General features: G+C 48.0%; 1 protein-coding gene and 1 pseudogene across 1 annotated transcript; both read left to right on the top strand.

The window, feature by feature from the left end:
• Nucleotides 1–5280: 5280 nt before the first annotated feature.
• Nucleotides 5281–5840, top strand: LOC142453173 (tetraspanin-7 pseudogene; annotated as a pseudogene).
• A 6306-nt stretch (nucleotides 5841–12146) lies between these two features.
• On the top strand, nucleotides 12147–68458 carry HECA (hdc homolog, cell cycle regulator). Its single transcript, XM_075554461.1, has 4 exons — nucleotides 12147–12676; nucleotides 49346–50368; nucleotides 61072–61226; nucleotides 64812–68458. Exons 1-4 carry the CDS (start codon nucleotides 12406–12408, stop codon nucleotides 64974–64976), a joined length of 1614 nt encoding a protein of 537 aa, XP_075410576.1. The 5' UTR covers nucleotides 12147–12405; the 3' UTR covers nucleotides 64977–68458.
• Nucleotides 68459–71323: the final 2865 nt, after the last annotated feature.

Genomic DNA, 71323 nt, shown 5'->3' with positions numbered 1-71323 from the left:
TAGCTAGTAATATTAATTGGAAATTCTAATGTTAGACCGCATCTATGGCATTTAATAATATTTAATATTATTTACATTAATATTTCATTTTTGGTGAAGTTCTGTATAATCATAATTGTCATTCTATCCTTGGGAATCCATGTAAATAGAAGAAGCTTATTCTAGAAGAAGAGAGACTGTATATTGTTTAAGGTAGGCCACTTGAAGAAACGCCAAACCAAGCTTACCGCTAGTGGGTCAATTCTGACTCATGGTGACTATGTAGAACAGGGTAGAACTGCCCCGTGGGTTTTCAAGGATCTTCATCACTTTTTAAAATTTTAAAATCATTTTATTGGGGGCTTGTACAACTCTTATCACAATCCATAATCCACCCATTGTGTCAAGCACATTTGTACATTTGTTGCCATCATCATTCTCAAAACATTTGCTTTCTACTTGAGCCCTTGGCATCAGCTCTCATTTTTCCCCTCCCTCCCCAGACCCCCTCCCTCAGGAACCCTTGACAATTTATAAAATATTATTATTTTGTCATGTCTTACACTGTCTGACGTTTCCCTCCACCCACTTTTCTGTTGTCTGTTCCCCAGGAAGGAGGTTATATGTAGATCCTTGTGATCGGTTTCCCTTTTCTACTCCACCTGCCCCCCACCCTCCTGGTATTGCTACCCTCATTATTGGTCCTGAGGGGTTTATCTGCCCTGGATTCCCTGTGTTTCCAGTTCCTATCTGTACCAGTGTACATCCTCTGTTCTAGCCAGATTGTAAGGTAGAACTGGGATCATAATAGTGGGGGTAGGGTGGGGCAGCAGGGAGCATTAACGAACTAGAAGAAAGTTGTATGTTTCCGTGGTGCTAAACTGCACCCTGACTGGCTGGTCTCCACCCTGAGACCCTTTTGTAGGGGATGTCCAGTTGCCTACCGATGGCCTTTGGGTCTCCACTCCACACACCCCTCATTCACAATGATCTGATTTTTTTGTTCTTTGATGCCTGATACCTGATCCAATCGACACCTCGTGATCACACAGGCTGATGTGCTTCTTCCATGTGGACTTTGTTGCTTCTCAGCTAGATGGCTGCTTGTTTATCTTCAAGCCTTTAAGACCCCAGCTGCTATATTTTTTGATAGCCGGGCACCATCAGCTTTCTTCACCACATTTGCTTATGCACCCACTTTGTCTTCAGCGATCATGTCAGGACGGTGAGCATAATGGAATGCGAGTTTAATAGAACAAAGTGTTCTTGCACTGAGGGAGTACTTGAGTAGAGGCCCAATGTCCATCTGCTACCTTAGTACTAAACCTATAAATATATGCACATAGATTTCCCATCGTCATATATAAATATATTTACATAAGTACATGCCTGTATTTAGACCTCCATAATTTCCTTTTCCCTCATAGTTCTTTCCTCTATTTCCTTTTACTCTCCTCTTGTCCCACTATCATGGTCCAAGTCTCTTCGTCTTTATGAAGCAGCTGGTGCATTTGAACTGCTGACTTGTGGTTAGTAGTCCAACCTGTATCTCACTGTGCCACCAGAACTCCTTAACCTAAGGTACCAACCCAGTCCTGCCTTTCACTGCGGGCTAGACTAGAGCATGTGCACAGGTAAAGATATGAGATAAGAGCTCACGACACATGGAATCCAGGAACAGGAATGGGAGTTGCTATACCAGGAGGGTAGGGGGAGGTGGGGAGAGGAGGGAAGGAAGAGGGAAGCAATTGCAATGATCAATACTTAACCACCACTCCTTCTGCCCCCACCCCGCCCAGGTGGATGAACAACAGAAACCATCAGGGAAGGGAGACATCGGGGGTATAAGATATGAAAGATATAATAATTTATAATTTAACAAGAGGTCATGAGGGTGGGCAAGGGAGGAAGGGAAAAAAGAGGAGCTGAAACTAAGAACTCAATAGAAAGTAAATGTTTAGAAAATAATGTCAACATATGTACAAATATGCTTGATACAGTTGATGTATGGATTATCATAAGAGCTGTAAAAGCCCCCAATAAAATGATCTTTTAATGAAAAAGAACAAGAAGAAATTAGGAGATGGGCACAAGTTTTCAAGCAAACAAAACTAGAGAATTAACACAATTACTACTTATTCCAATTCAGCCCTTCAGATTAACTGGTCCCTTTTCTCACAGAAGTAAATTGTTTGCCTTTTTATAGCCTTAATTTCTAAAGTTTTCTAAAGATCTTTGCATTTCCTCCTGGAAATGTCTGGGAGTTCCTTGGTGAGAGAAATGGTAAAGCGCTCGACTCTGAAGTGAAGATTGGCAATTTGAACCCAATCTGATGCACCTTGGAAGTAAAGGCCTGGTGATCTGCTTCTGAAAGGTCATGGCCATGAACATGCTATGGAGTACAGGTCTACTTGGCAGCACATGTTGTTGCTGCTGCTGTTGTTGTTAGGGGCCATCTCATCAGTCCTGGCACCAGCGACCATAGGCATTACGGCATGAACACTCCCTGGTCCTGCACCATCCTCATATTGAGTTCCATGTCTGGGCCATTGTCGCAGCCACCATGTCAGTTTATCTCACCAAGGGACTCCCTTCCTTTCTTTGGGGCTGCCTTAAGTCAGAATTAATAGCACTTGCTTTGCTTTGGGGTTGGCCTCCTCTCAAAGGGGGGCTCTTGCTCCACCCAAGGTCTTTTGCTCCTTTTAGTGGACTCTCTGTCCCTCATTTGTTCCTCTGCTTTTTATAAGATACCCTGATAATTCCCGATGCTTAGAATGCAAATGTAGGAGATAATGAGGAAGGATCAGCAGTTAGAAAATACAGGGATGGTGACAGAAATGATGCTGGACACCCAGGATAGTATCTTGCAAGGCCAAGGATGTCTTCATCGCAAGTTCCTTTCCTTTTGTCAATAATGGTGACTGAACACATAGATCTCACCAGGTGGGATACTAATGAATCACATTGACCACATCTGTAGCAAGAGAGAAAGGTGCTCAAGGTCATCAACCAAAACAAGGGCAGGGGCTGGAAACAGAGGATGAATTGCTCTTCTGTAAGTTGAAGTTGAAGAAAATTAAAACAAGACTATGAGTCAATGTAGACTTTGAGCATATCCCCCTGAATTTAAAGACCATCTGAAGAACAGATTCGATGCACTAACAACTGAGTATCAGGTGAGATGGCATCAGGAATATCATCCATGGGAGGGGTGGTGCAGGAGAGGGGGAGAGGGAAGGACAAGATTGAGGGAACATAGGTTTTGAGGGGAGGGGAGAGAGGAGGGACCTCTAGGTTGAGGGGGAAGACTGTTGGAGGGGGGTGAGACTGAGCATGCTTTTGGGAACATTAGGTGGGGAAGGTCTTTTGTAGAGTGTAGTGAGTGGGCAGAGTTGACCTAGGGCATCTGAGGGTATCCTGCGAACCCAGGCTGGGTGCTGTAGAAAGCTGGGATACTGAATCCTGCATCTTCGGGGTGCACGTCATGCTCCAGAGGTTGCATCGGTGAAACCCCATATGGGAACTCCACTGGGTGAGTCTGGACTGCACCCTAGAGACACTTTTAACCCGAGGGAGGACTTAAGCCAGAAAACACACGATGTCCGAGGAAGCAGAAGACAGCTGGACAAAGAGCGGTGCATTGTGGGTTGTCGGACAAACACGGTCTGGCTACATCAGCGCCCTATGTGCTTTCTTAAGTTACATAATATTCCGGCAATCCTGTGTCAGGCATTCCGTTATATTCTGTGTATGCTTGTTTATTTTAGGGTGTATCTCAGAGGTGCATCGCTATTGGGGTTCCCCCTCTTGAGGTTGTGTTATTTATTTCTTTGTTTTTTTGGTAAGTGAAACCCAGGGATGTTGAGCCTACAGGGGAAGAAAAGATAACAGGGTTTGGGGCATAGTATAGAGGGGTGGGGGAGCTAAGAGGGAAATGACATCAAGCAGCCCAGGAAGGAAAGGCGTGTTTGGAGACTAATTATGGAAGTAATTATACAATTATGTTTGGCATGATTGAATTATGACATGACATGACTTCTATATTAATTCCCAAGGTACAGAAATTTAAAAAAATGCATAGAACCAGGATTGAGTTTTGGGTTCACACTAAATCCTACCTCCAACTTATATTACAACCCTGCTCTTATATTATGGCCCTGCTCAATCCTCACCTTGATGAAATGATCAGTGAGTATAAGGGTGCTTCAGCAAAGTGTGGTGAAGAAAGCGGATGGTGCCCAGCTATCAATTGACATAGTGTCTGAGGTGTTAAAGGCTTGTATTCAAATAAGCAGCTATCTAAGCAAGGAGCTCATCAGCCTGTGTGATCCAAAGACGACAATTGCAAAATTCAAATAAGGCAAAGGGATAAGCATCAGAGCTTAAATTATGAACACCCAGTTTTGGAGGGCTGTGGGGGGTGGTGGGAATCCAAAACCCATCTGCAGAGTATCTGGTCATACCGAGCCACTGGCAGATCCCCGCTAGCCACAGGCAAGAGTCTTGAACAGCCTTGCTATCAGGCAGAGACCATTGCAATCTTGATTATGCTGGATTGAACTTGATATTGGCCAGTTGACCTCCCTATAGACATAACCTGATATTTGTACTGGGTGCTAGTATCTCTTACTGGTTCCATGACAGAAATTTCTTTCCTGGCTTTTTGAATGTCGATGAGGCTTACACAATATTTGTATTTTTCTCTTTATACTATTCTGATTTTATCCTTACCACCTTAGTGTGACGTTTTTTATCATTTTCTGTTGGGTCTCCCAGGTGTGCAGCACAGGAGAAGTGGATGCATAGTGATAATAATTGATACAAGTGAATGTAGGAAATTCAGTGGTGGGTGAGGGAGGGAAGGGGAGTTTGGGGAGTAAAGAATGAAGGGGGAGTCGGGAGGGAGCCCTAGAACGGATTGTGGTTGCACAAAGCATTTTAAGGCTGATTTAACCATGGTGGTGGTGGGGGATAGTCTCAAATTGATGTGATGATTGTATAATTCTCCTTGATATGACTGAAGGATTGAACTATTTAATCATATGATATGTAAATTATGTGCCAATAAAAATGTTGTGGGGGGGAAGAGTATCATCCATGATGAATGCAAAGGTTCACTAAAAAGGCAACGAGGAATTGAGGAGAACAGAAGCCAATCCTATGATAATCTAGCTCAAAAAGCCCCCCTCATCTATCCCTTTGTCTTCCACATCACTGTTGGCTGTTAGAGTCTGGGCAAGCGACCTCTGGGAACCTGTATCTCCCTCATTGCCCAGCGAGTGAGCTCAATTCGCGATCCCCATGTGCGGCTCCCCATGGCACCACTGGCGTCATTTGGGATTGTTTGGATGCTTTGCTACTTGTTGTGGCAGCTGAACTCTGTGCCAACTTTTTGTTCCGAGTGTTCCTGGCTGAGCTGCTAGTGGTCATTTCAGGATTTGTGTTTCATCATGAGATCAAGGACACCTTCCTGAGGACTTACACGGATGTCATACAGACCTCAGTAGGAATGATGAGCAAAGCCAGGCAGCAGATCACATGCAGTGTTGTGCAGACCTACAGCAACTGGAGCACCAGCTCTTACTTCCGGAATATGGCACTCAGCCCAGCTGATGCATGAACAGAACCGACCGTAGACCCTGCAGGATCTACACAATCTGACGGTGGTGGCCACCAAAGCTAACCAGGGGTGCTATGACTTGGTGACCAGTTTCATGGAGAGTAACTTGGGGATCACCGCTGCTGTCACTTATGGGATTGCAGTCTCTCTGTTGACTGGCATGCTGCGGGCCGGCTCTCTGTCCTGGTCTATCACCACCAATCAGGATGAGATGGCGTCGGGCAAAGTCTGTCAAGCATGAGAGATGAAGTGGCTTGTTTCTAAAAGAATGGCAGCCCTCTTCTGAAAGACTTCCAAAGAATATGACAGCACAGAACATCATACCCCTTGTGTCCCTACCTCCACCCCTGCCCCCAGCTCACCTACAGTATGCAATCTTCCCACAGTCCCTGCCCCACCTTTCTGCCCGAATCATGGGCAGTCTCCCAGTTTGTGAAGCCTCACTGGCTGGCCAGCGTGCAGCCGCCCCTGGACCTGCAGTTAGTGCTTGGTGGACCCCGTCTCCAGCCAGTTCCTCTGCGTTTCCTTGCTTCAAGTGCAGTTCAGTGTAGGTAACTACTCATTCCTCAATCATGGGCCCCTTTGGGTCCTCTATGTAGTGTGGGGGGCTCCTGTTTGCCCCTCACCATGATCAGTCAATGCCACAACCTTTCTATAGAGAAACAGAAGACAAACACCTGTTCTTTTGATTTAATAGCACTTGGTTTGGTTTTCCCTTTACAAAGGCTCTTTCCTATCTTCTTCAAAATGCTCTGGTAGCATAGTGGTTACTCGCTGGGCTGACAACCTCAAGGTCTGCAGTTCAAAACCCCTAGCTGCTCTGAGATAGAAAGACAGGGCTATTTTCTGAGAATGACAGTTTCAGAAACTCACAGAGACATTTCTACCCTGTCCTGTAGGGTCGCTATGAGTTGGCATCCACTCCATGGCAGTGAGTTTTAGTTTCCTGCCTTCTTCAGACTGCCAGGTCATGGAAAGAAACACATTGTTTACTATCCTTGAGGTGACCAAGTATGTGTCATGCATGGGGGATGTTGATGTTGAACTTTAGGTGGCCTCCTGACTTGTCACAGGTCTGGGTGGATGGAGACATTTTTGTTCCTCCAGCACTGGCAGCTGAAACCTGTGCATTCCTGTTACTACAACGCTATGTTGTTGCTTCCTGTAAAGGTGAAACTCAGCCTCTTGGTCCCCAAATAATTGCTATGCTGTATTTCAGCTCTCTCTTCCATGCTGTCTTGCCTTGCCATTATAGACCTGGAGGCCTCATCAAGTCATAGTGAAGAATGACTGTGAGGGGAAACCAAAATGAAACTATTTATAAAGAACTTTAAATATATATTGTCTCTGTCTAGCATGCCAGCAAGAATGTCTCGATATTGTGGGCATTTGTGGTATGCTTATTAATAAAGACGTTAAGAAAGGATATAAAAAGAAAGACCAAAGTGGATGTCAGAAGAAACTCAGTAACTTCCTCTTGAACACAGAGTAGTTAAAGCCACTAGAAGAAATACTGAAGTCCCAGAGCTGAACGGGACACTGCAAAGGGCAACTTGAGAGGACAAAATAAAGAGTTATAATAAAGTGTGCAGAGGACCTGGAGCTAGAAAGCCAAATGGATGAATAGACTCAGCATTTCTCAAGCTGAAAAAAATCAAGGCTTGAATTGCAATGGTGAGGGATTCTGTTTACAAATCTATCGATTGTCTGTCTGTCAAGCAAGGCATTTGACTGTGTGGATCATACCAAACTATGGACAACATTGAAAAAGACTGGGACTTTTAGAACACTGGATTCTAATAAAGAAAAAGGAAAAAAAAAAACACCCTCACAACTGGACCAATAGGTAATATCATGATAAATAGCGAAAAAATTTAAGTTGTCAAGGATTTCATTTTTCTTTGATCCACAGTCAATTCTCAGAGAAACAGCAGTTAAAAAATCAAAGGTTACATTGCTCTGGGTAAATCTGCTGCACAAGGCCTCTTTAAAGTGTTGAAAAACAAGGATATTTGTTACTTTGAGGACTAAGGTGCACCTGACCCTAGCCAAGGCATTTTTCAATCACCTCATATGCATTTGTAACTTGGACACTGAATGAGGAAGGTCGAAGAAGAATCCATACATTTGAATTATGGTGCTAATGAAGAACAGAGAAAGTACCATAGACTGCCAAAAGGACAAGCACATCTTCCTTGAAGGAGTACGGCCAGAGAGCTCCTTAGAAACAAGGAAGACTTTGCCTCACATGCTTTGCATATGCTATCAGGAGAGACCAGTCCCTGTAAAAGGCCATCGTGCTTGGTAAAGTCGAGGGGCAGCAAAAAGTGGAAGACCCTCCACCAGATGGATTGACATGTGGCTGTAACAATGGGTTGAACATAGTAACACTTATGAGGATGACACAGGCCTGGGAAGTGTTTTGTTCCGTTGTACATAGCGTTCCTATGAATGACAGCCAACTGGATTGCACCTAAAGATGATAACAACAAACTTATCAAAATATTGACAGATGCAGGGAGAATCAAGAGAATGTGGAAGGGATACACAGAGCCAGTGTATCAAAGAGACATGGTTGCTATACCAGCATTTCAGGAGGTCGTATGTGAGCAAAGCCGATGGTGCTGAAAGAAGTGCAAGTTGTCCTGAGGGCATAAGTGAAACAGGTTGGAGGAATTGATGGAAAATACCAATTGAGATGTTTCAACTAACTGATGCGGCTCTGGAAGCACCCTTTTGTCTATGGCAAGAAATTTGGAAGAAAGCCAGTCGTCTAGAAGAGATTTATTTGTGCCTTTCCAAAGAAAAGTGACCCAACAGAATGAAGACATTATCAAAATGCTATAATTAATATCATAGTCAATTAAACTTTTGTTGAAGATATGACTTACAAAATGATTGCTGGAGCACATCAACAGGGAAGTGTAAGTCATAATAATCTGTGGAGAAAAGTGGGAAGACTGGGAATTCCAGAACAGTTGTGCTTATGGTGAACTTTTATATGAACCAAGAGGCTGCTGTTTGAATAGAAAAGGGGGCTGCTGCGTGCTTTCAAATTAGGGGAAGGTGCGTATCAGGGTTGCAACCTATTACCATCCTTAGTCAATCTGTCTGCTGAGCAAATCATCAAAAATTTGAATTTTACGAGGAAGAATGTGGCGTCAGGACTGAGGGAAGGCGTATTAACAACATTTGATATGCCGAGAGACTGGACTCCGTGAAGAAGAATGTGGCACCAGTATTGCAAACAGCTCATTAGCAACCTGCAACATGCAGATGACAGTACTTTGCTTGCTGAAAGCAAAGAGGACTTGAAACACTGATGAACATAAAAAACTGCATGCTCTCTGAAGACAAATGGGTGCCCAAGCACATGTGGTGACAGGAGAAGAATGGACACATCTGAACTGTGGTGTTACTATGGACAGTTCCATGCACAGGCAGGACAACAAACCCACATGTCGTGGAGGAAGGGCATCCCACACGCTCCTCAGAGATGAGTCTGGCAAGACTTCACTTGTCAAACGTGGCTACAGTATCAGGAGAAGCCAGTCCCTTGAGAAGCACATCCTATTGGTAAAACAGGCGGTCAGCAGACAAGAAGCCCCTCTGTGGGATGGGGCAGCATCGTGGCTGCCGAAAGGAGTGTAAGCACAACAACAATTGTGAGGATGGAGCAGGACTGAGCAGTGTTCTGTCCTGCGGTACTCAAGGTCACCGAGTCAGAGTTGGCTTAACAGTACCTAACACGAACAGTGGGCGCTCTCTTGTTTGTGAACCTGAAGAAGTAGGAGGAGGAGGAGGAGGAGGAGGAGGAGGAGGAGGAGGAGGAGGAGGAGGAGGAGGAGGAGGAGGAGGAGGAGGAGAAGAAGAAAAGGTGGACAAAAGAGAAAGATGCAAAAGGCAGAACAGCGGGTTTCCTGTAGATTCCACACTTAGAGGGGCGGGGAGTCCTTTAATCTCACCTTCGTGTTGTTTCTCACAGCTTGTTTATGCAGCACAAGAGGCAGAAGTATGCATGACTTCAGCCTCAAATTTGACTAAGACTAAAAATACACAGAATAGGTCCCGCTTCATCGTCTTCTTCCTGCTGTTGATTTTTGCTTTCGCTTGAATAAGAAGGAGGTGGCTGACACAATTAGTAAGAAATGCGTCTGGCTGCATGGCTGTGTGCTGTAAGCAAATCATGATCTTTGTCATGGGAAAGTTTCCAGTTTGTAAGTCTCTGTGCTGTGGAGGTGGGAGGCAGCTGATAGGATTGTCTATCTGCATGGTGCATGCACACTGACTGGTATCCAGTAAGGCACAACGGCAGTGTGTTACTCAAGAAGATAATCACCTCACTTTTCTTGTACTCTAACATAATGCCCTTCTTCCTCTTTCTGCTGAACACACACACACACACACACACATACACACACATGAGAGAGAGGGGGGGGGGGAGTGGAGAAGAAAGGTCTAAGTCAAAGCCACAAAAATATTTTTTGAGATAGTCAATGAAATGAAACTATGTCTGAGCAGACCATACCAACCTCATTACCTGTCTCCACAAATGACACTGCATTTGCTTCCATGTAATTATCTCTCATCATCGTTTCCTTCTATTTTCCGGTTTCCAACATTTCTTGACAACACCTCTCCATCCCTCATGCCCAAAGGGCCAACAGATCCTGCCCTTTCATGGATTCATTCACTTGTCAGCCAAGGACTGAAGCCCTACCACGGGCCAGGCCCTGTGCTACATACAGAGGATGCAAGGGTGAACAAGATAGGCCCAGTTCCCACCAGCACAGAGCTCATCTTGTGGTGGGAACCCAGGCAAATCTCTAAATGGCAAAGGGATAGAGAACACACGGGGATTAACTGGGCTATGGGTGGTCAGGGGAGACTTATTAAGAATATCGATACTTTGACTGAGGCATTAGGTTCCAGAAAAATGTAGGCAGAAAATAAGTGCTTTCGGCATCATTCATTCAACAACTATTAATTGAACATGTACTCTGAGTCCGGATTTATGCTGTGCTCTGCAGTTAGGTAGAAAGATCGGCACACGCGCACACACATACACATAAGAAAGATTGGCACAATCCCTGCTTTTCTGGTGTTTGGATGTCAGGGTGAGGGAGAAACAGACTTAGAAAAAATCAGGCACTAAATAACTATGTAAACAACCTGCCTACTGAGGAAATTAAAAGGTTCATCTTTTTTCCTACTGAAAACTCCAACCAGCATGTCTGTTTTCTTCCCTGGGGCCCAAGCTGTGCTCTGCACTCTGAGACTAGTGATGTGAAGAAGTCCCAGGCAATATTCTGCTCTGAGGAGGGCGGGGAAGGCACTGTTTCTCCATGCTTCACAACACAGCCTCAAAGCCCTTTACCGAAGAGCTGGGCTAATTCATAAAGATTACATCACCAGCCTAGCCCAAACCAAATTCACGGGCATCGAGTCAGTTCTGACTCATAGCGACCCTAGAGGACAGGGAAGAACTGCCCCCTGTGAGTTTCCAAGGCCAAAACTCTACAGGAGTAGAAAGCCTCATCTTTTTCTGTGGAGTGCTGGTGGTTTCAAACTGCTGACCTGGAAGCTGGCAGCCCAACCCGTAACCACTATGCTACCAGGGCTAGTGGAGATGGTTAGAAGTACTTTGAGGGAAATAAATAGGGTGATCTTTCTGAGAGTGTCCTGGGAAAGTGTCTCTGTAGGAAGATACCTCCTTGTACTTGAGCTAAGAGTGAGGGGTCAGGAAGGGGCTGGTTTATGAAAAGACAAAATGGAGTTGCAGAGAGTCTTCCCAGGACTCCCCTCTCCTCAGGTCATCTCCTCATAGATGTCACCTTCCCAACTTGGCCACCTCCGTCCTACCCAGGGACATCGATTTGTTCCCCCTCTGCAGGCAGGGCTGGTTTCAGAGGATGGTCCCGAGAGAATGGACTGTCTCCATCTTTGCACGGTGAACCTTCCCAGTCAACCTCATCTAAGAGCTCCACCCGATATCATTGCCTTAATTACTAAACCTGAAAGCCACCCCGCAGAGAGAGAGAGAGAGAGAGAGAGAGAGAGAGAGAGAGAGAGAGAGAGAGAGAGAGAGAGAGAGAGAGAGAGAGAGAGAGAGAGAGAGAGAGAGAGAGAGAGAGAGAGAGAGAGAGAGAGAGAGAGAGAGAGAGAGAGAGAGAGAGAGAGAGAAAGAGAGAGAGAGAGAGTAGGGGCACTATGGGCTGGAATCAACTTCCTGGCAGTGGGCTTTGTCAGGTATTGCTTAAACACCTCAATTACATGAAGGTCAGGAGACCCTGGAAGGAAGAACTTTAAATGGCACTAGATTGGGATTTGGGGCCAAGTCAGGGTCAGTGCGCAGGCGTGCTAGCTGACCGAGTCCTAGAGGGCCAAGCTGCGGGACCCCCGGGATGACGTCACCGGCGAGCGGGCCAGCCCAGCGTGAGACGTGACGTCACGCGGGCGGGCCGGTCCACCGTGAGGTCACCTGGTGGGCGTGGCCAGGCCGAATCCCCCGGGGCCGTCGCGGGCGGGGCGGGGCCAGAGCGTGTCAGCGAAGCCGAATCAAAACAAGCCCGAGACCCGCCTTTTCCCTCCGGCTCGGGAGCGGCTCGCTCGCGCCCCGAGCCCGCGGCGTCCCGAGCTCGGGTGGCGGCGCGCCGGCTCCGGGAAGCCCGGCTGGGAGCGGCGGCCGCGATGGCGCGGCGCGGGCCGCGGGGCTAGACCCGGGGCGCCGAGCGGCCGGCCCGCGCCCCGCATTCTCTGGGGCGCCGTCCCGCGGGGGGCGCCGGGCACCTGGGCGCGCGCTCGCCATGCCCAACCCGAAAAACAGCAAAGGCGGCCGCAAAAACAAGCGCGCCAACAGCAGCGGGGACGAGCAGGAAAATGGAGCCGGGGCCCTGGCAGCGGCGGGCGCGGCGGGCGCGGCGGCCGGGGGGGCCCTGGCGGCGGCGGCCGGCTGCGGAGCGGCGGCTGCGGGCGCGCCGGGCACCGGGGGCGCGGCGGGCGCCGGCGGCGCGGGGGCTGGCGCGGCCAACCCCACGGCCGCCGCGGGGACTTCGGCCGCGGGCGACGCCAAGAACGGTAAGTCGGGGGCCGGCGGGGCGACGGCCAACTTCCGAGCGGACGGGGCCCCGGGCGGCGCGGGCGGTGCGTGGACAATGCCCGAGCCAGGAAGTGCTCACCCCGCCCCCCCGCCCGCCGCGGCGGCCCCACGCCCGCCCGCGAGGGTGGCCCTGCGCCCCGGGCCGCGTGCGCCCACCCTCCGAGGGCGCCTGGGCTGCCCGGCGGCGGGCGCGCTGCCCGCGGGGCCGGAGCTCAGTGCCCGCGCCGGCCGAGCCCGGGGCGTGCCTCGGGCCGCTGGACGGACCGGCGGAGGGAAGTCAGAGCCGCCCAAGTTGGAAGAATGATCCGATTGAAAACTTAGCGCCAGGACACTCGGCCTCCCCTGCCCCCAGCCCCAGCCCCAGCCCCGAGTGAAGCGCCTCATCCCAGCAAATCCAGGCTTGCTGTGCTGCCTGCCACAGGTGAAGAGGCCCGAGAGGTCCTCCCTGTGGGGCGTGAGTGAGTGTGCATGTGTGTGCGCGCGTGTGTGTGTGTGTGTGTGTGGGGAAGGGGGGGGAGTGGTGCCCTTCAATTCTCTTGCTGGCCCAAGGAAGGAAGAGAATCTCAACTTAATTTCCGTTCCCAGGCAAGAATTAAAACAGAGCACAAAAAACACCAAGCCATCCTTTCAAGAATTGTTTCACAGTTTTGGAAAGAAGCTAGTCATCTTAGGTCAGTGCTTGACTGCTTCTTTGGAGGGGCCTTTAACAGATAGTTAGGAAGTAAGGGGACCGCCGTGGCCTCTCCAGAGAGGGGATTTTAGTGACAGCGTGCTGCTGGCCACGCACTTTCTACCGAGAGGACATTTCTTGGAGTTCCTCCTGTGGCCAGGGAGAATTTGGGGGAAGGGAAGGTATGAAGGAGGGAGGCGAGGGTCCTGTCTGGCATTGATTTGCGGCTGCTTTCAGTAAAGGAAGGTGTTCTTGTAGCTCAGTCACTTTTCACCTGCTCCACCAAGACCCCAGCAGTGTTGTGACTTAGCAGGCTGACCCAGCAGCATCTGCTAGCAACAAGCATAGATGGCGTTGGGTGTGTCTCCGTGGTATCGGAATGGCTCTTGTGAAGTGCCGGATCATACTTTTGGCTGGACAGTGTACTCCATTTTCCCGGGTTCTCCTAATTCTGAGCTTCGTTTCGGTGTTGAGTGGCCCCGGGGGAAGCTGCCCAGACCCTAGGTAAGGCAGACTCCTGGCTCAGGGCTTTAAGCTTTCTGTCTTGGAAGATCAGACTTTCCAAGCCTCAATTTTCCTATCTGTAAAATGGAAGCAAAGGAACATACAGGAAATCCCACAAAAGGTGGAACCAGGGTAAGGCAGAAACCGCTCCACGGAGGAAACCTTTAATTTCCTCTGAGGCTGCACCCTGTTGCAGGCCCTGTAGAGTAAAAAAGGCAGTCTTGTGGAGTCTTCATAGAGTGACCTCACCTGTCCCCAGTTCTTACTGCAAATGTGACAAACTTAGTAAGGTTCCTCCCAATCACAGGTGATCACAACTGCATTCATGTATTCACTGAGAAAACATGAAGCTCCTGCAGAAGGTGCAGGTTCCTTGTTAAAGGGCTTTGGGGATGGTGGCGATGGGGACAGAGACCATCCTGGTCTTCCTGGAGCCTTTTCCCATCTGGTGGGCGATCTGGTGTTCCTAGCTATTTGCTGCCTGGGGTGCTCCAAAATATTAGACCATGGTAAGGTGATGTGAGGAAGGGTGTGCATGTGTGTTTGTGTGTGTGCATGTGTGTTTGTAGGGTAGGGGCAGGAGAAGTGAACCAAACATTGCCGTTCTCAGTGACAGAGAAGGTACACATTTACCTTCTCTTAGAACAGTAAGATGCGTGCGTTCTCTGTGCCTGGTTCTTGGTCCTGGCAGACTGGCTGTGAAGTCTTAGGGAATGAGCCGACTTCATTTCATGAAGTCCTCAATGCATTTCCGTAGTGGGTAGCTGACCATGAGCTCTGAGGCATCCTGTTTTCAAAATTGATAAAGACATTACCAAGACCATGTGTGTGTACACACACAAATGCACCAGTAGGTGCTGTTTGAAGCTGTGTACAGGTGTGAGAAGTGAATTGGTGAACTTTTAAAGGAAGAGGCAACAGATATGTGTAAGCTCTCAGAACCAACTGATAGAACCCAGCTAATTTTGAACATCAAAATGACATTAATTGGACTATTTTAGTGTATGTCAATTTTGAGTTAACCGTGCTACTTAATGCAGAGGTGACATGCATTGACATTAGGTTTTGTGATTCTAAATATTTTTTAAAGAATTAAACAGTTATTCTGAGAACATAGTTACTCTACATTCATATTAAACCATCACATGGTTGGTTCTCCGTTTCCCGTCTGGTTTTGTCTGCATTTACAAGCATGCAAACTTAATGTCTGCACTTAAAATGAAAAGTTTCTGATTTGGGAGGAGTAGTTGTTGGGCATTGTGGCCGCTAGGGCAGGGTACTATCAGCTGTTGGTTGTCCAGGGTTTGTCAGAAGGTATAAATAACCACTGGTTCTCTAACAGGAGATTGCTGACCAGGGAAAGTTAGGGCATGGCTGTAGTTGAAGTAGAACTAGTTGCCGTTGTACAACTTGGGTGAGATGAATTTTAATTATAAGGATGTTATACCCCTAAAAATTTATTAGTACATATTTTCAGTACTCATTTATGTAGCTTCTTATGGGCATTGGAGGAGTTGGAAGAGAGGAGGAAGCTGCTGAGAAACAAATCCTCCTGCTGACCGGGAAACCCACCTGGTAGTGTTTTGATCATAGTGGACAAGATTGGCCAGCCGTTGCTTTTAGGATCTAGTGATCATGCAGTGGATTATAGCAATGCTGTTTTAATTTGGATCTCTGGTTCCATGAAGCCATTGCTTTTTTTGCACCAGACATAAAAAGACATGAACCCTTATCATGGTATCTAACTTTCTGCCGGGGGCCTGGATGCCAAGAACCTTTGTCAATTCCTGCTTATGGTTGACCAGTATTCACCACTCCATCGTCCCTGGCCTGCCTCGTTGGCTGTCATTCAGTCAATAATGTGTTGTAGCAGACAGACTTTGTTTACTTACTAATGGTTGGTTAGTGTGTGTACACTGAGATTCGGAGACCAGCTCTCTAGTAACTTGCTATATGACTTTGGGCAAGTCATGTCACTTCTTTGAGCCGCAGTTTCTGCATGGGCAAGATGTGAGATTATCTATGCCTCAACCTGTCGACCACTTAGCCGTCTAGTCCAGTGGTTCTCAACCTGTGGGTCTCGACCCCTTTAGGGGTGGAACGACCCTTTCACAGGAGTCATCTGATTCATAACAGTAGCAAAATGACAGTGATGAAGTAGCAACAAATATTATATGGTTGCGGGGGGCGGGGGCGGTCATCACGACATGAGGAACTGGCTTAAAGGGTCGCGGCCTGAGGAAGGTTGAGAACCACTGCTCTATCCAGGTGTGCAGGAGGTTTTCTGGGGGGGGTGCCTGGACGTCATTACTAGTGGAGTGGTGGTGAAAGAAGGAGGGCGGGCCGAGGGAGCGTTGGAACTGTGATGCAGTTACAACAAGGACGTCAGCTTGATCCTCCCTATGGGGGCAGTGTCTGGGGCTGGAAGACTTGCCCTTTATCCCCTCCCTCTGTCCTTTGATTGGTCATTTGGGCACGGACTGCCCAGGAAGGGTGCGATCGGGTTTGGTGACACGGGAGACACGGGAGGTGGTGTCCTCACTGGACCACCTGTCAGGAAGGCCCAGCTGAGAGCCTTTGTTTGGATCAGTGCTCCTGGCGAGGAGGAGTGAGATTGGGCAGTGAGGGGAGGGATCGGGGTGGCACACTGCGGCCTCCACCCCACTGTTGTTTTATCACAGAGCCCCTTGAGCATGGATGACTTGATTATGTTTCTGACTCAAATAATGTTGCCCGTTTCTTCACTGAGCCCATTCCCATAACACACCAGTTAGGGGTCAGTGTTCCTCACGGAGCGGCTGCCAGCGTGATTGTGAGGGTGGCCCAGGACCAGGTAGTGTTGTGCTCTGTTGCACGTTGGGTCGCTGTGGGTTGGGTCGGCTCATTGGCACAGAGCAGCAACAACGACTGAACATGCTTTGTAGACAACACTGGGAGTTACTGATATTACAGCACTGTTTGGGTGGGAAAATGCGTTCTGAATCCCATACATCTATTTACAGATAGTGTTTTGGAACAGCACCTGTTTCTTATGAATTTTGCTGTACACGTAGTCCACCAAACCTACTTGTTTATAATCTCAGGTTTGTAGTCTATTTGGTACAGCTTCTCTTTTTAGATGTTTATTTGATTTTCTACTACATTTAATTGCCTGTTTCCATCAGAAGAAAGATGAAGAGTGTTTGCTTGCTGTTTATATTCTAATCATGGACTGTTCTGAAGGCCTACTGTGGCAGAGTGGTTAGACTTTAGGCTGCACACTACAAGGTCAGCAGCTCAAAACCAACAGCTGCTTCAAGGGAGGAAGACCAGACTTTCTAATCCCTAGAGAGGGCCGCCTTGGAAACGCAGAGGGGCAGTTGTGTGAGTGGAATGAGCTCAGTGGCAGAGTGAGTGAAAATACGCAGAGGAGTCCTGGTAGTGCTTGGAGCAAAGCGCTGGACTGCTAACCACAAGGTCGGTCGTTCCAGCCAGCTGCTCCTCTAGAGAAAGGTCCACCACCTCCGAGGCCTACCACCTCCGCAGCAATTCTGCTGCGTCTCGGGTAAAGGCGTCATCAATTGGAACTGGCTGAATGGCAGTCGGTAGGGGGAGTAGAGTTCCGTTGTGATCTTGGGAGACGCGTCCTTGCCTTACCGAGAAGTCACTTTGGTCAAGGGCTTAAAAGTGTCTGCGCCTTTTGCAGCTTATGTTATCTAATTCACCTTTGTACAGGGAACCCGTATAAAACATGGCCTCGCCCATCAGCTTCTTCCTCTGCACTCTATATCAGAATGCAGAACTGCGTGGTGGCCTGCTAATGGGGTTTCCATGCAGTCCTAGAGCCTGGGCTGGAGTCCTAGGATCTAAACTTTCAGAGTCTGCTGCTCCACGGATCCTGATCACGAGGGATTCGAAGCAGTGGAGGAAACTGGGAAATCCCACTTTACTACAGGCTCCTGACTTTAAAGAAGTTTGAGGTGTCAGTTTGAAGCGGGGAGATGGGGAAACCAAATTGGTCCTTAGTGGTTTGAGTTCCAACTTTTTGGCACTTTTCAGGGGTTGATTTAATTTCAAATGTTTTTATTTCACAATTTTCTCTCTAGTAAAATGGTTGCTGTGGAATGCCTTTAAAAAAAGCCAAGCTCCACTTTTTATTGAAGCACATATAATCCCATCACCGAGAGATCACCGCTGTGGAAGTTTTGATATATACATTCATGCAGCTTTTATAGACTTTTAAATTACATGTGTGGTTTTTGCAAACAGCGGACCGTATATTTTAGAATCTGCCGACTTTGTAGACAGTTGAGCAGGGCAGTAGAGTTACAGGCGTGTCACCACTGTCTTTCGTTTTATACTCAATCAGCAGATGTCTGCACCTTCGTTCATTTGGTCATCGCTTTGTCATGTGGCGTTAAGGTTCTTAGACGTACATCTCTGGCCATTCAGCCCGCCCCTCTTCTAAAAGACTGGCTAGGCCAAAGAATATGGATGTTTTTGTTACTTCTGAGGCGTGCCGACAGGTGGCCCCACAGGAAACTTGTCCCAGCGTGGCACCACTGGGCAGAGAACTTGTTTAAAGGTATATTGGGGAACTAGTGGGACCCTCCATGTCACCGCCCCAGGAGGGCCCCTGGGCTTTGAGAACTGTTAACAGGGGCCGCCTTGATCGAGAGGATTTTGTGAGGCCTGCTCTCCTCCTGCTAGTGACTTCTGTGGCTCAGAAGGCCTCCGTGCCAGACCCAGTCACGGTGAGTGAGACAACTGGTGCAGATGACAACACAAGCCTTTGACATTCTGTCGCCCACCTGACCAGATTCTACACATTACTCCCGTCTTGTGACACGAGGCCTAGAGCTTTGAGGCTTTCGCCAGAAAGCGTGGGGTGTGGGCGAAGCTGGGTTTCTATTTGAGTGCTGTGACTTGGGAGCAAGGAGCAAGCTAATCTTTCTCTTTCCAAAGGCAGTGCTCTGCTTGCAACACTTTGTTCTATGAAGATTAGGGGAACCAGCCTGAGACGGATCTTGGCACAGGGCCTGGCAGATAGGGCCACTCTCAGTGAGCGATTTCCAAGTTTTGTGGTTCATTTAACCATATTCATTTACAAAAGTCACTAAGCCATTCTGCTGTTGAGAACCGTCTAGGTGAGAAGACAGTGGGGCGGGTCTGTGACTGTTGATGTCGAAGAAGACTGGCATCCTGCGTGCTTTCGGCGAAGCACTGAATGACTGTATGTGTTCACCTATTTTCCCGTCACCATGCGCTCTGATCAGAGTTTACCTGGAAAAAAAACCCAGGTGACTTAGAGAAAAAGCAACTTGCACGCCCTTCCTCCTTCCTCCCTTCTTTCACTCATCCAGTAGCTCTGCCTTGATGGTATGCTGTTGGTCATTGTGCTGGATGCTAGGGCGACAACGTAACTGGGCTCAGGGGCTCTTGGTCAAGTTGGGAAGCGTTGTGGAAATAAGTGCAAGTAGGTGACTGTGTACATTGTGCGAGCGCAGCTGTGAGTTCAAACCCAGGACGTCTTGGAAGGGAGTAGTAGAATATTGCACTGCACTAGAAGATACAGTAGAACCCCAGCACTTGACCGCAGCAGGACGTGACATAATCGGATTACGACTGTAAACATTGAGAAAATTTTGCATCGGAGCACAAACAGAACATCGGAATCCGACCCAACGTACGTGATTTTGTCAACAAAAGCAGTTTGTTTTTCGGTCACTTGGCGTTAGTTGGTGTCGTTAGTACATGTTGTTTAAACCTTTTTGTGGCTGTTTTCCAAGCATTTTGCTATAATTTTCTTATTTTTTTCTGTGGCTTTTTGTACTGTTTTTAGATAAAAAACACAAGTCCTAAGAAAGTTTTTTGAAAAGAATCATCATGTTAAAGAACTGGTTACTCGTGTTATCCATATTGTTGATGATAATTTAATAGGAAACACCAACAGCAGACCACATCATACAGATTTTTTTTTTTTAAAGAGAAAGCCAGCCAGATCTTAGTGAAAAAAGGCAAAGAAGGGGGGAAAAACTCCTGAAAAGCAGCTACCAGTTGATTTTATGGAAGGGGATTCCCCTTCCAGACAATGACTCTCCATCCCTCCTCTCCACACCCATGTCCACAGATCCAGAACCTCATCAGTCTCAAGGTATGGGCCATACTGTAGTTGTTAAAATTTTTTTTAATGTTGTGTTTCTTATTTAAATTATATTATTTAACTCTGAACTATTTACTTTGAAATTTCTGTGTAATGCTTTGTATAAAAAGGCAAGGTTAAGGTAAAAACTTGGTGATCGAGAATTAATTACTCCATTTTCAGTTATTTCTTAAGAGGAAAATTGATTTGGAACTCGACTGCATCACATCTCGACGCTCCTCTAGAATGGATTAGCGTCAAGGTCCGGGGTTCTGCTATATGTGGAATTGATCAGGCGCTTGGAAGCAGAAGAGGTGCTCAATCAGGGATATACTACTGAGAATTAAACAGAAGATCCTATCCTCTCTCTGGGCAACGATTAGATAGCCCGTCCGCTTGTTCGCTCATTCATTGTTTTGCTCATCTACATACTCTTCTAGTCAGTGAACGTGTATTCTGGATGCACTGTGTTCTGGGATCGATCGAGGGTAGTGTTGACAGTCCTCCGGGGCATCAGTATTTGAACTCTCGAGGGCTCACAGTGAGGTACCTAAACACCAGGAGCCATGACAATGTGTTCTAGGCATCTAGTGGAAAAAAATGGTTTCCTGTGGGAGGCAGAATTGGAGCTGAGTCTTAACAGGAAGAGGAGCAGTTTGCTCTGAAAGCAGAGGAAGTATGTTCCAAGCAGAAGGAGAAGGAAATGCCCCAGGCACTGGTCGCTGCAAGGACTTAGACGTGGCTGGGTGGCCATGTAGTATCTGCATGAGAGGGACCAGGCCATCGAGTGTCCATGCTTTGTAGCCAGTAGAGAACAGTGCCCAAAGACATGGTCAGTTTAATCTGCAAAAGGGTATAATCCTATGTGGCTGATAGGCTTGTGATGCTATTTTCACAGAGTGACTGCCTTTGGGCAATTTTCCTTTTGATGTACTTAGTCTGACGTTGGGCATTCCGGGGTGGTGCAGATGGTAAGGGCTGAACTGCTAGTGAAAGGAGGTTTGGGTTTATTCAGGTGTCATGGAGCACAGGCCTGGGGACCTGATTTCCAGGTCACAACCCACTGAAAACCCTGTGGGACATTCTCTGTACACACTGGTCGCCCTGAGGGGGCCATGAACATCAGCAAGTCAGGATGGGAGGTGGAAACAGGTTGGCCCTCAGTTGTGTTTCCAGTAAGAGGGCGTGTGCTTTCAGGATGCTCCCGTCACGGCCCAGAGGCAGCCTGTGGAAAGCACCAGTCTATCCGTGCTTTCTGAGCTGGGGGAGCTCAGCTAATGGATAGTGCCCTCGGAGAAGTGAATGCCGAGGGAAGGGGTTGGGGTCTGACAGGCAGCAAGGGTTTTCGTTGGACCGAGGGGCTGTCTCTGGTTTATTTTTCATGTCTGAGTGGGAATTATATAGACTGCGCCAGGTTGTACTAATTGCCTTGGTTTGCCATTTTATTTGATCATCATCTGATTAGCTGTGAAGCAGTCTTTGATAAAGAGGGATGTGGTTGTTTTGTGTAAAATGACTGTGTGTGTGTGTATGTTCCTATGTGTTAATTGTGCATATTTCAGAAAGCTCTCAATTCGTTGTGGTTAGCGAAGTAGCAACTGTCTTTATTTAATCAACAGGATGTTTTAACTTGATTGTACTTGAGAGGCTTTTTATAAACTGGCAAAAAGTGCGTCGTGGTTCTAGTACTTGGAAAATGATGTACTCTGATTTATCAGAAGTAAAAAGGGAAAACATGATTTCTGCGAAATTATACTTAAGGGGATAATCATTGTAAACCGTTTAAAAGTTAGAAGCAAGAAAGATATTAAGAGGAAGCTTAAAGAAAATTGAGGAAAGAGGAAGACTTGAGGAGGAAGTGATGTTAGTCATGTAATGGCTTAGACTGCAGTTATTAAAAGTATCACAGTCCTCATGTGCTTATAATACAGCGTATTGTACAGATTCAGACGTACCTGATGCGTTGCCTTCCTCTGACGCAGATCGATCCTTTCGGACAGGGCAGCGCTGCCGCACAGTGTTTCAAGGCTGCAGTCTTTGCAGAGGCAGGCTGTCAGGGCTTTTTCCTGAAGACCGGTGAGTGGGTGCGGACTGCCGACCTTTTGTCTGGCTGCCAAGTGCGTAACCACACTGCCACGCGGGTTCCCTGACTGAAAAACATGGCCGTTCAAATCCTATTGCCCCCAAAGAAGATTTGCCGTATATACTTGTGTATAAGTCGCGTTTTCCAGCATATTTTTAATGCAGTTTTTGTGGTAAAATTAGGTGCCTCGGCTGATATCAGTTTGACTTATACTCGAGTATATACGGTACAAATTTAGCCAGATATAGCAAATCCACGCACTGCTACTGAGTTGATTCTGACTTTAAGTGACCCTATAGGGCAGCGTAGGCAGCCTCATTTCTCTACCAAGGAGCAGCTAGTGGGTTCAAACCACTGACTGTGTAACCTACTACGACACCAGGGCTCGTTCTCAAAGATGGCCCAGCTGTCACAATGTGGAGTATCTGCTGACATTACTTTATGGAAATTAGTTAGGAAATGTAGGGAAAGTCAGGGTATCACATTCCTCATAAAAGTTGGGTAGGCAATCCCCACATTTAAAATGCAGATCTTTCCTTCAGTTCGCACCCAAATTTGATCATACATTTTTGAGTTCTCAATCTTTGAACACTTAATTCTAAAGCTATAGGTTTCTAAACGAGCGAGCACCTCTGGGTGCGATCTCTCTTCAGCGCGCTATTTAGTGGAGCCACGTTCTAAACCATTGGCTTATTAGAATAGCAGATACCTTGTTATGCCCCAAACAGCCCGGTGCCCGGGCAGAAATGGAAACAGGGTGCACAGAATCAGGTCTGGCTATTTTTGATTGGCAGCAGGTGCAGGCTGTAATCTGATCTGATTGACAGGGCGGTGGTTGGCGATGGGGGAAGATGAGCAGTTGGGAAAGGCCAGAGCCGAGCCACCAGAAGCCCTCTTGAGATCCTGGTATTGAGGATGGGCCTCCTGCTGTGGTCGAGGCAGGCTTGTTCCAGGCAGCTCCAAGTTCGTCCAGCTGGCTTTGGACTTCACTGGCCTCCTCTTACTGGGCGGACTTAAACTTTGCCGAGACTTTCATGGTGGGGGTACTGTGGAGTGGATTCTGACCCAATGGGGTGGGGCGGACATTCCCTACAGGGTTTCCTAGCCCGTGAAACCTTCAGGGAACAGATGTCTCCCTTGTTCCTGTGGAGCGATTGGTGGGCTCGAACTACAGACCTTTGGCTTAGCAGCTGAGCGCTTAACCACTGTGCCACCAGGGTTCTGCCATCACATTGTCCTGTAAGAACGTGGTCGTAGGAGTGAAGCTGAGGTGTTAAGGCAGAGGAGAGTCCCAGATGCGCGGACATAGGTGTGCTGGGCGGCAGGACCTGCAGACCCACAGGGAGGGGCAGGCTTCCTAGCATAGGAGCAGTGCTGATCCAGGGTCCCTTTTTGGCTACTGAGATCCAGGCAGGCCACTAGCAGCCCGGATGCCACCCTTCCAGCAAGGCCATCGAGCTTCAGCGAGGCCTCCTTCCTTTCTTGGCGCGAAGGCATGTTTGGGTGTAGGGGATGGGCCCAACCCACGTGTCACAGTTGAATCTCGGTGACTGATACACATGGCTGTGTGTGGAAAATGAGCAGCTTTTTGCAGGTTCCAGCTGCTGCTGGCTTCGCAGCGCCCTCCGGGCCCCACGCCTGTCACCTCCCTTCTAAAGCCCCTATGGTTTTTCTCCAGCTCTGTGAGACTTTGGAACTTTGTAGATAGAGGTCCATTTTTTTTACTTGCTTGTCTCCTCTTCTCAGGAACCAAGCTGCACTCTGAGGCCTCTTAAGGTAGACTGGCCAGAGCTTGCTCGTGAGAACAAACTTAAATGGTTGCGTCATTCAACAAAAAGGTCTCATTTTCCGATTTTTCCTCATTCCAATCCGCGTGCCAGTAAGAGGGACGTGAGAGGTAATTCACACCGCATGCATCAGGTTGGTTCCACCTCAACTTCCGAAAGGTTCCCAAGCTTGTCCTGGTTCTGGAGCAGTGGTTCTCAACCCTCCTCATGCCGCGGCCTTTCATCCCGTTCCTCAGGTGGTGGTGACCCCCCCCAACCATAAAATTATTTTCGTTGCTACTTCATCACTGACATTTTGCTACTGTTATGACTCAGGTGACCCCTGTGAAAGGGTCTTTGGACCCCCCCCCCAAAGGGGTTGCGACCCACAGGTTGAGAACCGCTGTTCTAGAAGGTGAGGTTTGGGAGACACAGATCATAGCGCGAGGGTCGGCTGTGCCGTTCGTCCGGTCCCTGAAGCTGCAGAGTCAGGGGAACATGATTCTGCTTGGGACCACCTCTTTGCGTACAGACTGTAGGGCAGCTTGAGAAGCTGTGGTCACAATCCAGGATTCGTAGTATTTCTTAAGGGGGCCCTGGCGGCATAGTGGGTCTACAGGTTGTGCTGTAAACCACAAGCTCCGAGGGAGACCGATGGGGCTTTCTGCTCCTTAAAAACATGACAGTCTCAGAAATCCGCAGGAGGACTTCTCCTCCCGTCAGCAGCTCGCTCTGAGTGGGAATCAGCCTGATAGCAGCAGGGTGGGGTTTGGGGTTTTTGGGGGGAGTTTCCTAGCTGTGGCGCTGCCTCCGGTGGTTTGGGGTCCGAGTTCCTGCCCTGACGGGTGGTGTGGCTGCTTCCTGGTTGTTTCCAGCGTGCACGCTGACCTGCTGGAAGGGCCACACCAGGAAGCTTGCAGTGAATGCCAAGCGTCCAAATCGCTATTTGGCTTCTGTGGACAGAGCCTGCCATTCTTGGTGCAAGTTCACCCCCGGGAGCTGTTGCTTCAGGGATGTTTGCTCCAGAGAATCTGCAGTGTGGCCTCCTGTTAGAGCGGAGCCTGCACTTGACTTCTCTGACTCTGGTGGGGCGGCCAGGAGTCTGGAGCTTCGGGGGGAGGGTTCATACACCCTCAAGAGCTGAGATCCCTTGGGAGTGTTGTTTTGTGATCTGTGAATCACCCTCCCTGGCTCTCCTGCTTCTGTGAAGCAACCGGATGCCACTTGCGATCTTAAGGCTTTGCCTAGTAGAGCCCCGCTCCTGGCCAGGCTGGCTGCACCCTTTGCCAGTTGGTGTGTGTGTTTGTAATTATGCATCCTGCCTCACTTTGGCTCCTCCGCTGCCTCTAGGGTGGTAGGAAGTGGTGATAAAAGCTCCAATCCTCCACATGTGACTTTCGTTTCTCTCTTTAGATTTAGATTTTGCATTTGAAGTTAGGTTGTAAATTGTGACTCTACCAAGCTACATTATGGCAGTCATCAAAACAGTGTCTGTGGGCAAGTGGTCCTTACAATGGTGACATTGAAACCCGGTCCCTCTACCCCTGGAATTCAGTTGATTAAAAGCCACTTGTAAGCTTGAGAGCTAGATGAAACATTTGACTCTGGAATAAGTCTGCTTTACTGGTCACTTTATTTTTAAAGGTCCTCTGGGGTTTGTGGCATAAAGACGACTTGGATGACAGTTAATGAGTTAGTTTGAAATGTATTCCGTTTGGCGAATCCGGAAAGACTCTAGATGTCCTGGACATGCAGTAAAATGCCAGTGTACCGCCATAACTCCAGGAGAAGCACCCTTCCTATGACAAAAGGAGGCATTTCTCGAGTTTTAGGAACCTTTCACAGGTGACTTCTCTTTCTCCTCTGCGTGTTTCCCGGCGGGCAGTCTGCACGATGGCGTCCGTGTTCCACCAGTTAGAAACTGCCAGAGGAACGTCTCTTCAGGAACAGTGAGATCACTGGCTTCACTCTCAGCAAGGTTTAGGGCCACAGCGGCAGGAAACTTCTCCTTTGAGGAGATAGCAAACAAGCTGTGTGGTCCCCAGCTAGTGAGCCAAGGGCCTGGCTCCAGTCGTGACTGGCTCCGGAGGCGTCTCAGCGTGCTCCCCACTGAGGTGTGTGTAAGACACTGGCACGCCCTCTCCGTGACAAGCCTTCCCTTGTTGCAACAGAGCCTGGCACTTCTTGCTGGTTGCTGATGCAGCGTTTCAGAAGTGGGCCCAGCCGTGTGATGCCCTGCCTGCCCTCCCCAGATTTCAGCCGCGGGCCAGTCAGGGCGGGTGGGGCAGTCACAGCGCCAGGGTGCAGAGGTGGCCCGGGAGCAGAAAGGTGCATTTTTTAAAAGAACTTAACAGAACCAAAATTTCACATGGAGAACAAAGGCACTCACAGATTTAGTGTATTTGGGGCCATGCTTGGGGACGGAAATGAATGTAGCTGCATTGTAGTGGAGTAGGTTTATTTATTTATTTTTATGTCGAATAAATTTTTATTTTATTTTATTAAAAGATTTTATTGGGAGGCTTTTGCAATCCATACATCAGTTGTATCAAGCATATTTGTACATATGTTGTCATCATTATTTTCTAAACACTTACTTTCTATCTGAGCCCTTGGTATCAGCTCCTCTTTTTTACCCCTTTCTCCCTACTCCGCCCCCATGGTTAATTATAAATTATTATTTTCATGTCTTCTACCGACTGCTGTCTCCTTTCCTCCTTGGTTTCTGTTGTTTGTCCTGCTGGTGTGTGTGTGTGTGTGTGTGTGTGTGTGTGTGTGTGTGTGTGTATGTGTGTGTGTTTATATGTTGATCATTGTGATTGGTTCCCCCTCCTCCACTTCTCTTCCCACCTTCCCCCTACCCTCCTGGTATAACTACTCCCATTACTGTTCCTGGATCCCATGTGTCCTGAGCTCTTTTATCTGTACCTGTGCACATGCACAGGTGTAGCCCGCAGTGAGAGGCAGCACTGGGATCATGATAGTGGGGGATGAGGAAGCCTCAAGGAACCAGAAGAACATTGTGTGTTTCATTGGTGCTTTACTGGGCCCTGGTTGACTCATCCCTTCCCTGTAACACCTCTGTGAGGGGATGCCTTAGTGTCTACACAAAGGCTTTGACTCTCTCCTCTGACCCACCTCATTCTCAACAATATGTTTCTTGTGGTTGTTTGTTTGGGGTCTTCTGATACCCTATCCTGTCAACATCTCATGATTGCACAGCTGGTGTACTTCTTCCATGTCGGCTGGTTGCTTCTCTGCTAGGTGGCCACTTGTTTAACTTCAAACCTTTAAGACCCCAGTTGCTGTATCTTTTGATAGCCAGGCACCATCTGCTTTTTTCACCACATTTGCTTATGCATCCATTTTGTCTTAAGAGATTGTGCTGGGAGGGTGAGCATCACAGAACGCCAGGTTGTTAGAACAAAATGTTTTTGCGTTGAGTCAGGGCTTGAGTAGAGGCTCAAACTCCATCCACTACCTCAATGTATTGCCATATATATACATGTACATCAGCCAACACCTCTATTTTTATGAATTGACATATGTACACACCTATCTTTATACCTCTACCCACAGTTTGCTTCCTAGATCGGTCCTCTGTTTCCTTTTACCTTCCTCCTGCCTTGCCATCACGTTCACCTTTCTTTTGCCTGTTAGTAATGCCTCTCAGCTAGATTGCTGTTGCTCCAACATCCCTAGGATCTCTATGTCCTTCTCATTTTTGGTTTTAAATCCCTAGTTGTTCCTTTCTCTATGTCATTGTTTGCTCACCACTCCTTTCCTCTGCCTCCTCCTCTCACGTTCCTGCAGAACTGCCGGTCCCTTTGATTTCTCCACAAGCTTGTTTCCCATGCCTATCTTATATAGGTAGGCAAAACCAACACTAACAGAGACAAAACAAACAAAAAGAGATTGAATAAAAAGAGAAAAATAAAAATAATAATAACTAGGAAAAAACAAAAAAGGTCTGTCTACTGATCTTTATGATCATCTCCCCACTGATCCTGGGGGAATTCCGGGAACTGTCCCCCCCCCCCCCCCAGCCCGATGTCTATTTGGGGAGCTCCTCAGGGCCTATGTGGCTTGACTTTGCTCCCATTACTGATCTGTTATGTTCCCTTCTTGGTTCACCACACTGTGGGGGTTCAGACCAGACTAACTCCCCGCTGTGTGTCCCCAGTATTATCCTCTGTCGCACTGTACTCCAATGAGGGGACATCATGGCTCGAGCTGTTGTCGGCTCTGCAGCCCTCTCTGTGTCCTCGCAGCTCTGTGCAGGGATGTCATCCTGCGGGCTTGGTGTGCTGCTATGGGGTCCTTGCTCTCTCTCTTGCCTTCCTGGTTTGCTTCCGTGTGGGCGTGGCGTGCTGGCCCCTCTTCCAACCTGCAGGTTTAGTGTTGTCCCTCTGTGGCACTTTACACACAGGAGTTGTCACTGCCACCCAGACCCAGTCTGTTCACCCAAATGGGAAAGGCAGAGGATCCAGGCCCAGGTACCGTTTCCCACTGAGAGCATCCAGTCCTTGCTGCCTGTAGCATGGGGTTCCTCTGTGGATGCTTCCCAGGAAGATTGATTCATGCTCATTGAGCGGCAAGAAGTGACCCTTCCCTTTGACTGTGTTTTCTTTCTTCCTTTCCTGGATCTGGTAATTAGGCAGGTTTACTTTGTTGTCTGTAGCTCTTTGCCAGTGTTGTCAAAGAGTGCAAATATTTGGAGTCAAGAATCCTTAAATCTGTAAGTGGGTTTAGGAACTTAACTTTTTCTTCTTGAACTTAGTTTACTTTATACCTAGTTTGTAAGTCTAAGGGTAAATGAATATTAAACATTTTGAATAAGACACAATCTAAAATAATAGCAAAAACAAAACCGGTGGCTTGTTGAGTCAGTTTGGACCGCATGTTAGAGAGTATAACTGCCCTGTGGCGGGGGGGGGGGGGCGGGAGGGGGAGAGATGGGCGCACCGGCTCTAATCTTCGGGGTGCAGAGTGCCAGGCCACTCTTCAGCAGTGCCATCCTGTGCTTTCAAACCACCAACCTTGAGACTAGTAGACAGCACAAACTGCCACCCAGAGACACATTCTAAGTTATAGGACTGCTTATTCTGATCTGCCCTCTAAACCTGGTGTCCTTCCTCTTCTCACAGGCTGCCTGTGCCCTGTGCTGGTTTGTGTGCGGCCTGGGCAGTGCGGGGGAGAGGGCAGGGCAGGAAAAGGAGGGCCACTTGCTGCTGAATGACATGGGACAGGTCACAAAAGGAGAGCTCTGGGTGCTCAGGAGGTGTCCGTGGGGATTGTCCTCTGTCTGTGTCGTGGAGCTCTGGCCTCCCTTTTCAAAGGAAAGCTTCAGAAAAGTCTCGGAGATCCTTCTTTTCTCCTCGATACTCAGCCCACACCAAGCATCGTCCGGTCTCTGCCATGTGGAGACCCGATACGGCCTCTCATGACAGGGAGAGAATGCCGTTCCCACCCGTGGGCCTCACTGATGAGGACTGCTTCCGGTCAGCCTCAGAGTGTCTAACCAGAATGGAGATGATCAGTTGGGTAAAAGGGAAGCTGACTTTCCCTTCAGTTGATTCTGAGGCTGGGTTGACGTATGAAACTTTTTTAGAGAGTAAGAAAATATATGGGGAAGATGTTAAAAATACTTAGACAGTTGGACATCTCCTTACAGAAAGGTCACAAGGAAGGGATAAGCCAATTGGGGGGCAGTATAGCACTGATGAAACATACAACTTTGCTCTAGTTCTTTAATGCTCCCCCCCCCCACTATCATGACCCCAATTCCACCTTACAAATCTGGCTAGACCAGAGGATGTACACTGGTACAGATAAGAACTGGGAACACAGGGAATGTAGGACAGATAAACCCCTCAGGACCAATAATGGGAGTAGCAATACCAGGAGGGGAAGGGGAAGGACCTTCTGGGGGGAGAAAGGGGAAACCAATCACAATGATCTACATATAATCTTCTCCCAGGGGGACGGATAACAGAAAAGTGGGTGAAGGGAGACGTCGGGCGGTGTAAGACATGACAGAATAATTTATAAATTATTGAGGGTTCATGTGGGTGGGAGAGTAGGAGAGGGAGGGGGGAAATGAGTTGCTGATACCAAGGGCTCAATAGAAAGAAAATGTCTTGAAAATGATGATGGCAACAAATGTACATATGTGCTTGACACCATGGGTGTATGTATGGATTGTGATAAGAGCTATATGACCCCCCCAATAAAATAATTAAAAGAAACAACATCCAAGTTTTTCGATATAGTTGACGAGCCATTTAATATTGGGGAGATATGTGAAGTATCCATTTCTATTTGGATAGAGTGCTTTTCCTGCATAAACAAGGATGTATTTAACTGAATGTAATGCCCGTGGACTTGAGTTGTCACCCACGGTGGAGCAGTCTCATACAGTACAATAACACAGGGAGTTCAAATTAAATCAGAGGTCCATATCCCTAACTGTGCTCATTGTACTCCCTGCAATAATTAAAACAGGCTGTCAGAATATTTCGGCTATTGGCTTCCCTTTTAATGTACCAAGTTTAGCATCTATGTTGTTTTTTTTGTAGACAAAAGGTCTAAAAAATATTTCATTTTTTAAACCAAAAGCTTTTTGGTGTATTTAAACAACAAAACTACAGAATACTTATTAGTTATTCACAAAATGGCCTTCACCACCTAGTGAACTTGAAGGGTGGGACAACAGTGGGCCACTGCTCGATTTCTGACCGTCTCTCCATGTCCACTCTGCCCCGTGTGGCTTGGTTTTCCTGCTGCAGCCACAGGGAGAGGTCAAGGCTGGAGCGAGGGGCTCTGCAGGTCTGTCTGGGGTAGGGGCTTCAGTTTCGGGGGTTTGTGATTCCGGATGCGACATGCTCACAGTGGAGTTTTCAGAAGGCTGTTTTGAAGGTGGAACTCAGACTTTTGCCTGTGTCTCTGTAAAGAATCTGAAAACAGAGTCCTGCATAATTTTTAAGGTGCGACTAGATAGCCAAGGCCACTGTCTCTAGTTTATTGTCATTTACCTGTATTCAAGCAATTCAATTATCTTACTGATTTGATAGCTATCAGTTACACCGTTTGAAAATACAATAGGTGTGTAACATTTTTTGCTTCTTAAAAACGCTTGTTGCTGTTCAACATGTGCTTTGTGGAACACATACCAATTCAGCAGTTCCTACTCACATAATGCGGTGGCCCTGATTGCATGTTTCAGTTGTATGACCGTCCCACAGCGTTCCTCCCCCATTGCAGTGTGCGTGCTGCCCAGTGTCACATCGAGAGTGTCCAGGTGCGGTTGTCTCTTTGATCTCATGTCAGACCCAAAACTAGACTCACTGCCCTCAAATCGATTCTGACTCACAGCGACGCTACAGGGCAGCTAGAACTTTATGCTTAGCAGCTCAACAGGTAGCCCGCATGCTCCCAGAGCTCCTCTGCCCTCGTCTAGGTAGTTCTTGAGAGAGCGCAGGACTCAAGGTGCACACACTCTCTTTACTCCACTGCTTTGACAAGGATTTCAGGAGCTGTTTCTGCTTCAAGGTGGGAAGATTACCAGACACTAGTTGCCGGGGCTCCTCCTGCCTCCATGGCTTCCAGAAAGTCTAGATTTCATGAGCATTGGATACTCCATTGTGAATTTCCTCTGTATGATCAGGGTTCTCCTATACTCCTATATAATTCTTTGTCATAAGTTTTGCCAATTCATCTTTTTACAGGTGTACAATTTATTGACTGCAGTAACATTAATCTGGCAACCTTGCCCTTAAGCATTTTCATTTTTCATCCCCATAAACAAGACCTGCCTCTTCCTAAGCTTACGTTCTGGAAATCTGTTTCTCCACTAAAGTAATGAGCACACGGACAACTTATTTTCAATTCTGGGAATCAGCCAGAGGCTTTCCATAATCCTTCGAGTGTTTGTTCGAGGAGAGCGGCAGTACGAGCGGCAAGCTTGGCGGTGTTTTAACTCGCTCTAGTTTCACTCCCGCTTCGTGGGAGCGTGGAGAACCAGCAGTGTAGTCCCGCTAGAAGAATGGCGATGGAAACTGCTCTGCTCCGAGTTGCCTGTGTCTAACCTGCCTGGAAGCCCCTGAAAGCTTCATTCATGGGAGGTGGGGGTAGGTGCTGGGGGTGAGGCCTGCCTTTATTTGACCTGGCCCAGACGCTGTCCACTGGGAAAAGACCTGTCCCTATAGTGTCTACAGAAAACAACCAGGGTCAGTTTAGCATTACAATGTCTTGAGGCTGTGATGCTAGTTGGGACCAACAAAAGTGGGCCAAAAAACTTCAAAAGAAAAGAGTAAGCATAGAGGTCCACAGGGACCCGTGAAAAGCCTAACAACAATTGTGAGAATGTCACTGCATTTTGTTCTGCTGTACAGAGTCACCATCCCCGGGCTACCTCAGCAGCAGCATAGTACTGGGGCTCTAGAAGCCCGTGCCCAGAAAAGACCCGAGCCGTAATTCCCACTGTAGCTGACTCAGACAAATAGAAAGAGATCACACGAGATTGCCAACTGCCAAGTGTATTGGAGGTTTGCTCCAAAGGGCAGGAGACTAACGAGCAGAGGCATCAGTCGCTATACAGGACTGCAAACATAGACTTGGCAGCATTAGTTGAGGAAACTCATGAAATAGAAGGCAGTAACCACAGCCAGCAGCAACAACAACAACAGAGAATCTGATGTTCAGAGTCCCCTCGGTGTGCTCTTTAAATACTCAATTTCCAACAGAAAAATTGGTCACACAAAGAAACAGGGAAATATCCATCCACAGGAAAGACACGATCGGTAGTCTTTCCCTGGTGAAACAGGTGCTGGACTCCCTAGACAGAGACTTTAAAGCAACTATCTTAACTAGGTTCCAGGACTCCAGGAAAGCATGCCTAAAGGACTGAAAGGAGGAGGAGCAGATGGTCAATTTGCTCAGGGCATCTCGGAGTTTGGCAGGGTGGGTGGGTGGGTAGGGGTGGGGAAAGGGGCGGTAGAGCGGTGAGGTGGGGCTCCCAGGGGCCTTGGGGATGTACTTCTGGATGGAATTCACGGTGGGGGTGTCAGGTCTTCACACAGGAAGGAGCATCGCAATGGCAGGGAACTCTGCCGTGAAAGAGGACGGAGCAAAGGATAGAGCCCAAAATAAACAAAACCTTCGACAACCTTTTAAAATCCATAGATACACATGGGCCATTTTAAGACTTTTTAGAAAGAGTAACGAGAGCCACATTTACTGCACTTTCGCAGTATATTTACTTCTCTTGAGAATACTTGATCTCTTGTGTGAAATAGCCTTACAAAACGGGCATAGATTTACAATTTAAAAGCATTCTTGTGTAGCTGCTAAGTCAGCCCTTGGCTACAGAAACAATAAGTTTAATATTATATTACTGTGTCAGTTGTAGCAGCCCTGGTGGCTCAGTGAGTCAATCTCATGAGTCAGAATCGACTCAAGGGCAGTGTGCTTACTTCTACTCTTCCCCGGTGGTGCTGTTGGGCAATGGTTCAAACCTACGAGCCTGTCTGAGGGAGAGAGATGAGGCTCTCTGCTCCAGGAAAGATTTACAGCCTCAGTGGCAGTGGAGTTTTTTGGTTTTTGATTTTATGCCAAACTAAATATAAAGTCAACCTTACATCAGCTGCTTTAAATTAATGACCGTTTGTTATATTTGGCTCACTGGGATCTGAGTAAAGCTTGTGAAATTTGTTTTGTCTCCTAAGACCACACTAAGAGTTTTGTGAAGTGATCTTTGCAATATGAGAAGGGACATTGGAAGGCCGCTCTCTCTTTGGCTCCGGGGGCTTCTGCTGCTGCACAGTCTTCGTGTGGCTTGACATCTCTCAACCCCCACCTTTGCTTCTTAACTTGCTTGCTTAATCTCTTCTATAACTCAAAAGAGATTGACTCACGATCTCCCCTACACTCAACCTGCCTCATTACAATGGTTTAGACAACCTACTTGCAAATGGGATTATAAACACAGGCCCAAACCAAACCAAAAACTAGACCTCACGGCCATCGATTCAGTGCAGTAGAACTGCTCGTCGGGGTTTCTGAGACTACAAATCTTTTTAGAAGCTGTGACAGTCTCATCTTTCTCCTGCAGAGTGGCTGGTGGTTAAAAACCCAGTGCTTAAGCTGCTGCATCACCAGGGCTCCTTTACCACAGGCATAGAGGTTAGGAATTGCAGCACATTTTTGGGAGACAAAATCCAGTCCCTCCTAAGTGCTTAGTACAGTATCTGGCCATTGCACTTGGTTACTGTTCGAATTACAGCTGTTCTATGAGGGGCTTTAAAGGTTTATAGAAACATTCCCTTATGTTTGAATTCTTTTTCTATAAATATTTTTCTTTGCCCCCCCCCACCCCCGCACAACTAGTTGTTTCTCCCTCCTTCAGTAGACTAGAACTCCATCGGGGCAGGAGCCTGCATCTCATTCGCTGCATCCAGCCCAGTAGTGAGCATAGAACAGGTCTTCAGAAACATTCGTTGAATTAACTTGGCAGCTGTTCATCATTGACCTATATATTTTCTTTCATAGGTTTAATTTAAATGTTCAAACCAGAGATGAATCCTGGGGCTCTGAAGTTCCTTATAATGATAGCTATAAAAATAAATCCCAAATGATTATTAGTAGCCTCAAAATTTGAGAGCTTCTCTGCTAAATATATATATAGATATCCCCCAAACACCCCAAGAAACTGAACTATTCAGAGGTTAGAACACGTCGAAATGAAATGATTTTCTATGTGACATTTATAAGTTGATTTTTTCTGGTATTAGAAAATACAACTATTAAACTTTTGGCAGATGTTGCTATCTCTAGTTATCTACAGTCCAGTACCCAGATTTCCCTATAATGGAGTCTTTATTGTATTGACTCAGAGGGATTTTGCATGTCAGACCTTGTAAATCGGTGTTAAGTGTATGTCTCCTCATTTTCTGACAGAAGACATCTGGCCTCAGATCCATAGGACCGTTTGTATGTCCCAGTGTGGGGATTGGAGAATTCCACCTTGTCCACTCTCGATGCTGCATGGTTCTTTCTAGGAGCAGGAAAGAAAGGGGAAACTGAGGATGGTGCTGTCACTATGTCTGTCCATCTCTTACTTCCAAACACAGCATTTGCTTATGTGGTTTTTCTTCTATTGTATATATTTTTAATTTGAATCATTTATTGGGCCTCTTACATATAACAATCCATACATCCATCATGTCAAACAGACATGTACGAACGTTGCCATCAAGAATTTCAAGACATTATCTTTCTTCTTGAGCCCTTTGCTATTTGCTCCTCTTTATTCCCTCCCTCAGCCCCGCCCCCCATGAACTCATGCTCTATTATGTATTGTTATTATTTATGCATATCTTTTCCCTCTGTATTTTCCCCCATTCGCTTTTGTCTCACTGTCTGCCGCACCAAGAGATGACAGAAAACCAGTAGAGTGGCGAACTGCCGGGAGAACTGGTGAGAGAGTGCCTCGCTCCCTCTCAGGGACTCACTTGGAGCTGTAACAAGCTCAGAGCCTTGGCCCTTTCTGCTTTTTGTTTTTATAGTTTTACTTGCAAAATCTTCTACAGATATAAGAATGGATTTTCTTATTAAAGAGTATTTTGGGTTTTCTCAACTAGAGTAAGTGAAAGTAAAATGAAAGCGTTGTGAAGAACATTTTGTTGTTCCCTAGATGTATGTGTGTGCACATACAACTACATGGGTAAGGTGTACTCATAGTCACCTATCTTAGGTGGGAGTGTATTGTGGTTGGTGCCTGTTAGAAACTTATTTCTTTATTCTTTTATATGACTATGTATATGACTAGTTTACCAATGAGTACCAGTTAGTTTACCACTTCATATTAAAGCATTAGCATTCAGATTGCTAATACCACTAATGGAAGTGAAATAAATATAAGCTTATGCTCATTATTAAATTACCACAGTGACTTTGTTGTTGTTAGCCATCCTAAAGGTTGAGTTGATTCGACTCCATAGTTGAGCCTGGGGATGGAACCTAGGAGTCAGTTTGCGTTACTTGGTCACAGCTATGCTACTTGTCGTTTCTCCGTTCATTTTCTCTTTTCTCCTGCTTTCCCCATGGATAGGTCTCGGAAGAAAATCTGGGTCTCTCCTCTTCATGAGTGCACGAAAGAACGAATTCCAAGTTGGAGAGGTGAAGGAGGGAAGGGGAGATGGATGGTTGGAGATAAGACTGAACCCACAGGAGTGTGGCAGACCCTCAGAGGCGTCCAGTTAGCCTTAGTGGGCTGGGCCGAGGAGGGAGGACACCTCAGAAGGCAAGGCAAGGCTGCGATGGCAGGATTCAGGACTTCCCCAGTGCGGGAAGGCAAGACTGAGGGAGTTGGTGGGGAAATGAAGGGAGCCAGCCAAAACTGTGTCTCCAGAGAACTGCTAAGCATGATGGGAGCAACCAGGGCACAGAGCATAGCGTAAGGATGCATGGCCAAGCCTTGGGGTTGAGAGAACTGAGACAGGAAGGTGAGGACAGGGGTAGAGTGGGGCGGGGGAGCTGCTTGCTGCATGTGCCTCCAGACTCCCACTGAGGAGCGGAGCCCCGTGTATGCACTGCAGGGAGAGCAGCTGCTCCTGGACGCTGCAGCCCCTGCACGCTTCCCAGGGTCAGGGGACCAGGACTCCACTTCCATCTCTGGAAGATGAGGCGAGGGGACCAGCTTGACACCCACTGTAGTACAGCCTTAATTGCACGTTGGCTTGGTGACTGAGTGTTTTCTTTATTTATGCTCCCCTGTTCCGAAGGAACCCCGAGGGTCACAGAAGTACAGTGGCGGATTGCTTTGAATCAGAAATGACGGCAGTGGGCTTGGCTGTTTTTCCTCTTTCATTTTGGTGTTACTCCCAAAAGAATTCAAAGTGACTTTTTAAAACTACATGTAATACTAACAGATAAATATAAGCAGCTGAGGATATTCGTGATGAGAGAATACCCAGGGGAAAAACACCAAGCATCTCTTGAGCCACGTACCAGAGGAAGGTCAGAAATCGGGCCTCCAGATTCCCAGCAGGTCGAGGAGGAGACCAAGAGAGCAGTGGTGGGCTCTGCAGCATCCAGCCCGTCAGAACATGCCAGTTGCTCAGCTATTTATAAGACAGTTGGAAATACTGAACAATGTCCATGACACTGGCTTTCACAATTAAAACAAGTTTATTAGGCCAGCTCATGCCATTAAAAGCAGTCTGTCCACGGGGAGAAACAATGTGGGCAGATATCCAGCTCACTGATGATCTGGCTTAAAAGCGGGGAGAGGGACCTCTCATCTAGCACAGGAACCATACATCCGCGTACCTCCAGGGCCTGGTACTGGACAGAGGTAAATACAGAGTGGCAGGGGTGGGCACGGCTGTGTGAAGAGTTCATGCCGAACCCACTGCCATCAAGCTGATGCCAACTCACAGCGACCCTACAGGGCAGGGTAGAACTGCTCCTGGGGGTTTCTGAGACTGTGATTGTGTTCGTGAGAAGACAGCCTCATCTTTCTCCCATGGTATGGGTGGTGGTTTTGAACTGCTGATCTTGTGGTTAGCAGCTCAGCGTGTAACCCACTATGCCACTAGGGCTTCTTTGATGAGTGCCACCTATGCCTAAAGGGCATTCCTATGTACTTGGTATACCCCAAACTGGATGATGGCTTAGTGAGGCATGCTCCCCTGGAATTCCAGTCTAAAGAAATGTGTGCTACTACTAACTGCCATCGAGTTGATTCTGACTCATAGACCTGATAGGTCAGGTTACACTGCCCTGGTGAGTTTACTGGAGTTTCTAAGACTATAACTGTTTACTGGAGTAGAAAGCCTTGTTTTCTCCAGTGGAGTGGCTGGTGGATTCGAACTGCTGACCATGCGGTTGGCATGCGGTGCATAACCACTACCCTACCAGGGCTCCAGAGGAATAGGTGGTTGTTAGTTGCCATCGAGTTGGTTCTGACCCATAGCAACCCTGTGCACAGCAGAAGGAAACACTGCCCGGTCCTGCGCCAGCCTCGAAGTTGTTCCTCTGGTTGTAGCCACTGTGTAACCCTCCTCCTTCAGGGACTCCCTCTCCTTGTGCCAGTCCACTTCACCAGGCGTGATGCAGACGGCATAAAAACCCACCGCTGCTATCGAGTTGATTCGGATTCGTGGTAATGCTGTAGAGCCGTGGTTCACGACCTTCCTAATGCTGCGACCCTTTCATGCAGTTTCTCATATGGTGGTGACCCCCCCAACCATACAATTATTTCCATTACTACTTCATCACTGTAATTTTGCTACTATTATGAATCGGGCAACCCCTGTGAAAGGGCCGTGCCCCACAGGTTGAGAACCGCTGCTCTATAGAGTTTCTGAGACTTGAAATCTTTACAGGATCGGACAACCTCATCTCTCTACCATGGAGTAGCTGGTAGGTTTGAACGACAGCACCACCAGGGCTAAAAAAGTTAACTAGAACTTTTGAGTAAGGTATTGACGAGCATTGAGTTAGAGGTTGTGGTCTCTGAAATGTACCTAGCCGCAGATCACCCATGTTGCCCATTTAAGTGTGAAATTACGGGCCTTACCTGTGAGGCAGGCGAGAGATGAGGGTAGGACAAGGCATGAGGGCATTGCGATTGCAGAGGTAAGGGTAGTTGTCTAACTCCACTCTGACCTTGGCCTCTAGGCACCATGTTGAAATCCACTAAGTGAGAAAAATACAGGTCCACTGTTTTGAAGCACTGTGTTAAATGGAAATCGCATACATAAGGTCTGATTTAGGAGTTGTGATTCTGGTCAGATTTTAAATGTTTTCCTTGGGAAAGGGGGACATGGATGAAGAAAATAAAACTCAAGTTCTATAGTGACTGACAAGCAGAAGACCATTTCCTATCAAAAGGCCTTCTCTGGAGTCTCAAAAAATAAAAAGACTTTTCGAGCCGGGCAGTTTCTAACTCGCCAGTGCACACGCCATCCTTCACGCGTACGTTCATTCCCTCCGTCTGAGTCCTGATCCCTCCTGTCTCAGGGTCCTGTGTGTGGCGACAGGAGCTGCCGTGCGTGGAGATGCCAGCACTGGTGGTTTCCACGATCCAGCACCCTCAAGATCCAGAGCTCCAAGCAGGAGAACAGGCAGCCGGCTAATTCATTTTCTAGTGCAGTGTGATCTCATTATATGCAAATCAGGTTATACCAATTTCAACTGAGATATCGATTATACTCTGAAATATTTATTTTATCTTTCAGCATGTTACCCAAGTATTCTAATAGTGCTGAAGAACATCGCAGAAGCCAGTAACTGTGAAACCGATTAGCTCAATAAAACACTGATATGCCAGGCTCCCACTAAAGATAAATTCTAAGCAATGAAGTGCTGATAAAGTTCAGAAGAACCAGGGCAGCGAAAATACAGCTCCAAGCCTGCAGATGTACAAGGGAGATTAAAAAGTCTGTAGGAAAATCCCATAGTCTTTCAGTTCCATTTTCCACAGACTTTTATAAGTCCCTTCGTATATGCATTCCTTAGACCAGCGGTTCTCCACCTGTGGGTCTCGAGCCCTTTCACAGGGGTCTCCGATTCATAACAGTAGCAAAATTACAGTGATGAAGTAGTAACGAAAATATTTTCATGGTTGGTGGGGGGGTGGGGGGGCGGTTCACCACAACTTGAGAAACTGTATTAAAAGGTTGTGGCATCAGGAAGGTTGAGAACCACTGCCCTAGACCATCCTCTAGGTTATGGGAAAATTAATCATAAATTGGGTCAGTTCCTCCAGAAGACATTGATTGCACACTTTGAGTGCGACCAGCTTTTAGGAGTCTTGTTACCTGTATTGCCTAAGGTGACTTAGGAAAAATACATAGAAAAAGGTATTAATTTTGTCTGACATTAAGAAGAGACCCCGATGACCACCTTGTCTCCATCTCCTTGAAACTGAAGTGTGAATATCTAATGAGTTCTTTCATGTCCACCACACTGCGTTGCTTGTCCCCAGTAAGCTGAAAGTCCACATGGAAAGCCATGACTGGCAAGACTCAAAGTTCAAAGGGCAAGTAAGGTCACTGACAACCTTTGACCTGATGTTATTTATGCCAGGCCTTGGAGAATGAGCTGGTCTGGCAAGAGTCACTGACTGGGCTGGCCAGCCTCCCTTCTAAGCATACAGTGTGTTGCAGAGGGTTAAGGTTGTGCAGTGAGGGACAGTTGGGGGGTTACTGTGAGCCTGTGTGCAGTGAGGGACAGTTGAGGGGTTACTGTGAGCCTGTGTGCAGTGAGGGACAGGTGAGGAGGGGTTACTGTGTCTCTGTGTGCAGTGAGGGACAGTTGAGGAGGGGTTACTGTGTCCCTGTGTGCAGTGAGGGACAGTTGAGGGGTTACTGTGAGCCTGTGTGCAGTGAAGGACAGGTGAGGAGGGGTTACTGTGTCCCTGTGTGCAGTGAGGGACAGTTGAGGGGTTACTGTGTCCCTGTGTGCAGTGAGGGACCGTTGAGGGGTTACTGTGTCCCTGTGTGCAGTGAGGGACAGTTGAGGAGGGGTTACTGTGAGCCTGTGTGCAGTGAGGGACAGGTGAGGAGGGGTTACTGTGTCCCTGTGTGCAGTGAGGGACAGTTGAGGGGTTACTGTGTCCCTGTGTGCAGTGAGGGACAGTTGAGGAGGGGTTACTGTGTCCCTGTGTGCAGTGAGGGACAGTTGAGGAGGGGTTACTGTGTCCCTGTGTGCAGTGAGGCAAAGTTGAGAAGGGGTTACTGTGTCCCTGTGTGCAGTGAGGGACAGTTGAGGAGGGGTTACTGTGAGCCTGTGTGCAGTGAGGGAGAGTTGAGGGCTTACTGTGAGCCTGTGTGCAGTGAGGTACAGTTGAGGAGGGGTTACTATGAGCCTGTGTGCAGTGAGGGACAGTTGAGGGGTTACTGTGAGCCTGTGTGCAGTGAGGCACAGTTGAGGGGTTACTGTGTCTCTGTGTGCAGTGAGGGACAGTTGAGGAGGGGTTACTGTGAGCCTGTGTGCAGTGAGGGACAGTTGAGGGGTTACTGTGAGCCTGTGTGCAGTCAGGGACAGTTGGGTTACTGTGTTCCTCGTGCACTGAGGGACAGTTGAGGAGGGCTTCCTGTAACACTGTCTAATTCTGTTGAAGTCCAGGCCCACCCTGCCTTGGATTTATTGTTTGGAAAAAGGAGATGATCCCGTCCACTTTCTAAGTCCCTTACTTTACAAGTAATACAAAGTGAGGGAGCCTGTAATTACAGCCCTTTGTATTTAACTGAGGCTTGTTGTGTGTCCGATGTTACTGGAATGTCTTCACTAACTTCTTTCTTCCTCTTGGCCCCTTTTTGAGGTGGGTCATATTGCCTGCATTTTCAGGTGAGAAAGCAGGCGTGGGGAAGTTAAGGAACTTGCTAAAGGTCTTCAAACTGCTCTGTGGATGACCTGTGTCTCCTGCAGACTGGCTCTCCAGCGTCTTCTCCGCATGTACCCTGAGTTCTGGCCACTCTCAGGAAGCTGGAGACACATACTTCCTGCCCAGAGGGGAAGTCCCAGATAAGAGAAATGACAGTCTGAAAAGAAAACAAGCAGCAGCAGCATTTCATTCAATATTTGTTCAGAAATATAAAATCTGAGATTCGCAACTGAATGCAGCGGGAGGTAGCCCCCTCTGCCCCAAGCCAATTGTAACAGTGACCCTACGGGACAAAATAGAATTTCCCGGTATGTTTTTTGAGACCATGATCTTTACAGGAGCAGACGGTCTCATCTTTCTGCCATGGAGCGACTGGTGGATTTGAAATGCCATCCTTGCCATTCGCCTAATACTGAACACACTGCTCTATCAGGGCTTCTGTGTGCAGAATGTAGACAACTCCCCACTCCCAACACATGGCCATCGAGTCATCTCTGAGGTATCTTGACCCTACAGGACAGAGTGGAACTGCCCCTTTGGGCTGTTGAGACTTTAAATCTTTACAGGAGCATACAGCCTCATTTTTCTACCACAACATAGAAAAATGGCTGGTAGATTTGAACTGCTGACCTTGTGGTTAGCAGCTCAGTACAAATCGCACTATGTCATAAGACTAAGCACACTGCCATCAAGTTGATTTTAACTCATAGTTGCCCTAATAAGGGTTTCTGAGGCTGAACGTCTATTTGACAGCAGACAAGCCTGGTCTTTCCTTTGTGGATCAGCTGGTGGGTTTGAACCGCCAAACTTGCACCCCCACCACAGCCTCCACTAAGCCACCAAAACACCCCAACACAAAAAACCATGAACTGACCCAGACCATTTTGACTCCGTGACAGATAGACCTGTTTGCCCAAGTGGGCGATACTGCCCGTGGGGCAGGGGCTGCAAAAGCTGAAACCTACACTTTATCTTGGATTATAGCTTTACTACAAGTGTTTAATTGCCAGGGGAGTGCGGAGTAGTTGTGGTTTTTTTCTGCAAAGGAGATGGTAGGTCAAGTAAGCTTGGGAACCCATGCTGTAGATTGAACAGAAACCGCCAGGCTGTAAATCTTCGCAGAAGCAAACAGCCGCCTCTTTTTCCTGCAGAAGCGCTGGTGTGTTTGAACTGCTGACCTCTGGTGAGGACCCTGTGCATAACAACAGCAGCAGGCACCCACCGGGGTGGTTTGCGGGGGCTCTCCGCTCACGATGGATGGGTTTGTGGAGGGCCCAGGCTGCCAGGCAGCTCGTGGACGGTGGCGCTGTGGGATGCTGGCCTTGTCACGGTGGGGAGGTGGAGACCGGAGACCAGAGAGGGCAGAAAGCCAGTGGGCAGGCTGGGGTGGGAAGACAGCCTTGGTCCACGCGTCCTCAGCCATATTACTGCAGATCCCAGCTTGAAAATGTGTGGGGTTTTTCCCTGAATGAGATGACCCTTGTTTGTGTGCCCTGGGCAGGGGGGAAAGGAAGCCGGGCCCAGAGGATTTGATGATGGAGTGTAAGGTATTGCGGCATTAGGCACCACGTGTGAAACAGCATTTATTCCGTGTAAAGGACCACGTTCCATGTCGCGTGTTTTGGTCATCTCTCCAGCTTAGGCTGATGTCCTAGGCTGATGAGGGGCTTTCCTCTATGTCCTGGTTGGATGTGGTGTCCCCTCCCCTCCCCAGCCTCAGAGGTTTCTTCCTGTCAGATGAGTCCGTCTTGCACACGTACCTGGGTGGGAGCTCGGGGTCTTGTAATTTTAGAGATGACTTTCCCAAAGCCATCAAATCATACTACAATCTTGCTCATTTGCTGTAGGTTTGATTTCGGATGCCAATAATTTTGTTGTGAATAGTTATAAAATCTTCTCCTGTGTATTTTGATTAACTACAAGGCTTGGGGAGTTAGAAATGAGGCCCGGCATTATGCAACTTTTGATTTACTCTCTAAACACCTGCTGCATTCTGAACCATCAGCTATAACACGCAGGAGCTAGAGCAGTTGGCCTACAAGTGGGCGGAAAAGACCCTCCCTTCCCGAGTCCGGTTCTGACTTACAGCAACAGGCCATGGGCTTCCGAGACTGTAACTCCTTACAGCGCTGCTTCCCGGCCTTCCTCCTGTGGTGACACCCCAACCATAACCTTATTTTCATCACTGCTCCATCACTGTCATTTTGCTACTGTTATGAATCGGGCAACCCCTATGAAAGGGTCGTTCTACCCCCAAAGGGGTCGAGACCCACAGGTTGAGAGCTGCAGCCTTACAGATATAAAAAGCCTCATTTCTCTCCCACAGAGGTGGAGGCTGTTTGAGAGGTAAAGGCTTTGCTGGGAGTCCCCAGACTGGTCCCAGGGATGCAAACAGCAGTTTGGAGTTGCCTGCCCCCCTCAGCCTCTCCTCTTGGGCTGCAGTGCCTGTAGCTCGACATTAAAGTCCTGGTTGCTCAGTCTTTGTCTTTGAGTGTCTTTGAGGGCTGGCCCCAGCCCCACTCATAGTGGCTGACATGTCAACAGCCGGGCTGGGAGCAGGCGTGTGCTCTTCCTCCCCTATGGAGTCTTTGAAGGGGCCGAGCAGGAGGGGTGAGGGCAGAATGAGGGGCAGTCAACCTTTTCAGGGGGACATTGATACCATGACACAAGGAACCCGGGGACACACATGTTGAAAGGAGATAAAGAGTTACAGTCTTGGAACCCCACAGGCAGGTCTACCCTGTCCTTTCGGGACGCAATGAGTCACCACGCACTCCCTGGCAGTGAGTTTGTTTTTGTTTTACATAAAGCCAGTTGGGAACGAATGCCCGCCCCTGGAGCCAACACTCCAAATTTGGATTTCTCATCTACACTTTGAGAGTACATTTCTGTTTGCTGTTTTTTTCTTTAAGAATGAAGGAATGTGGGATCTTGCCGCGTGTCAAAGGTGATCAGCACATTTGGGGCTGGACCATTCTTTGCTGGGGGGAGGGGGCGCTGTAAGACGTGCTCCTTGCCTCTACTTTGTAGAGGTCAGTAGAATCCTAACTGGGGAAAGCAGTGAAGTCCTTTGTCACATCCCCCTGGGTCACAGCTCAAGAGCGAACACCTGCTTCTCATCTTTCTGCCCCAGCACCACTGGACCCAGCTGGGCCTTGCACTAAACTGGTGCTGAATAGAGTCACATCCACAGGACCCCAGTACATCAGAGCCAGGGACAGGCCCAGCAGGAGGCCCAGCAGGAAGAGCCTGTGCTCTGTGGTGTGCCCAGAGGAAGGGGAAAGAAGAGTGGTTTGTTAACTGCAGTCCCCCCCCCAGCTGCGACCTTTGGTGTCCTTTAAAATGTTAATTAGTCAATTAAACAAAGTTCAGTTGCTTTTTCATCCCCACTCCTTCAGAGGAGGGGCCTTGCAGGGAGTGTCTGTCTGTCTGTGGCAGTGGCAGTTAGCAGCTCAACCAAGGGCCTTAACCCAGGGCGAACGCACTCCAATTCATGGATGGCCTAACTCCAGTTTGATACGCACCAGATCTAAAGGGAAAACTCTTGTAATGCTGAGACTAACGTGATGATATTTCTTTACAAAGTATTAAAGAAAGGACTAAAATGGGGGCAGAAGGAATCCTCCTCTATGTCTGTGCACAAAGCTGTAACGGTGTCATCACCCACTACTGGGCACTTCCTACACACTGACTCTGTGGAGGTGGAGACTCCAGCTGCTAGTGTGCATGGAGGGGGCCCTCATTCCCCCCCCACACCCCACCCCCCTTGCTGCCTGTAATCTGCTCGGCCCCCTTCAAAGACTGGACCCTGGAGGAAGAGCCCACACCTGCTCCCAGCTGAGCTGTTTACATGTCAGCCCCTATGAGTGGGGGGTGGCCAGCCCTCAAAGACAAGACTAAGCAACCAGGACTTTAATGCACTGCAGCCCAAGAGGAGGGGCTCAGGGCAGCAGACAACCCCAAACAGCTGATTATTCCTGAGACCAGCCTGGGACTCAAAGCCTTTACATCAGTGGTTCTCAACCTTCCTGATGCCGCGGCCCTTTAAAATCATTTTCGTTGCTATTCATCACTGTAATTGTGCTACTGTTATGAATCAGGCGACCCCTGTGAAAGGGTCGTTTGACACCCAGGTTGAGAACTGCTGCTTGACATCTTTGTTGTATCCCATTTGTGTTGTCTTCAAACTGAAGGACTGATCGCATCAGATGACATCATGGGGGATTACATCATAGCAGAATTGCCAAACCACTGACAGTTATGGTCCAGCCAAGCTGACTTGTATTCTGGGGGACAAATTCAATCTATGACATGTAGTTAATTTCTATTAATCAAGTATTAATTCAATAAATGCTTACTTGGCATTTCGAATTTGCAGTGCGCACATGCACTCCTATGAGAGACCGCACATGAGAGCTGCCTCTATTTCAGACACAGGGAAAACGCCCTCTGTCTTCTCTCCCTGGGGAATGAATACCGTCACTGAGCTTCACTGTAGACGTGTCAGATGTCAATGAAAACACCTTCACTATTTGATGAGTAAAAAGCAGTTTATGTTGTATTTTATAAGACTTGATCTGAAACGGTGGCTTCTGAGAAATGCCAGTTTTTAGGAACCAGAACAACCAGGTGCCCAATGTTAGCCGTACATTTTTTTGTGGTCCTTGACATTTCCATGTAAGCTTCAGAACCGTTCTGTTGGATTTTTACAGTGATTTGTGTGCAAGTTTGCAGAGCAGCGTTGGCTTTCATTCAACAAAGCGCACACATCTTGTTTTGTGACACCAGATGCATTCCTCTCAAGGAGCAAGCAGCCCTCTTCCCACGATCCCCCGGGCTCACATCTCCCTCCAGCCTTCTGAGCCTTGTCCCTGGGCAGAGACTGTCCCGCGAGTTCGGTTGAGTGCGTACCTCCTGGTGGGAGGGCTCGCTTTATGGGCCTGTTGTATGTCTGGAAGGGTGCCTGAGGGCCATATCCCCAGAGCTGTCTCTGTCAGACTGTATGCCTGCCTTTTCCATGACTGTGACACGTCTGTCTCCATGCTGAAACAGATTCTCTGCTGACTTGTCTTCTCAGTCCATTGCTTCCCAGTCTCTGTGGTGAACTCTGCTGAGCCAGGCTTTGAATGGTGCTTTGCAGGACTCCGCTCCCCAAGTCTTAGTCTCTGCCTGCTCCTCAGTGTCCTCTCAGGCCGACTCTCTCTCTCTCTCTCTCATCAGCCGTAGGATTAGTCTCCATTTGGGGACGAGTGACTCCATGTCTGTATTTGTAGTTCTACCTCTTTCTCTTTCCCTCCACTTTAAATGAACGAGCCAATGACATTCAGTGCATTGACCCTGCGGTACAATTATTACCACTGCATGTTTCTAAAATGAATATATCACCCCACATAGAAACATGAGCCCCTCAGCAGTAACTTTCAATACCCCCTCCTCTTCCTAGACCCTGGTAACCACTTACCTACGCTGGTCTCTTTGCATCTGCTTGTTCTAAATTTTCAAATATGGGGAAATCCTACCACAATATTTGTCCTTTTGTGTCTGTGTGCCCCACCTTTTAACTCAGCATAATGTTTTTAAAGTTACTCCATAATATCCCATTATATGTATATACCATATTTTACTTGTTTATTTGTCTATGGGTGCACACTGGGTGGTTTACATCTTTGGCTATTGAATAATGTCTCAGTGGACATTGATTTATGCATATGTGCTTGATCCCCATTTTCAAGTCTTTTGGGTACAAACTCAGGAATTTCCATTGCTGGATCAGATGGTATTTCTATATTTAACTTTTGGAAAATCTGTCAAACTTTTCCACAGTGGCTGCACCATTTTAAATTCCCACCAACAATGCACGCAGTTTTCTAAAGAGCCCCATCCCTTTCCCACGGTACGTGTGCGTGCCGGCTTTCCTGATCATAGAGGCCCTAGTCGATAGAAAGTGGTATTTTGTTGTGGACTTGATTTATGTTTTTTCTTAATGTCTTATTGGCTGCTTGTGTGTCTTCTTTGTAGAAATGTCTGCCTTGTGCGTGTCTTTGGTTTGAGCGCCAGTCTTTTTCCAGTTCTATGTTGGATATAAATATTTTCAACTCGACAGGTTCAAAATAGGGCTACCCTGATGTCTTCTTGTCATCTAACCTGCCTCCTGTTGTCACTGCTCATCAGCATGCACCCCGAGGAACCCCGAGTCATCTGGCGTTCTCACTTGTTTTCACCTGTGTGGTTGAAGCTCCCACCACCCGGAGCTTCCAGGTTTAGACCACACACCAGCGCTCAGGAGAAGCTTCTGGGACAACTCGACTGCGGAGCCTGGGGCATAGTGGTCTCTGTTAGCGCGTGTGTATGTCTGCATGTGTGTATTGTATAAGCTCGTGCATATGTCACGGGAAACCGTCTTGATCAAGACTAGTGACTTACTGGGAGTACTCCTGTCCTCCAGAGGGAGTACTTGGGGTTACCACAGTGGGATGGTTGGATGGTTAGGGAGCAACAGATAACTTGTGCCCAGGGTCCAGTGATGTTCAACATCCTGAAACTCACGGGGCTCTTCCAAACACCAGTCACGCCCCAGTAAGAAATGCTGCCTTTGGAGTCTGACTCCTGTCTTGAGCCATAAGAAGAACATGCTAAGGACTCAGCCCTTGGGAGTATGTCATTACGGGCATGGGAAGCACCGAGAAGCTAGAGAAAGAGCCGGAAAATAAAGAATGACAAGGAAGTCATGTGGATGACAGTTCTTGAAAAGCCAAGGAGACCCCCAACTAGGGGAGGCACTTGTGGGTCACAGCGGACAGCCCAGTGTGGGTCGGGGCCGTTGTCTCAGATGGCTTTCCTTGGCCCTGCCTGCCCTGCGCTGCCCACTCCTCCCCTGCCTGCCTTCCACTCTCCAGATTCAGCCCCACCTGGGGACCATGGGCTTGGCCCCCTTCCCGTCTCGGGTGGACCCGCAGCCACTGCATGGCACAGTCCCTCTCACAAAGGACAGGGTTCTGGGCTGGACTGGAACATTCCACCTGGCTGCCGGAGCGGCAGCAGCAGCAGTGCGTGCTTCTAAAGCCCAAGGCATCTCTTATTTAAGCCCCACAGAAGTCTCGGTGCGGTAGGGCCCATAATTGTAGCCATTTTGCTGTTGAGGACACTGAAGATTTAGCAGTGACGTGACTGCTCTGCCGATGAGGCAGCCGGAGTTCAGTGGGGCTGGGTCTTCACCTCTGTCTGTGTGGCAGTTTGCTCATCAGCCCGGCGGTCAGGTAGTGATCGCTGAAAAGTTCCCGCGATCCAGGTCTGTGGTTCAGAAATGGGTTCTCTTGTGCCACCTGCTTTCTTTCCCTCTTTGGGAACCTGCCAGGCTTTGGGGAGCTCCCGTGGGACACGTGTTTAGGAGAGGGCAGGAAAAGCTCGTCGCTGCTGCTTTCTGACTGGTGGCTGTGGGAACATACCTCTCTCTCGCTCTCGCTCTTGCTCTTGCTCTCCTTCCCTCCCCGCCCCTCCTCACCCTGGTGGTGGAGTTCTGTGCAGGCCAATAGTTAGGTTGATGAACACCCGAGCCACTGGATACCGAACAACGGAAGAAAATTAGAGATGTGGCAGGCCTGTTTCTGGCTTCCCTGTGGCATTGAGGACAGGCTAAGCCCCATGATACCAGGCCTTGCGATGCCAGCAAGCGTGGTGGCTCTCTCCGGAAGAGAAACTGGTTGGTTCAATAGCTTCATCATATGGTTTTCTACTTGGCTGGAATGACTCCTTTTGAAAGACACCCTGGAACTCGCCCATCATTAGGCCCAGATCTTAGAAAACCCTCACACTCGATGGTTGGAAGTACCGACACCGAGCCGGTTGCCCGGTGAAGGATTGGAACTCTGTGCTGCATCCGGCCTGTCACAAGCAGCAGAAAGTAAATCTCGGCCCGATGCCACACCAAGATCAAGGCAAATGTGTTCTAGTCCTCTCGGGTGGTCATTCCAGCGGCAGGACTCGACCCCAAAAAGCTGGAGCTTTTGGCTGGCATGGGCTCCCGGGGGGTGGTGGCCTGGATCTCTGGCCTGGTGTCAGCTGGGCTCCCCGCGCTGTGGGTGCTGACGTTTCTCTCTTGTGTTCCTCCTCAGAAGCCCCCTGTGCCACGCCCCTGATCTGCAGCTTCGGGCGGCCGGTGGACCTGGAGAAGGACGACTACCAGAAGGTGGTGTGCAACAGCGAGCAGTGCCCCTGCAGCAGCTGGATGCACCTGCAGTGCTTCTACGAGTGGGAGAGCAGCATCCTGGTCCAGTTCAACTGCATCGGCCGGGCGCGCAGCTGGAACGAGAAGCAGTGCCGCCAGAACATGTGGACCAAGAAGGGCTACGACCTGGCCTTCCGCTTCTGCTCCTGCCGCTGTGGGCAGGGCCACCTGAAGAAGGACACGGACTGGTACCAGGTGAAGCGGATGCAGGATGAGAGAAAGAAGAAATCCGCGGGGACGGAGAAGAACCCAGGGAAGCCCCCCGGGGAGGCGGGGGAGGAGGCAAAAAAGTGCAGGCCCCTGAACAAGCCCTCCAAAGGCCTGAACCACGAGCTGCCCCGGCGGCACTCCATGGACCGGCAGAACTCCCAGGAGAAAGCTGCCCGCTCCCCCTGCGCCTCCCCCGGCCAGTCCCCACCCACCGGCTACTCCATCCTCTCCCCTGCCCACTTCAGCGGCCCCCGCTCCTCCAGGTACCTCGGGGAGTTCTTAAAGAATGCCATCCACCTCGAGCCTCACAAAAAGGCCGTGCCCGCGGGCCACGTGTTCCGAAGTGCCCACTTGGATTACAGCCCCGCGGGGCTCTCGGTCCACCGGGGGGCACACTTTGACGCGCCCGTGCAGTTCCTGCGGCGCCTGGACCTCTCCGAGCTGCTGGCGCACATCCCCAGGCACAAGCTGAACACTTTCCACGTGCGCATGGAAGACGACGCCCAGGTGGGCCAGGGCGAGGATCTGCGCAAGTTCATCCTGGCGGCGCTCAGCGCCAGCCATCGGAATGTCGTGAACTGCGCACTGTGCCACCGAGCCCTCCCGGTGTTCGAACAGTTCCCACTGGTGGACGGAACCCTCTTCCTGAGCCCATCAAGACACGAGGAGATTGAATACGATGTTCCTTGTCACCTGCAAGGTAGAGGTGTTTATTCGCCTTGCCTGGTTTCTTTGCCAGCAGCCGAGAAGCCAGCGAGATGGAATTGTCTCGTCTGGCTTCATTTCGTTGTTGCTGCGGTCCCAGTGTTCTAGGCCGGGGCGAGGTAACGGTGCCTGCTGCAGCATCACCCAGCTGCGTGGGTTTCGTTTGGGTGTTTTAAGCCTGATGTCAATGCACCGAGCACAGTCGGCCTAGCGGGTGATTTTATGTTTCCATTTTGGTGCAATCTGGGAAGAGGCCTGCTGGTGAAGGCGTTTTCATAATTGGGAGGATATTTAGAGAAAATGGAGCAATCATGTCATTTGTCACAAAATATTTACCTTTGGAAAGTCATTGTGTCCCGGAAGCGGTGTTCTTTTGAACCATGTAAACAAGACAGAGTGGAAAGGCAAGCAGGGATTAGGGAGGGCCAGTGTTGGGCTTTTAGGTTCCGTTGAGTGGGTTCTGCCTGCCAGCAACCGTTGGGCAGCAGAAGGAAACACGGCCCCGTCTCTGCCACCCGCGTGGTCGTGAGGCATGAGCCCACCGGGGCAGCACATCTTGCAGAGTGTTCCTTTTCTCACCAGCCAGGCATGAGGTCCTCCTCCAGACACTGCCTCCGCCGGAGCACATGTCCAGGTGCATGAGATGAAGTCTCACTCTCCTGGCTCCTCAAGAGCATTCCGGCCGTACTTCTTCCAAGACAGGTTTGCTCATTCTTCACACAATCCGTGCTCTATTCAGTGTTCGCTGCCCACACCATCACTCAGATGCACCGGCTCGACTGCAGGCTTGCTTTCTTGTTCGCTGACCAGCTTTCCCTTGTGTGGAGGTGATTGGAAGCATCATGGCGTGGATCGGGTGCGTCTTAGTCCTCAGAGGGACATCTTCGCTCTGTGACGCTCCCGAGAGGGCTTTGGCACCACACTTGCCCAGTGCAGTGAGGGCATCATTTGAGTTCCAGACTTCTGTTTCCATGAGCATCTGTTGTGGATCCACATCAGTTGACAGCCCTGAAAACTTTCGCCTTTTCTCCCAGTGCATGCTGCTGCTTTCTGGTCCAATTGTGAGGACTTTTATTTCCGCCATTACGAGGTGAAACACCTACTGAAGGCTGTAGTCTTGGATCTCCATCAGTAAGTTGCTTCAGGTTTGCTTTCCTTGCTGCAAGCAAGGCTGTGCTATCTGCATATGACTCTCCCTGCAGTCCCGGGGCCGACGTTAGTACTTAGTCCCAGTTTCTCACGTTAGTGCTTAGCATGCAGATGGAGTAAGCATGGTACAAAGATAGACCTGTAACATCACTTTCCTGATTCTGAACCATACTGTGTCCACTAGGTCGGTTTGCACAACCTCCAATTGGCATATGTGCAGGTTCTGCATGAGCTCAGTTACGTGCTCTGGAATCCCCATTCTTGGAAATGCTCTTCTTAATGTGTTATGATCCACGCAGTTTGCAGAGCCAATAAAATATGAGTAAACAGTTTTCTGTTACCCTCTGTTTTCAATTAAGGCCCATCTTCTATTAGCAGGGATGTTTTTCTTTCCATGCCCTCTCTTGAATGCAGTTTGAGTTTCTGGCTGCTCCCTGTCAATGTACTGCTACAACCATTTCGAAAATACCTTTAGCAAGATTTTGCTTGGGTGTGATATTAACGATATTGTTTGATCATTTTTGCCTTCAATTGGGTTCTCTTTCTTCAGAATGAGTATGAATACGGATCTCTTCCAGTTGGCTGCTAAGGGAGCTGTCTCCCAAATTTCTTGTCATAGTTGGGTGAGACCTCCAGCATCGTCTCCGTAAGGCCGAAACATCTCCGGTGGTATTCCAGCAATTCCTGGAGTGGCACTCTTGGCCAGTGCCTTCAGTGACGCTTGGACTTCGTCCTTCAGTGCCATCGTTTGCTCGTTTTTCAGCAGTTCCATTGTCATAAAATTCAGAGAGCATGCAGTTCAGTAGTTCAGTCACATCATGAAGAGTTGTACAATCATCACCAGAGTTGGTTTTACAACATTATTTTTCATTCTTGTACTCATCATTGTTAGCTTCCAATTTCCTCCAAACTCCCCTGCCACACCCCTAAGGAACTATTCATCTAGTTACTGTGTCTATAGAATTACCTATCTTGGATTACACATACACAAAAACATTTTAAAAAATCAACCAACCAACCAAACACGCAGTAAAGTAAATCAGGTAAACACCTCAGTTGAAAAGAAAGCAGAGAATACTAAAAACTGAAACAAATTTAAATAGATCATAAGGGAGAGCAAATGGGATGGCGTTAAATTTCAACCTAATTGCATCCGCAACCATCCACTTCCCAGGGTGTTCTGCGTGACAGCAAAGCCATTCACACTCCTGTGGTCAGAGGGGATTACCGGGGCCTCAATCCACATGGGTTTCCCCTTCACTCCTTTTTCACCTTCTTTAAACTGAAACAGCTTTAAATTGTGTCAAAAGGAAATTCAGATATTAAGTTATTACATTTTAACACAACTATGTACGCCATAAGAGACTTTACAATGCTCTCTCTCTGAAAATACCATTGGTCCTTGACCAGGCATTACCTATTTAAATGTTTGAAGTGGACCCATTGTGTGTGTGTGTGTGTGTGTGTGTGTGTGTGTTATGGTGACTGTTTATTCCATCTGTCTTCTTTTGCTGCTGCCCGCGTCAGTCAGTATTTTACCCACAGGAGTACCATAGTATTTCAGTTCAAGGCATGTGTTTTGCCTGCCTTCCTTTCAGTTTGAGAAATGCCAAGAATATTTTTCCTTTTGGACTTTCTAAGTCTTCACATTTCCTAATTATGCTTTACAACTCATTGAACTGCCTGTTGAGATCGTTCATTAAGCCCTTTTTAAAATCCATTATTTTTACCACTCAATGGGAGCCATTCTATCTATCTATCCTGCAATGTACAAGGAAGAAAGGTTTTTTTCTCCCCATAGTATTTACAGGAACCAATCTTGATGAGCACAACAGAGGTTTGATAGGCAGAGGGTCTAAATTCTGTGAGGACATGGACGCAGCCTGAGCAGAGAAACGGTGGTCAGAAAGATCAGGTTGCAATGTGGGGAACAGCGACTGAGCTGCGTCTGGAGCGAGCTTCTGGAACGGGAAGTGAGTAGACATGGTGGGTTATAGGTTGTGGAGGTGTTCGCAAGCTGTCATGACGAGCTTTTGGCATGTCTTTTATGAAATTATAGGGTTTGGCATTTGTTTTTAATGTGTAGCTTTTTATTTAGTGTTGGTGAAAAGATGCGCAACAGAATATTCAGCCCTCTTTAGTTTCTTCATCCCAGTTCGGTACCCTTGGTCGCAGTGCCATTCCCGTTCTCTGTGCCCACATCTTCCCACCACTGTGGATGGAGACGCACCACGCTCCGCTCACGCGTGCTCTGGCATTACCATTGACAGTATAATGGACAGTTTAAGAGTGTGCAATTCTCACCACAGACACTGCTGACTAGGTGAGTTTAGAATTTACTTCAAGGAATGCTTTCAATTCTTTTCTCTTTCTCAGACAAATTTGCATATTCCTTCAGTTTCAGTAGATCCAATCAGTTGAGATTTGGTAAGAAATGTGAAATTCTGTCTCATAGTTACCTCTTTTGATAAGGGCTTATCTTTTGAATCCTTAATCAAAACACTCAGTAATGGTAGCCAGGTACCCTCCACTTCTTGTCTCTAGGCTCAGCACCTTGTAGTTCATAGAGGCGAGTTGATAAGAAGTCTCATTTCTTCTCCTATTCCTGGGTCTCCTTCCTCCACTGATGAGTCGAGAGCGGTTGCGTTTAGGCTGGGTGACCGCTGGCCAGCTTGTAAGACCTCAGGCAACTGCTCACCGAAGTAGAGACTGCGGCAGTAACGCTGAAAATGGTACTTGCCAGCAGACTCAAGAGTTCTGGGAAGCCATCACCCCGAGCCTTCCAACCGCACGAAGGAATCCCATGAGGTGTTTAAATGTGGTTAAGTGGTGTCAGCCTCCTCGAGCTCCTGTGTGGGAGAGGGGTGGCTGTTGGTATAAAGTCATGTGGAACATGGTGTTGGGTGTTTGCCCTTCCGTTACATCCATCAAGCTATGCAGCTTTTCACCTTGTTTTAAAAGCACAAGATCAAAGTAGCTGAAAGGGGTGGACCTTAGAGATAGAGTTAAGATAGCCTTCAGGGTTCAGGGTGGGAGGAGAAACAAGACTGGTGGGGCAGAGACAGTGGGACCTGAGAGGACAGGGTGTCTGGCAGAGAGTTTAACAAGAAGGTTCTGGTTGAGGGAACAAGTTCAGTGAAGGACGAAGAGGCATTGGCGGCAGATAAGTGGTACTGTCTAGGACAAGAGTAGAGACATTTGGGCAGAGCCTGAGTTGAGGAGAAAGGTTGGAATCATTTTGTGTGCATCAGGTGTGAGGCAATGATCTGACTTGCGGTGGAGATGTCCAACGATTACTATTGGGAAGAAGCATTTGTGTTGAACGATGGGAAGTATGGAATGGAGAGGGAATGAGAAAGAAGAGTGTATGACAGAGCCCCAGACCCAGACGTGTGTGTGTGGGGGGGGGGGGGTTGGTTGAAAGTTTACGCAGCAAAATCGTTTTTCATTCATTCATTCATGCACATCTTGTTTCATGGCATTTGTTGTTATTCTCCCACTGTCACCCTTTCCACATCCTGCTTCCTTACCCACATCAATTCATCCTCTGCCTGGCCCCTGGCTGCCTGCTGAGCTTTGTTTTGGGCAAGCACTGCCCCTTTGGTCTCTAAGGGGTCATGGCTCTGAAGAGTGTGTTCTCGTGAGTATGAGTGTCCACTTCCTAGACCCTTCTCTAGCGTGGCTCTAAGGGGCAGCTCCAAGGGGCAGCATCCTTGAAGGATGATGAAGGGCCACAGTATTGTGGCTTCCACTCGTCTCTGCCAAACCAGACATCGGGTCTTTTGATGATTGTGATTTAATCATTTATGATTTCAATGTTTGTTCTACATTTTTCTCCAGTGTTGTCTAGGGCCTTCTTTGGCCCCATCAGAATGGTCTGTGGCAGGCACAGTCTAGTTCAAGGGTCCTCAAACTTTTTTAACAGGGGGCCAGTTTACTGTCCCTCAGACCCATTGGAGGGCCGGACTATAGTTTGAAAAAAAACTATGAGCAAATTCCTATGCTCACTGCACATATCGTATTTTGAAGTAAAAAACAAAACGCGGCAAAAACACCCGGCGGGTCGGATAAATGTCCTCAGCGGGCCGCATATGGCCTGCAGGCTGTAGTTTGAGGATGCCTGGTCTAGTTCTAGCAATTCCAAATATCAAGGGTAGTCACGGGTAAGAGAATTGATAGAGAAAAGCTCACCCACTGCCATCGAGCTCATGCCAACTCGTAGTCACCCTGTAAGACAGGGTAGAACTGCCCCTGTGAGTTCCCGAAACTGTCACCCTTTACGAGAGTAGAAACCCCAGTCTTTCTTCCCCTGGGTAGAGGAAGAGGTGACAACTAGTGTTTAGTTGTGTATCTGAGTATGTAAATGTGTACACACACATAAAATAGAGGTGGTGCTGAAGGGAAGGCAAGGTGATTTGAGAAGTTTGAGGAGTACTTAGAAAGTTTGGAGATCGGGTGTTCGATGCGAGTCAGGGAAGTCACCTGGGGCACAATTGAGACCTGGCCATGAGCCTTTTCTTAGTGCCCTGTCTCCGAGAAGTCTGCTGCAGTCTTATGCCATTAAGCTGTCATCTGTTCTATCACAGAGGCACGCATTCGTTAGAGCATTTTAAACTCAAAATAGAACCATCTTGTTCCAGGCTGCAGGATTCCCCCGGCTGGCGATCTGCTGCTGACGGAGCCCACGCTGGGCTTTCAGCGTGAGGTCGCTCACGTGGGGTGGTGCTCCCTTGTCCTGTCCTCTCCTCCTCTTTCAGCTTCAGTTCTGGACTTCCTCTGAGCATGTATCTGTGTTCGATTTGGGTCATGTGTCAAGATCACTTGACTCAGGCAGTTGTCCTTGAGCTTCACTGCTTTGAACCACACGGGATGGCTCTCTGGAATCCACCCCTGCACACACAGCGAACTCATGACTGTAGCATTTGAGAAACACTGTGTTCTCCACGCTTAAGACAATGTGTATTAGGATTGGAAACAGATCTAGAGATAACGCCTGGGGCTGTGGTTCTCATGAATGTAGGTCTGGGCTTTCCCACTTCGTGTGTCTGTGAACTCAGACAAGAGACTTAAACTCTCTCAAAAGCTTCATTTCCTCTTGACTAACGTGGGGATGACAATCATGCCTGCTTCATGGGGTTTTGATGAAGGTGATGTGAAATGATTCATGTAGGGCTCAAAGCTCAGCGCCGAGTGACAGGTAGTCTGTAAAAGGCATTTGTCACCACTGCCAGCAGTCTTCTGCAGCAGCCTCTGCCTCTTGCCCCTTCCCAGCACTCGCCTGTGCTTCTGAAGTGTCAGAACTAGGATGAGTAGGTGTAGGAGGAGACTGGACTCAGAGTGCCCCAGAGCAGGGCTGGGCGGGACTGCCAAGTAGTCCTGGTCACTGTTAGCACCCTCAGCACAGAGGCCCCATATTGGGATGTCCTTGGCTATTGACACGAGCTCCAGGGTGCTTTCCAGCCCCCAACCCCCCCTGCCCCACCCCCAAAGACATTGTACTAGATACCAAGGCTACAGCAGTTCCTTCTGTGATGGGGGAGGCAGAGCTAGGGAGCAAGTGAGATGGCGGGGGTCCCTGTAGGCACCACAGACCCTTTTCTAAGAGGTAAAGGGCAGACTGCTTCTTCCTGACAGCTGAAGATCCCTGGTCTGACTGGCACCAGCAAGCACTCCTGACTCAAACCACCTGGGAGAGAGGGTTTTGGTGCTCGACTGGACTACAGAGAGGCTCTCTGGTCCCCAGACACAGCACAGCAGTGCTGCCATTACATATCCCGCAGGCTGGTCCAAGATGCTCTCAGACCATCTGATCCCTGGTTCTTCCACAGAAGCAGTGAGATGTTGATAAATGAGAGGAGAACGAGGTTGAGCCACTTGGTGACTTTTTTGATTCCAGTAAATAACAAGACATTGAACTTATTTTTAAAAACCATTTACAAGAAAGATATAATTCTGGTTCCTAAATTAGATGTGGTGATGGTACAACAATTTTGAGGACAAGAGCAGTTACATAGTCCTTTTGGCTGTGTATAATTGTGGGCTATCAATACATGACAGACACTTAACTGCTCTGTGATGGGACTTGCCGGAATAGAGTTTAGACGCTGAAGCCCCCATTCCTGCCGGGCCGGTTCGCCCCTGGGTGTGGGACCGTCTGTCAGTCATTCTTACTGTGTGTTCATCTCCTCGGGGACCCGTGATCACTCACTAATGCTGTCCGTCCAGTCTCCCTCTGCCACACACAGACTTCTGAGCAGAAAGTCCCCTGTTGCTGTCTGGTGTGACGAAGGTGCGGCTAGGTCACTTGAATATATATGCTCATATTGTATAAACTTAGCAGCACTTTTAAGAAAAGTGAATTGTTGTTGCCGCATTTTCACCATTGATAGGTTGGACCCCACACTGCAGCCACTGGGTCAGTTTGTCGCCTCGAGTCTGCGTGCTGCCCGCTGGCCTACTTTATCAAGCATCCTGTCCTTTCCAGGGACTCTTTGATCTTGGCAATAGTCCAAAGCATGTGAGAACAGGCTCGGCAAATTTTGACTCTGTTTCTTCCAAGACAGATTGATGTGTGGGTGCTTGCATGCATGCAGTCCCTGGTACTTTCAATATTCTTCACCAGCACCATAATTCAAGTGTGTCTGTTTCACTTTGATTTTCCTTATTCGCTGTCTAACTTTCACATCATATTAGGTGATAGAAAATACCATGGCCTGGGTCAGGTGTACCTTAGTCCTCAAAATGACATCCTTCCTCTTAAACACCCTAAAGAGGTCTTGCGCAGCAGATTTGCCCAGTGCAATACATGACCTGACGTCTAGATGGCTGCTTCCACAAGCTCTCATTGTATATACAGGCACGATGAAATCCTGGACAACTCCAGTCTTTCCCCTGGTGATGATGATGTTGTCTGTTGTGAGGATTTGTGTTTTCTTTACACTGAGTTGCAAGCCGTAGTCCTTGACCTTCAGGAGCAAAGGCTTCAAGTCCTCTTGCTTTAAGCAAGCATATTTGTGCCATCTGAATATTGAAGGTTCTTAATAAGTCTTCCCTCAAGCTTGATGCCACATTCTTCCTCATATAGTTCAGCTTCTAGTATCATTTGTGCAACATGCATATTGAATAAGTATGGTGGAAGAGCGCAGCCTTCATGCACACCTTTCCTGATTGTGAACCATGAGAGATTTCCCCTGTTCTGTTCAGATGAGTACCTCCAGCTCCAAGTACAAGTTCTGCACGAGCACAGTGAAGTGTTCTGGAATTCCCATTCTTCTAGAGACTATCCATAGTCCAGTGCGTTTTCATAGTCAATAAAACACAAGCAAACATCTTTCTGGTGTTCTCAGAGTTTAGCCAAGATCCATCTGGTGTCCGCAGTGCCATCCCTCACTCTACGTCCTTGACTGTTCCAGGGGAGTTTCTGGCAACTCACCGCTGATTTAGTGCGCCTTCATCTCGTTGGAACATTTCTATTGGTAATTTAATCAATTCCTGGAACCTTGATTTCACTATTGCCTTCAGTGCAGCTTGGACTTCACCCTTTGATAGCATTAGTTATAGATCATATCCTAATTCACGTAATGGTTCAGTGCTGACCAGTTTATTTTGGTACAGGGCTTTGTATTCTTTCATCTTTTTATGCTTCCTCTATCCTCTATCATTTCTCTATTTTGACCATGAAATTCTTTAATATTGCAACTCAAGACGTGGATTTTTTCCTGAGTTCTTTCAGTTTAAGGTATGCTCAGCATGCTGTTTTTCCTTTTGGGCTTTCCAACTCTACACAGATTTGCACCTTTCATTAGAATACTTTTATTTTGTCTTGTCTAGTGCCCTTTGAAATTCTCTGTTCAACTTTTTAATTTCATCAACCATTTCCACGCTTTTAGTGGCACTTCATCCATGTCATAGTATTCAATAATTCAGTCACATCCAGAAGAGCGGTCTAGTCATCTCTGAACTCAGTTCTAGAACATTTTCTTCTTCCTGCACTCATGCTTATTCATGTAATTATTTTTCACTTCGTCATTTCTTCCATTTGCTTTAGCTGCCCTGCTCTTGTTCAAGAGCAAAAGCCAGAGTCTCCTCCGATCTCCACCTTGGCCGTTTCATTCTTCCTTATCTTTCTAATGACCTTATGCTTTCTTCGTGTCTGAAATTGTTGATGCTCTCTAATTGGTGCTCGACGTGTCAAATCTGTACTCAAGATGATCTTGAAATTGAGGTGGGATATACTGAGAGTCATATCTTGGCTGTTGTAGATGGTGTTTTAATTTCCAATGACTTCAACCACAAGTTTCAAAGGAACAATTGATGGTCTGTTCCACAGGAGCCCCTGTCCTCATTAGCCCCTCCTGGCTGCTAATATTGGGTTTCTCCGTCGTCTCTGCCCACAGATATAGCCATTGTGATGCCTGTGGATTCCATCTGGCCACGTCTATGTGCCTACTCGCTGTTTGATGTTGGAAACAGGTACATTTGATGAAGTCACTGGTCTTGTAAAATTTTAGCATGTGATTTCCCCTTTGTCCCTGCAACCAAGGCCTTATTTTCTAAGCACTGTTCCTTCCTCTCTGTTTCCAAGTTTAACATTCCAATCACCAATCGTTATCAGTACATCTTGATGGATGCTAGAACAGTTCCAGACTAAAGAAGCCGGGAGAGTTCTTCACTTTCTTCCCCACTGGCTTTAGTAGTTGGTGTGTCGGTTTGAAGAACAGTTGTATTGGGTAAATTTCCATGTATGTTTGTAAGTCTCCTAACAGCAGGGCCCTTTAAGATAGCCTTGAAGTGTTCTTTTTGATGATGACTATGACACCGTTCCTTTAGAATTTGTCATTTTCAGCATAAAGAACCATGTGATTGTCGGATTCAAAATGGCCAGACCCATCCATTTCAGCTCACTAATGCCTGTGATCTCGATGTGTATGTGTACATCCCACGTTCCACTTGAGTCTTGCCTCATCGGTACACGAAGGTGCTGAAAACTTGCCTCCACTCACATCATTGTGGCTGGTTCTGCTTTGAGCAGACAGCTCTTCCTCAGCCCCCAACCCCAGGGGCCCATCTTCTGGCATCGCATCTGACAGTATCCTGCTGCTAGCCTTGAGTCTCGGTGTATCTGCTGTTTGTAAGGTTTTTAGTGGCGCATCCCTCAGCAGTGGACAGCTTCTTCATTCTTTGTAGTTTGCTGTTAGTCTGGAAGCTCTGAGGAAACCGGTTCACCTTGCGTCATCCTGCTACTGCTTGAAATACAAGTGACACAGCTTCCAGCACCACCGCAACACACAGGCCACCACGGGAACAACGCACTGATAGACACATGGTGGAAAGTGAGCGGAAGCTTTCAGGAGCTTGAGCTCCAAATCTACCTCCGTCACTATTCTAAAAGGGTGACTTAGCAACATGTGGCATTATCTACTTCGATGTTTCTGTTTATCCAGATGATGACATGTCTGTTTATAATTACTAGATGGGGCCTTGTCTACCCTCTTGGAGACAGTCCGAGGTCCCGTGATGGCCACTCAGCATTGTGTCTTCTGTGCACAGGGAGACTCATGCACCTGTATGCAGTTTGCGTGGACTGCCTGGAGGGGGTGCACAAGATCATCTGCATCAAGTGTAAGTCCCGGTGGGACGGCAGCTGGCACCAGCTGGGCACCATGTACACCTACGACATCCTGGCCGCCTCGCCCTGCTGTCAGGTTGGTATTGACCCCTCCCGGGGGAGCAGAGGTTAAGATCAGGGTTTGACTTACGTGAGCCTGAGGAGTTAGAGGCTGTGGTGTGTGGCTCAGGGTGGGCTGGGCTGAGCGGGGCTGGGTGTGGGGCTACGGAGAAGAAGCTCCAGAAAGTGAGCAGGAGCTGCTTATGAAGCCGTGCTGGCTGCCTTTGCACACCGAGCTGCAGCCACTCAGTGGGATTGAACCGATGCCTTGGCGGCAGTTCCGTTTCCGAGTAGAACTGTGCTCGACCGAGCTGTCCAGGCCATGGCCTTTCAGAAGTAGACCCCCAGGCCTTTCTTCTGAGGGCCCTCTAGTTAGAAGCCAAGCACTGAATTATTCTGCTCCGTTCATGAACTCCTCCCATGGAGTCATTAAGAGCGTTGCAGAACAATATGTAGATCACGCAAGTGCAATCCCAGCAAAATAAGTTGAAAGAAAAGAAAATGAAGTTACAGAATAGCAATATAGTGTGTTTTCCTTTTTAAAAGGGGCTGTGAACCTGCCACAGGCGTCTCTGAGAGGCGCGGGGACAAGCCGTCAGTTCTCCCTCACAGACTTAACACCTTCTAGTGTTTGGTATCATGTATCCAGACCAGTTTGTTTACAAGAAAGTAGAAGGTTTACTTCTTAGGCAGGATTTTCGTTTTGTGCCTGTGGAACTGCCTGTCTTGTGAGGTGCTTAAAACAGGCGTGGACCGTTAGGAATCCTGACAGCACTGCTACCAGGCGGCGTCTTCTGCCACGATGAGCCCATTCACAGCGGAACTGCCGTCCGAGAGGGAGGCAGACACTCATGTACAGACCCTGGAGCTCAAAAGGGCAGCATGCACCCAGAGTCAGCACTCAGGAGAGTCAACGAACCAAACTCGCTGCCATTGAGTTGATTCAAACTCAGAGACCCTATAAAACAAGATGGAACTGGCCCTGTGGGTTTCTGAGACTGCACTTCTGTGATTGCAATGGAAAGCCTTTTCTTTCTCCCGAGGCATGGTGGGTGGTTTTGAACTGCCCAACTTGTGGTTAGCAGCACTGTGCATAAGCAGTCCGCCACCAAGGGCTCATCTTAGGAAAGGAGGAGGAACGGAGACACAGGGGAGTGGGATGAGGGGGATATTATACTGTGGGGGTTGCAATCCGTGACATGAAAGAAAATGCATCCGGATTTGAATGGAAAACTGCTTGCTCTACACAAAGCTTGACCCAACTGACGAGAAAAGGATTTTTTTGAAAAACTAACAAAGCCATCCTCTGCAGGCCCATGAAGAGGCGGGGTTACTGAGTCAGAATCACTCACGTGGGGCAGGGAGAACGCATGTGTTGCCGTTCCTCGAGGCTCCTGGGTAGGGGAGCAATTGCCTCTGCTCCTCACGGTCCACGCTGGGTTTTTGCTTTAAGTACTGATTACCGTTTCAGTCACCACACGGGGTCCCTGGGTGGGGCCAGTGGTTCTATCCCGACTATTAGCCAAGAGGCATTAACTTGACAGCACTAAGAACATTCACTGCATAGTTTAGTATCTTCCTCATATGGTTTGACTTTCAAAAAGAGCGTACCTTTATTATGATTTCCTTATTCAGAAAATAAAATGTCTCGAATGTCAAGTTTGGCATGGCAGGTATTCTGACTGCAGTTGGATACAAGGGTCCTAAGTTCTCGTGCATGACTTGTCCTTTTGACTCCAGGTTGGTCCGGTGATTCTGACACTATCCTAATGCTTCGCACCCATCTCCAGGTTTAACTGCCCTTGGCATTTAGTGTGTTACGTCCTTGAGCATTCATTTCACTGTAGTCACCATGACTTAGTGCCAGCTCTCCCCGCTCCACACGCAGCCGCCCAGTGGTTTCGCTTTTCAAGACCCAGGCCATGAAAGAATCCATGCACCAGTTAATGTTACAGCTGGAGATGAACCCCCCCCGCCCCCACCCCCCCCACCCCCGTTCCAGGTTTCACACCCACACTGGACGCCAGAAGAGTCTGCTGGGATGTGGTCCTGCCCAGGGTCAGAGCCTGTTGTCCCCAAGCTGGCCTCCCCTCCTTCCCCACTGAGAGGCAGTGGGAGTGCTTCCAGATCTCTAGAGGGAGCAAAGTGGAATGGCCGCTGCCACACACAGCGAATTGGTACTCACTCTGTGCTGCGCCCTCGCAGCATTCAAGCCCGCATCTCTACTTCCTGGCCCTGCACTGAAATGGAACCTATTCGGTCATTGTTTGCTTTTATAAAGACTCAATTAGGGCGAGTCACTGTAAAGATACAAGCCTCATACACTGCTGAAGAGTCCAAGCCAGTCTTCCAATCAGACTTTGAACCTGAAGTAAGCCATGCTAATGACTAGAAAAGAAAAGCCAATTAAGGAGGTGGATGAAGAGAGGGATTTGCCCCAGCTCTGGCTCTTGATGTCATTTGGAGGAATTTGTTGGTTGGAGGGCTTTCCAGCCCAGATTAGAGAGTGTCTAGAGCAGCGGCTCTCAATCTGTGGGTTGAGACCCACCCCTTTAGGGGTCAAACAACCCTTTCTCAGGGGATGACTGATTCATAACTAGCAAAATGACAGTGGTGAAGTAGCAATGAAAATAATTTAATGGTTGGGGGCTCCCTGCCACGTGAGGAACTGTATTAAAGGGTTGTGGCATCAGGAAGCTTGAGAACCACTGGTCTAGAGGCTCTGGAATCAAGTACCTTGCTTTAAACCCCAGTTCTTCTGCTTCCTACCCGCGGGATCTAGGGCCTGGTACCTAACCGTGATGTGCCTCAGTTTCATTATCAGACTCAGATACCACTGCCTACTTCACAGGCATTTTAGGCAAACAAAATGCCGTGATATTTTTCTACTACATTTTTTGAATGGATGGATAGTGAATCTGCTGTGTGTGAATTCTGGCCATTTACTAACTCCTCAGACGTCCTACTGTTAAGTGGAGGTTGGGTATGAATGGAGATATGCAACATGCCCTCTTGGATTCCAGAAAGCCCCAGGATAAACTTCCAGACTAGGAGGAAAGATCTGGCAACTTGTTTCTGAAAATTGGCTCATGAAAATGGTGCAGATCACACAGAACAGTGTCCCAGTAGTGCCAAAAGAAAAGCCCTCCCTGGATTGGCAAAACAAAATGCCACTGCCTTTGATACCATTTTAACTCAAAACAATCCTATATGGGGTGTCCGAGGGTATCAGTCTGGACCGGAGCAGAAAGCTTGAGCTTTCTCCCCGGGAGCAGCTCCTGGGTTTGAACCGGTGACTTTGCAGTTAGCAGGCCCAACATCTACCCAACAGTGCCCCAGAGCTGGCCGAGTATTTGCACAGCGACAGTGGGTTGGAGTATCTCCAGACTTGTGCAGGTGGGGCCGGACGGGGCAACACGCCTTCTCGTGTGGGGGAGGTCCCTGGGGGTGGAGCCAGCTAGCTGACAGCTGACGGCCCTCAGCTTGGGGAGACCCCGCTTTTGGTACTTGAACTCTTGGTCCATTTCCCAAGAGGACAGTCGCACACGCTTGTTTGGGTGGCGTTGACACGGGGAGCCGCCCTGGGCGCCTGCTGACGTGTCTGTGTCTGTGTCTCCGGCAGGCCCGCCTGAACTGCAAGCACTGTGGGAAGCCGGTGATTGACGTGCGCATCGGGATGCAGTACTTCTCCGAGTACAGCAACGTCCAGCAGTGTCCGCACTGCGGGAATCTGGACTACCACTTCGTGAAGCCGTTCTCCTCCTTCAAAGTCCTCGAAGCTTATTGATGACAGCTTTGCTTTAGGAATAGCTCTTTTATTGGCATTCTTACTTTATTACATATCTTTTATAGGGGAAACATTCTGCGACATTCATGTCTTCTCCTCTTTGAAGGAGAGTGACTGTGTGTGTGCCACTAAAATGGGGGGCCCCTGTGTGCGCTGATTCCCGGGTGTCTGTCAGGGTCTGACAGGAACCCACGTGGGTGGTCCTGTGAGTTTGGGGTAGTGGGTGGTTCCCCATCGGGTGGAGTCTGTGCAGCTTTAAGGTGGGGCGAGAAGGCGGGGAAGGTCCTTGGGAGCTGAATGCACAGCCGGGGCCAGGCGAGTGTTCCCCATGGTGGTCGCTGTCTGCGGATGGGCAGCTCTCCCAGGGACCCTGGGAGAAAGAGGTGACAAATGAATGTAAACTGGTCCCTGGGGAGCGGAGTGTGGAGCAGGTTGTCTGGGCTTACTGCTCCTTAGCACGCTGATGTGATGGTGGCCTGTGCTAACGGATTGCTTGATGTGGGCCACGTGGCGTGCCCATCACTGGTGGAATGGATCTGCTGGTTTTCTGCACTGAAGATGTTGCCCACATGACAAGACATAGGGAGGCTGTTCTTGTGACAATAATCGTAGGTAAGCTGACCGGCAGCAGAGTTCCTTACGGAAATTTGGAAGCGGTGCTCATGAAGCCAAGAAGATTAACCTGTCGCTTGAATTGCACCACTGAAGTTGCCGAAACAGCTCCGAGAGGAGATGCGCACATCGTGGGATTTGGGTGGTCACGGTTGATCCCTGTCACTGTGTCCTTTGTCAGCTTCTGCTCCCACGTACATGTTATAGCCACAGACCCCCAGTGGGGAGTTTCACAACCAAGCACTGCCCCCAGCATCATCTCCCCACGCACTACCTGTTTCATGCTGAGAAATGCAAGATTTGACCAAGAGAGAAAGGAAATGCTTTCTTTTTTTGGAGAGCACACGTGTGAGAGAGAGAATGCTAAGGGAAAGAATGATTTCAATATTGTGTGTTTCATTTTGGAAGAAACCAGTAATCATGCATAACAATAAGAAAAAGCACATATTCTAAAGGTCCCTATTAGACCTTCACGAGTTGCCATTGAGTGATTCAAGTCAAAACAATCCCATGTGTGCCCGCCTGGGCATTGCATTATGTTCTCAGTGGCTGCTTGCTTTCGGTAGCGGGTTGCCTGGCCTTTCTTCTGAGCCACCTCAAACTTCCACCTTTCAAGTCCGCAGGCATACGCATTGACCCCATCATACCTTTTCATTGGTGAAACAAGATGTCGCTAGATAGAACTTGATGAGTCAGATCATTGGGCTTTCCAAATTTCAGCATTTTGGTGATTTAAATCAGGCCTTCCCCATAGATTTATACAATTGGAACTGGACTGTGACTTCTTAAAAAAAGTGTGTGTGGATTTCGACTATATCCGTGCTAAGGGAATGTGGAACACACGCGCTTCAGAGTAGCCACCTTTAGGTGTTTTTAATTACTCATTTGGCGTCATACCATTTTTCCCTCTGGGGAAACTGGCTTTTCACTGTGGAAGAGTCTTCGGTATCACCGTCAGTTGTACGGCACGGAGTCCTGGATGTGTGGTTTCTAACGGCATGGCACCCACCGATCTTCATCTCTCCGTCTGGGTGACCGTCGCCTGGTTTGCTGCAGCTGGCTTGGTGCTTGATGATCTGGAAAACACTTCACCATGGGTGAGATGCTCAAAGTGCCCGTGAGAAAGGGAACAGCAGCAGAGGCCTGCTGGTGTTCACTGTCACTCAAAGTGGGGCACAGACAGAACCCTTGCAAATGTGTCTGCAAGGCGAACGCTGTCATTGCGTGCTAGCTCGCTCCTCACGGAGCCTCTCGTCTACCCAGATAGAAAATTGGTAAGTTTCTCTGGGCTCTAGAATCCAATTTGGATTTTATGTCTGAACTTAAAATGGGTCGTAAAATATTGGTAATTCTGTTCTTTAGCCCGGCTAACACTTTATCGTGCTGCCTGCACATGTCGCCTTGAAACTAGAGTTCCCTGTGAGGCTGCACTCGGCAAACCCGCAGTCGAAAGCAATCTGGTATCATGTTTGCCGCAGTAAAGATCGTTGTCCATATCTTATTTTCTGGCCCCTGAAAAATAAAGTATAATGAGACTTCACTGAAATTGGGTAGATGTTTCTTGGGGCCTCTATTTTAATGATAAAATTAGAATTTTATAGATGCTGCAGTGACATGAGATGGGCCGAGGTGTCAGACCTGAGGAGACCTTTTGTCTTTAGGTGTTACATTTTTGATTACAAGGGAACATTTGGCTGCCTTGAGAAGAAAATAAAACTGAGGCTGCAACCCTGTGAGATAAAACTTATTTTGAAATTCTGCTGACTTTTGGGTTTTCCCCAAGCTTTCTCAAAACACTGGGTGTTGAGTACCTTGATAGGAATTGGAATATGTCAAGAAAGATGATTATTTTTGTAGGTGGCTACCCAAGAGAACCAGTGTCTGCTTCCCTACTTTTCAGTTCAATAAAGTGACCCACTCTTAATTTCAAATCGATTTTTCATCTACTCTAACGTTTGTCCTTTAAAAAAAATCATTTCTCTTTAGGAGTTACTACTTTGAGCAAATAAACGTACCTGGTCAATTAGCTAACATCTCTCAGTGAGAAGAGAGTGACTTCCTGTTGTTTGAGCACTTTCTCTCCAGGTCTCCTCAGCTTCCCACCTGCAGCAGTCAAGGTGCTGGGAATGCACCTGGAGAGAGAGACTTGGTGCCCTGGCATCAGGGTTGCCCTGCCCTGATTAAGGAAGAGCTTTCCCCAGACAGCCTTTAATGTGCAGTTTTTGTTCAAACAGCCTCGCTTTCTGCATTTAAAGTATTTTCTTACTGTTTGGAGAAATTAATTCATCATGAAAGAATACTCGTTGTCAAACCGGAATGCTAACAAGTGTACTGATATGTCACATGATGCACCATCGCCAAAACTAACTTGCTACCATCTTGGGTTTAGTCTTGCAAGACCAGTGCTTCAGCTGAAGTCTCAGCTCTGTGCGCAGGTCACAAACTCCTGCCAGCCCTTTGCTTAGCCCCAAGTGACAAGCAGGCCTTAAGTGATTTTCGACAGAAGCTTGGAGGAGGCGGGGAGAAGGTGCTCTTGGTCACCCTTGCGATTCCTAACCCAATGGATGCTACCTAACCCAATTCATCTCCATGTCTCCTTGACTTTTTATTATTCCAGGCAGTTGAAAAAGCCTATCACCAGGGCCGCCATTAAAAACCAGCTCAAAAACACATTCTCGTCAGTAAAGCTTTCTTGTCAAGATGTCTTGGATTGCACTTTTGTTGAAAGAAGACGGTGTACATAGTTAAAGAGTGCCGATACCCTTGAAACCTGTGGTTATGGAATTGTGCGTGGGGTTAGAGGGTTTCTGTTTGTGAACTGTATGTGTTAAAACAAAATAAAATTTCCGAAGCTAACATTGTACCTTCCATTGAGTGTGCTGCTTTCTTTGTGGCGTGGACACCAAGGTTTTTTATCGGGAGTTTCTGGTCGGGAGAGAGATGTCTTGGAAGGTGTCTTCTCACTCCAGGTCACCACTTCAAAGTCACTGCTGCGGCTAGTGAGGAGTATGGGCTTCTCATGCAGGCTGGAAGTGGTGTTGACTGTAAGCTCCTTCCCACAAAGGAAATCGCAACAGAAAGGAGGTCACTCCATCTTGATAGCCGTGGGTTCCAGAGGGGATTCTACCAAGTACCGTATATACTCGTGTATAAGCCAAGGTTTTCAGCATGTTTTAATGTAGTTTTTGTGGTAAAATTAGGTGCTTTGGCTGATATTCGGGTTGGCTTATACTTGAGTATATATGGTAGATATCCTGCCTCACAGATTTTTACCTAGGCCTGTAACGCTCACATTTTAAAATGAATGTATGAGATTGCATCAGTAAACTTCTTGCTGGCCTTATGTACTGTGATAAAGTAGAGTTCATTCTTCAAATCGCTGCATACAGTTCATTTCAGATACCATTCAAAATCATTGGAAAGTCACAAAACTCTTAGACCACAGGGCAATATCAAAATGTGGATGAAGACAGCTCTTTCATACTCTGCTAGTAACTTAAAAGCCTGCCTTGCCATTCATTTATTACAGATGCCTGAGGTGTAAATTTTATTTTACTCATTTGGGGAGACTTGGAATATTGTGATTTCCACCCACCAGTGTAATCTACAGGAACAAAATCCTATTGCAATTGTAAGGAAAACACAAATCTTTCTGCCTCAGAAAGAAAAAGAATGAAGTTTAATGGAAGACAATTCTTTGTTCTTAGTAGTTTGCATTTCTTTGAGTCTTGGTTAAATTGTTTTGGTAAATTTGGTAGCAATTAGATTGCTAATCATTCAGGCTATTTTTCTAGTATTAAATATAGGAGGAAATTAAAATGCATGTCTGCAGCATTGTGCTCTTAGCTCTGTACATGTGGGATACAAATCTTTTTTTTCAGCCCTGGATATATTCTTTTGAACGTTGGAAATCGAGTTTACAGTTTACAGAGTTTCAGCAATGCATACACCGTTTGTTCCATGCCATTCATTGCAGTCCCCACAGCGTAACACCACATCCCACTTCTTCCCTTTGTTTCCTTCAGCATCTTGGCCCTGGTAAGTATCGTCTTCTTGACCTCAAGTGGTTAATTATTTGAAGGTGTACTATGTACCTCACCAGTGTTACTGTTCTTAGAAACCTGTCTGTTTGGCTGAAAACAGCCGTTGGTGGATTCAACAGACCCGAAGGAGGATTACGGCCATAATCTTGTCTCCATCCTCCCAATAAACCCAGTCACTCTCCAGGTTTGGGGTTTTATTCCACATTTTCCTTCCACTCTGCCCAGGCGCCCCTAATGGGATCCGGAGCGGAGCACTTGGCAGCTGTAGCCGGGAGCCCTCTAGTCTGCATGTAGGGAAACGAAGACTGACGTTGGTGTGGTCCATTAGTCCACTGGACTAATGCTCCCACATGTCTGCGTTTCATCACCCTTTTTTCTTCTGGACAAGGAGAGACCAGTTGTACCTTAGATGGGTGCTGACAAGCTTTGAAGACTCCCGTTGCTACTCCCCAAAGTCAGCTGACCCTGATGTCTGCTGAGACTGTTTCCTGATCGCCCATGCCCAGCGACTCATTCCCTCAAACATATGGTTTGGTTCTCATCCAGAGGATGAGATACCCTCTGAGACGGATACATCTTCACAGATGTGGTGGCTCCATGATCTGGTGTCGATTTCAGACTATTAACAGTGAAGGGGTGGAGTTTCCCGTCAATCAGGTCGTAGCTTGATGACCTTATTGGGAGGCTGGACGGAGGTCAATAGCTCACTGGAGTCCAGATTTGCGCTCTCCCTGTGAGACATTCCTGTTGACAAGCCACATGGAGCTATGCTGATGGCAGCCAGAGCCTTGGAGTGTCGGAGCCTTGGAGTGTCGGAGCCAGTGTGGAGACTCATGCCAGCGCTGAGATGCTTCCACTGCCTCTGGATCCCAGGATTTTCCACCCACTGGCCGGTGATCTTTCTGCATTCGGCACCATTGCATGTGTTGAGTGAGTCTGGAGAGGAATTTATAGACTGGTGTCTAACATGTGGGCTAATATCGGACTTATGGACTTGATCTGGACTGGGCTGGGATGTTTTCTTAATATACAATTACTCTTTGATATAAAGTTCTCTATTACACACGAGTGTCTGGATTTATTTCTCTAGTCGAACTGGATTAACGTGGATATACTTGTTTGGGATAAATCTTACATAATGTGAAATACATTTGGTGGCAATCAGGTGCTATACAGATGTGATACTTGAAATATATGTGTGTTTTAAATCATTTTATTGGGGGCGCCTACAACTCATCACAATCCATACATTAAGTAATATACGTTTAAAGCAGATTCTTTAAGTGGGAGCTTTGAGCATTGTGGTACTTCATGTAAACTGGATGTTGACTTGCTGATCTTCAGACAGCAAACAAAAATAGACAAAGCACTTGTCTTGGAGTTTAAGAGAAAAGCTGCTATCAGGGCTGACACGGAAGTGGCTCCTCTGGGGCCATTTCCTGATGATCAATTCAATTGCCAAATGGTTGTGATTCATTTGGTTAAATTTTTCTATCGTTTTGAATTCTAGTTTATAGCCATCTAAAGTTATCCTCAGTGAACCCAGTTTCTCTAACAGTGGCAATATGATAGCCACAGAGATTTCACCCTGATTCTTGTATCCACGTAATGATTTATTAAATTGTTTAGCTACCATTATTTAAATACATGTTTATAACGATAAATGGTGGCTCAGAACACATACCTAAAAAC

This window comes from Tenrec ecaudatus, chromosome 7, assembly GCF_050624435.1.
Source record: "Tenrec ecaudatus isolate mTenEca1 chromosome 7, mTenEca1.hap1, whole genome shotgun sequence".
Classification (NCBI taxonomy): Eukaryota; Metazoa; Chordata; class Mammalia; order Afrosoricida; family Tenrecidae; genus Tenrec; species Tenrec ecaudatus.
Note: the sequence above shows the minus strand (reverse complement) of the source record. Positions and strands in the feature narration are given on the sequence as shown.

Coding starts and splice junctions, on each gene's coding strand:
- HECA (XM_075554461.1), top strand. CDS start 12,406: ATGCCCAACCCGAAAAACAGCAAAGGCGGCCGCAAAAACAAGCGCGCC. Junction 50,369..61,071: donor TGTTCCTTGTCACCTGCAAG/GTAGAGGTGTTT, acceptor TTCTGTGCACAG/GGAGACTCATGCACCTGTAT. Junction 61,227..64,811: donor CCGCCTCGCCCTGCTGTCAG/GTTGGTATTGAC, acceptor TGTCTCCGGCAG/GCCCGCCTGAACTGCAAGCA.